Below are 72089 nucleotides of genomic sequence, written 5' to 3' on the forward strand. Positions count from 1 at the left end.
ATGCAGTTTGTACTTTCAAGCTTTTTGTGAAAATCTATAATATGAGGGCAGGGGAAGTGCCGAAGATTTTCTTCACAAAAAGCGGCTATAAAATATTGTAAAATATGAAATGAAACAAAATGGCAAAAGTGGCCTGCAGACCCAAATCTTAATCTGTAGACATTACAGTTTGGCACGTAGGAGATGTAAAAAAAAAAAAAAATCAGTGTCACTGCCACATCTGAAAATCAGCTTGGCGACAGCACGGTGACAGAATGAACACAGTGTTCACAGCTGAGGCCACAGTGTTGCCGTCACACAGAATTTAGGCGGCGTGATGGACGGATGAGATGGACGGGGCTGATACTCGGAGCAGGATATGACTGGGATGCAGATGAGGCTTGTCAGAGCAGCGGGGGGTGGGGATGGTAGTTGTTGAAGTATAGGGGAGGGTGGGTGGGTGCGGGGGTTCATATCCAGGGAGACTGGGCGAGCAGCAGTATTTGCAGGTGGTGGCTGGCTGGTGCTCCTCAGCTGGGCCTGCCGCCAGCTTGGCCCCTGGGTGCCCTGCTTTGAATCCAGCCCTTTGTGCTGCCCCGGGGAGGTCACGCAAATTCACGTCTCATCATACACAGAGATAGCAACGATACAGGCTAATGACTCAGCTGCAGTTTCAACCCTGTCGCATCTGTGGTAAAAAAAATCTCTTTGCCAAAACGTGTTATCTCACATAGCTCATTCAGATAATATTGGGTTTATGCAGGTAAATGTCATGTAAGCATGTATTTAGTAATGTAGTAAATTATATATTATTTAACAATCAATCAAATTTAAATTGTGTAGCCCATTTTCACAAATCACAATTTGTCTCATATGGCTTATTAAGGTGCGACAACTTCTTCCTTGAACCCTCAACAAGAGTGAAGAAAAACCACCAAAAAACCTTTATAGGGGGAAAAAAGTGATGGACAGAAGAGCTATATATGTCGTGTGTAGCACATCAACAAAATAACAATATTCACCACACTCATGAGAAAAGACGATGTCGAACATAAATGGAGAGGTGGATCAAGGTTTGAAGTGTTTACACAAAAGGAAATGTCTGACAGAAATGATCCAAGCAGCCGTGACAACTGTAATGATAGAGGTATATTGCCGGGAATGGTAGTGTATATATGAGGCATCTTGTATATCTGAGAAATCTAGTAGAATAATCATAATCCCCAATCAGATGCCACCACTGATCCATGTGATATAGGAACTTTCAGCCATTAAAATCAGTTCAGCTCAGTGCTGCTGTAATCCATCCTTTGAATTGACAAATTGACATGTTAGTTTGAAAGTTGTAAAACATTAACACAGCTCTCTAATGCTGCTGCATGCCAGGTATAACTGTAATGAAACTATGTATGCAGCATTGTAATCTGACAGTAAAATATCTGAATTAGTTGTATACCAATGTCTAATTGACTGATAAACCTGCTTAGGAACTCACACAGTTACATACACACACACACACACACACACACACACACACACACACACACACACACACACACAGTACTTCATGTCCTTTGGAAAAGACCCGTGCGTCGCTTAAACCCAGACTAGTGGACGAGCTCTAATGAGAAGCAGGAGCAGTGAGGTGGGAGTGGGCCTGGCTCTAGGGAAGGGTCACATGGGGTTAACTATCAAAGATGAGTGCAAACCTATCCCTGTGGAAAAGACTGCGAAGAAAACATCACCCTGCACATGCTAAGCTCCCCAAACTGGGAGTTCCTCCGCCTAATTAATCCAAGGCACAGGAGCCTCCCCCTCTGAAACCAAAACGCTCGCTCCACCACAGAGGAGCGAACGCACTTTAATGTCACGGTCATTTAGTGTGCCGACGTATTTCTCTTTGCTTTGCTGTTCCTTTTGATTATCTTCGATAATGTGAGAATGAAAACAGGCTGCTTTTTAAATCTTCCATTATTAGTCCATCATAAGCTCATCACTGGTGGCTTGTTAGTGTAATTTATGGTTTCTACAAAAAAAGGAACCGAGAGATACAGTGCTTGTGTGTTTATTTGTTTACCAGAAACATCAGGGAGAAAGCCTACAGTATACATGGTGAACCACAGGAGGAAATATGAAAGTAAATGTATTATTCTTGTTGGAAAGATTTGCGTGGGTGCAGTGAGAAACACCCAGCAAATTTTGGTGACCACATTTTGATAGACAGTTAAAACCCGTGGAAAAATAAAGCCAGATGTGGAAGTCCAGAATTAAGCTTGTCTGTCTAGACGGCTAATTTTTACAAAGAAAAACTGTCTCCTGTACATTAATGCAGCATCGTGATTAAAACCAAACCTACCCAAATTTGTCACATCTCTGCTGTGAAGACAAAAAAAGGTACAGCACCGCCATTCTCACAAACTACCCAGGATTCATTTAAATTAACTGTATTGATCTGACTCATAAGTCTACTGTAAAGTGTCTGCAGCGTTTCTTCACTAAACACTAATGGGTGTGAGCTACTGTGTAAATCTTTATTTTTAAACACATTCCACATGTCTCATCTATGAGTCATGAGCCGTTCATTAGCATTTTTATGTTTTCATTGATTCAGATTGTTTTTGTTAACTAATGTGAAGGAATACATGTGTCACTACACATTTTGGGGAAATTCATGTCCCAGCAAATAGTGCTAGAGTGAACGCGCACCTTAAAAACCACAAACTTTTGTTTTCCTTTTTGTTTTTTAATGGTAAGAGCTACAGGCAGAAAGCAACACACTCGCTCGCCTCACAGCTACGAGCTTAATTTGCAATTGATCCTATCTCCTCCAGCTCGGCTGCTGCTGCAACCCCTCACAATGAGGACCTTTCGTCACAGCAACACATTAGTTTCCCTCCACTTGTCCAGACAAGGATTTCACTGGTAATGGCCCTGTAATGGCCTACAGGTCCTTGGGCATTGGCTGTAAAAGGCTATATTATTGAACAGTCACTCCTTGACTGACAATTTGTGTACATCGGTAGAAATTGCCGGGCAGCGACTGGAACCGTCCGCTCAGTCAGCCAAATTGAAGGCAGGACTTCGGAGAATGAGGCTGATGAAAGAGAGAGAGAGCGAGTGAAGACGGGTCAGAGGACCAGGATCACTCCGACAGACAGGACCGTGTCAGCCTTCACTATCTGGAGCACGCGGCCTTTCGGTTGCACTTGCCTCGGAGCTAACTGAGCTCTCTGTTCAGGCACGCGGAATGTTTTTTTCACACCTCCTTCCATATCAAAGAAGTATAACAGGGCAGAGGAGGACCATTACTATTTAATTTGTAGGTGTATGTGTAGAGTATGATGTTTGATTTTGTCATGAAAAAATAAAATAAAGAGCTCTCTTGTCGCTGCGACGTTTATTCAGTGATCTACAAATGTGAGTTGCTTCTACATATTTGTGAGTTATTTTTGTTTCCGACCTGGGCCAACTCCTCCTGCTGAGATCATTTACGTGTTAGGAATGAAGTCGTGAGTGCAGACGTCACATGTTGATCCAGTTTGGTCGCCGTGATGCCATTTGCCGCAGGATCTTTGCCATAAACACTAAAGATGCCTGGCACCTGTCTCCGCGGATACAGCATGGCACAGGCAGCCCCGTGTACTTTGCATATTTATGTTTTAATTGTGTTACAACCCGCACGGTCTATTAATGTTGCTCTGTTCCAATTGCTGGAGTGACACAAATACGCCGTGTTCCCCGTCAGCCCTGGTGTGTGTCTGTTCGCTGAGGCAGAGAAGGATAAAAACAACTCGACAGTCATTTGTCTAAAGTAATCTATATTTTTCACTATGAGCTGCAAAGGTGTTGCATCACCGCACTTTGAACTTCACCTCAAGGTGTCAAAGTAATATATTTAGGGCCCAGGCTTTTGGAATAGTTAATTGACGTGGAGGATTAATGGCTTTCTACCTCCCTTGAATGACATTGAAGTGGTTATATCTTCTGCATCGTCCCAGACAGTCTGAACACAAACTTTGGACCAAGACGATGGATTCCAGTGTTCCCAAGGCAAGTTGACAAGAAATGTCAAGAAGAGACATGCACCTTCAAAGGGCAAGCCACAGGCAATGGTTCGTGGGTAGGTTTCTGTTGTGCGCAATGGCAGCTCTCTCTGTCAGGGCTTGCTGCAGCCTCCCGAGCCTCCAGTTCCCAAACAACCCGCAGAAGAAAATCAGGCCCTTCTGTCAGGGTGGATGTTGACACCGCCGCTGCTGTGTGGCTCCAACTCTCTCTTTGTCTTGGGATTTATGAAATAATGAAACCTTTTTATCATGGTGTACGCTATGGCACACTGAAATCAACAACTCAAAGCAGCAGTTTGACATTTAACCGATAGTTAGATTGAGAAGACTGATACCACTCTACAACCAGCAGCTGGTTAGCTTCACTTAGCACCAAGACTGCGCAGAGCCTTAAGATTAAACCACATGGTAAAATTTTAGGTTTCAGAAAGTTGCTGCCCCAGCAATGTTTGAGCTCATCGGCTGTCGTCTGCACGAATTAGCCTCTGAGGGTAACGGAAAATATACTGGTTGTTTGGGATTGGGTCAGCGGGTATTCAGGCTAAGACCTCGACCTCTGTTCGCTTTATACTCGTTTGCAGTCTGACTCGTCCACAGACGTCAAACGTTTCTCTACATAAAACACAATTTTAATTTTTGTAGGTGTTTTAGGTCCAGATGACATTTTGGCCCATCTCTTTTAACAGCTATGTGCATTTGAATGCAGATACACTAAATATAGATAGCTGATGACTTTCGGGCAATGTTTTCTTCCTTTTCGTTCTCTACACGGACTATTAACTGCCTGATAAAACGTGATTGGTCAAACTAATAACCAGAATCCTTCAGACCCTAAAATCTTGTCCCACGCCTACAGAGTTAAATAGAGATTACTGCTCCTGACCATAAAATACTCAGACACGTAAACTGTAAACCAACGTAGTGGCTTTCAAACTTCATTTTATGAATAAACAAACCGCATTTATTGTGTAATCTTGTGTTGTGTTATTGTGTTGATCTTTGTACAGAGCCAGGTTAGCTGTTTCCTCCTTTTTCGTGTATTAATGCTAAGCTAACTAGCTGTTGGTGGAAGCCTCACAATATGGAAATGAGCGAGGTGTCAAGCCAACAAGGGTTAATGGTCTGTATTTACATAGCTCTTTTCTAGTCTTGATGATCACTCAAGGCACTTTACATTACAGTTTGCCATTCACCCATTCACACACACGTTCATACAGTGAATCACCATCCGCTCTACCCCTCAGCCACAGCCGCCCATGGTACTCGTCCTTTAAATCTAACTCATTAAATAATACAGAGATCTTTGTTCATATTAATTCATGAATACCTGGTTTAAAAAGAGCCTGTTTAATTCAGAAAACCCCAGTTTAGGGTATATTACGAATTTGGCAACATTAAGTTTTCCATAACAGAGTTTTGCTTATTCTATTTCATGGCCCTGCTCAGTGGTTAGCGCTCAACGCCACAGCGCTGGTCACGTCTCGCTTGTCAGCAGAGGAAGTCAACAGAGAGCTTTCATTGAGGCGGGCACAGCCAGTCCGATGACACGTATGAAGGTGGGGGTGAAGAACATACTGCCATACCAGCTTGGGAGTCGGCCAGTCCGTGGCCCGGAGGAAGCCCCGGGCTAGAAGACTTTTGAGTTTTCAGGAGGCTATTCAGATATGCCGCTGCCGCAAAGGTCTGACTGCACCAAGCAGGAGCCTTGGGAAACCTGAGCCCGACGCAGAGCCGCACATGCTGATGTGCACAGCAGAGAGAAGTGCACCGGCTGGGGTGAGGGCAGGGCCGAGGCTGGGATTAGGCCAGATATTACTCCCTTTCAAAAAACAACACAGTGCACGGCTGTGTTCGGCTCTGGTGGCTCCACTTAGCTGACTGACTGCAGTGTAATCAATATTTACTCATAACGGCCACACGGGGAGGTCATGACCTCTGCTGTTCGTGACTGGTTATAATCTCCAGTTAGAGCTCATAGATCCTGAACCATCGAAGAGGAGGACAAAACACTGCTCTCACTGAAAGCTGTAAAGTCTTCGGTGCTGGTGATGATGCCATCATCAGCTAGAGTAATGTTCAACAAAAACATATTGCTAATAATTTGTTGTTTCATTTTTAAATTCACAATCAGCCAAAGAAAATCCTGTTAACATAAAAAATAAAGAAATCCATGTTATGTGTCCATTCAAGCCGTCAAGATGTTTTTCCAGCCGTAGTAAGGACCTAAAGGTCACGCTGTGTTTATTACACCCAACATTTCATCTCTAAATCCATCTTCATTAAACACAGGGGGAGCACAATGGCCTTCCTCGCTCTCCCAACACTTAACCTCACCAGGCATGACAATATTGTAAAAGTGCAAATCTCTTTCCAAAATGGCCCCACAGTTAATAATTAAGCCATGACATTTGAGAGAGACACCGAAAAATCTATATGGTGAAATTTACTAACCTTTTGAGAAGGAGGAGGCTGCTCGTCTTTGTGGTTGATCAGGGACCCGTTTTAGTCCTCATAATAAAACTGTCAAAAAAAAAGCTCAGACACACAAAGGCTGATTGTTTGCTGTTAACTGGAGGAGAGCAGGGGGCTAATCAATGCACTCCAAATCAAAGCTCTATTAGAGGGGGGACAGGAAGACACGACTGACAGATGATATTCATATGTAACACTATGGATTGTAATTGTCATGATGAACTGATAATCATGTTAGTTCTCGCCACTATCGAAAGATCACAGCAGGTCAGAGTAGCGCTAACCTCAGTGCTATGAAAATACTGATTATCAACTTAGAGCGGGTCAGTGAGGTCAAAACCTGGCCCAGTGGTCATTAGACCAGTTTGGTGCAATAGCCAGTGTGATTTACAGTTTTATATAGGTCTTTGGAAATTACATTAAATTGGATCTAATTTATATAAACAAACAAAAGGTGGTGTGACAGACTTTTCTTTTTTACAACTTTTCATAACAGAGGTTAAAGCTGTATTTTCACAGTAAATGCAGGTTAGACAGCTGCTCATTGGAGTCATTAAGAGGATACAATGAGTGGAGCGTACGCGAAGGGACGTGTGCCCAACGCAGAATTCCTAACAGTTTGGTTTAGCGCTCGCTGGCTGTTGACTTTCAGATTTACTGTCCACTCCCTGCTCGGAGGGGACACTGCCAGTGATTTATCAGCCTCACAGGTGAGTTCTGTCGAAACATCCAGGAGCTTAAATCTACAGCTCAGGGCTCAGCTCGTCCTGCAGCCGGATCCCACATCCAGGGGCCATGTTGGTGAGCCCTGCAACCCTCAAGTCATGTGTGAGCCAGAGGTGAGTGAGGGGGAAAAAAAAATGTTAGTGTGAATTCAAACTCGAACAGTCTTTTGGGTCACGCTGATAAAAATGATCCTGGAAAACGTAATTTGCGCAGAGGATAATGGTACTTAAAATGTCTAAAGTAAAAGTTCTAATAAATAGACAGAAGTGTCCTCAAGTTAAAGTAAACGCACCTCATCGTAATTGCTTTTCAGTGTACCTGAATAATTAAAATAACTTTCCTGAAAGCAGCCTATTACTAATGCAACTTCATCATTAACTGTACCTACTGTGTATTTTGTTTATTTCAAGATAGACTCATAATCATTATAGTGCAGCTGCAGATGATGCTACTGACATCTCTCCTAAACACACATTGTAATATCAAATTACAGTCTCTGCAATGTCAAATACAGTTGAGCTTTTTCTTTCTATCTCTTTATTACTAAGTACTATTTTATAAAAATATTAAGAACAACGTGAACATCTAACACAATGAATTTAAAAAACGTTGTGGAGTAGGGAGTACAAGTATTTCCTGATATATATAGTGGAGTAAAGCACCTGAAAGTACAACAACTTAACCTAGTACAGATACATGAAAGATGGAAGCACATTGTTGAAGTAAACATCCAGCACTGGTGGGAGGAGTCGCAGCACACGTATCCACGTGACCTTACCGACACGATTTGTAAATAGCGTGAGTAACCTGAACTGAACTGGAAACTCCTATCCAGCTCTTGTGGTTGATGTCACTGCCTCTGCCTTCATCTGCCTCAGTGACAGGTTTAATTTTCTGCTCCAGTTTGACAAATGCACGTCCGCGCAACCGCTGACAAACAACAGTGAACATGAGACTTAATTCAATGACTGATTATAAATACACAGGTAGGATTTAGCTGTGCATGTCATGATCTATAGAGCACATCAGCACTAATTAATGACTACACCTCAAATTAATAAAATGATGTTGTCACTGGGTCCTTATTAAAGGAGAACACCAAAGTGACGTGTGTATGTGAGCATATCCTCCAGTAGAGCGACAGATAAAGGACTTAATGATTATTCTAATCGTTAGTCTTACACCATGTTTAGCCTGGAGCTGATACTGATTATAAGAAATAAATCACTAAGTTGATAATGACAATGTCTGCTTGAACTTTAATTTCTTGAACTTTAATTTCTGGAGATGCAATTTCTTAAAGTGACCGACCAAATATTACTTTGCTAAATGTTCTGATCCACAAAGATCAGCAGGACTTCTTCTTGTTTGCTTTCTCTTTGAACATTGTTTGGTTAGACAGAGCACCACGGCAGCTGCTGCTTCCAGAGGTTGTACCAAGGGACAGCCCACTTTAACAACTGGTTTGGAAGCTGCTCGAATTTGGCATTTTTCCATAATCATCTTGGTTTTCTGAAATCAGATGTATCCAAACTGAAGGAGTGAGGGGCGGAGCCTGACGAAGAGCTCGAGGACGTTGCGCAATGGCCTACACAGGCACCCATTGGTTGTTGCTAGATGTCAATCACACGGTATCCATGCCTAAATGCTTTGATTTGATTTGTCATCTAATTACTGGGACCGTTATTCACAAAATGAACATCATGCTGGAATGAGGAAGAATCCAAATCAGGGATTGCAACCATAACCTCTGTGTGAAACAGATTGTGACTTCTTGTAGAGTTTAAGAAACAGCTTTTTATATCCAGTGAAGTCGCCCTCTGTTGGTAATTTAACATGAGTTTCAGGCACATAAGTGTTGGCTTCATTTTTCAGACCCATAGTCTACTTCCATTTAATATAGACACTACGGGTCATACACTAATAAGTTCAGTTTTTCCATGATTTTTCATTCATCTGTGGTTCACAGTGAGATGACTCAACAGAAAACTGTAAGAACTTGAGAAACTCTCAGCTTTCTGTGTATTTAGTGCTTTAATTAAAGACGGACATGACGATGCTCATGGAAAACTACAAATGCAAAACATCAACATGTTACATCATCATGAAACACATGTTAGCATGGGGATGTTAGCATTTAGTGCAAAGCACTGCTGTGCCCTTGTACAGTTCTGCAGACCTGCTGCAGACGGCTGTATTGTTTTTGGTGTTGATATGTTGTTGCCCTCACTGCAGTAGAATTGCACAATGTCACAAATTAAGAAGAGTAAGAAGGAGTATAACAGACACTTAAAAGGGAAGAGGAGATTTCAGAAATAAAGTCATAATATCACAAGCAAAAAAGGAATTTAACAAAAAAACAGGAGAATATTTGAAAAAAATACGAGAATAAACACAATTTTTTTTTTTTTTATGAAATAAGCAGCAAGGCCCTAATACTGTGTTGTAATAGTGGTAAACAGCTAATATTTGCTAAAACATCTCAAACTGACTCTACATAAAAGTATTACCATTAGAGAAATAATGTTTCTTGAAAGATTGTGAACAACACAAATGAAATGTTGAGTAGCCTATTTGTATTGATGTGGGACTAAAAAAAGACAGAGATGATCACACGTGACTGTGACTCTATTCAACTGCCAGATGAAATGACAAATCGCAAAGTCCGAGGCGTCGGAGATCGAGGAGAGAGCAGGACTTTGGATTCCGACATCAAGGGAGAGGCTCCTGGAGGTTAGGAGTGCTGGCTTGTGTTAGACCTTAAGGTCATCATTCCCTCCACTAATGCCCCTGGCATCACCTTCCTCCTTCACTTCAAACACTCTGGCTACATTCCTAGACCATGTACCAATAAGCACTAATAATGCAGAAAAATGAAAACCAAAACAGATGGGCACCAATAGTGGTGGGGATTACCAGTCCTATCCAGGGCTCTATCTGCACCCCTGGGCACTGAGAGGTGAATCCCACACCATCTTTTTCCCAGCACAGCAACGAAGGCAGGAGGAGAAAAAAACAGAGGCAGCAATATGTTGACATGTCCAAGAAATGTGTATGGAGAAGTTCACATGGTCTATTGTTCTTAGACACGAGAGGACGGAATGCACTCCAAGCTTATTTGTGTTTTTCCTTTGTTTACAGGAGTTTGTATTGCACAGATACACTCTCCTCTACGAGCGTTACAACAATGTGTGTGTGTTGCATCACTTGGTGGTTTTCAAGTAAAAGAGTTTCCCGTTGTGGAATCCACAAAGTTACAGTATACCACTGTTACTACAACTATGCTTGACCTGCAGTATGCAAACAGTGGTCATACAGTGGCGGCAGCGCTTTGTGCCGCTGACTGACACAATAAAGCAGCACGCCGCTGTGAGGGCACGCTCGGATGTTTGGCTCGGTCCCCTCTCCACGGTCAAACCCGCGGCATTGTCTGTCATCTGATTACGCGCGAGCCCTCGAGGCTCCAAGACTATGTGTCAGACTCTGGTTAAAAGTCTCCCTCAACAATTAACCACGCGCCATGGAAAATGCCCAACGAAAACACCCAAAAGCCCCCCCCCACCTCTTCCCCACTCCCACTGGGAACTCGCTGTGAACTCCTGTGAACTCTGGGAAAACCATGAGAAGAGATCTAGACTGTACTGAAACCCACAAACGCCACAATGTTTTCGGTCCTGTGAAGCAACAATTAATTGAGGTTTGGTTTGTTCAAAAAAACTAAATTAAAAAAAAAATATTGGTCTGTTGAAAAAGTGATGTGGGGAAATAATATATTGCCAACTGCCAATTACACCAGTAAAGTCAAATAAAAAAAATGGCCCTGTCGGAATAAAGGTCCTGCCTGGTTAGAATGTGTCACAGCCTGATTGATTTAGCGTGATGTAGTGATGCAGGGCTACGCGGCCGTGTTGCCTCCTCGCTCCGGCCGCCGCCTGAGAACACGCTGGGCCTTTACCCAGCTGCTGCTGAGAGTCTTGTTTTAAATGACCTCAAATAAAGAAATCAAGCTTTGTATGTTTTTCAAGGGTCGGGCATAAGAAGACACCGGCGAAGAGAGAAAACGAATCACAAACCTCCAATTGTGTCTCAGGTGGAAAATTTGCGGATTACATTATCTAATGAAAATATTGTCACTAGGCTCATTTCCTATGTGGTGCCAGGACGGCAGAAGAGTAAATGTGCGAACAGTTTACTGAAGGCTGACTCTTGACTTGGACTGTGTGAGTTGGTGCATGTGTGTGTGTGTGTGTGTGTGTGTGTGTGGGTCTTCAGCTCAGGTTTCAGTGGACTGTTTTCATATCGAGGCCACGCTTACCTCAACCTCTGAGAGTCCTCTTTGGCCTATTCACGTCCCGGTGCCAGCGAACAAGGAGTGACATAGGTTATATTCACGCATCTCCATGAACTGGAGAAAATGGAGAGAGGAAGCTTGAAGTAAGGCGGAAGGGCACGAGGATGTAGAGTGTGGACGTATAAATGGATAATAAAATGCATCCTGGCCACTTTGGATTTCTGTTTTTACTCTGTCTGCTCCAACTAACACTGTGTGCCCAGAGCCTGGGTGGAGCTGAGTGGGACTCTGGGTATTTTGGAAAATGGTGATGCACTTCTGTGACACTAAAGAAACAGTTCAGATGGGTTTATTTTGCTTTCTTCTTGAGAGCGGGGTGAGACAATTCACAGGCCTGGGTTGTTAATATAAATCTACTGGCCAAATTCAGCGGTTATTCTCCGACTGGCCAGGCTAGCTTCTCCCCCTTGTTTCCAGTTTTCATACCGAGCTAAGAGAACACGATGCTGGCACCAGCTCCAGATCCACCGAGCCAACATGAGGGAGGGATAAAAACAGTACTCTCATTTGACTCTCGTCAACCTGTTTCCTGAAGTGTCAATGAGTGAGCACTGCTGTTCGTATTTAACTGTGTTGCTCTCATCTGAGTGTGTGTGAAGGGAGATTGTTCAACTAATGCTAGTCTTCCCTCCATTTGTGAGTATATATTTTTATTTACTCTATTTTTCTGTAAAAGTATGGATTAGCAACAACAACATGGTCCCACAGAGGTCAAAGTTCACCCCAGTTGAACTCTGCAGATGTTTTGTTCACGCCCTCGCTCGCACAGATTGGAAGTGAACAGAGCACAAAGGTTTACTATTGGAACACATGTGCTTTAACTTGTGTTGAATGAATTAAAGATCAGCCATTTTTTACCTGTTTCCACTTTTTCCAACAGGATATGACCTCAAACTTTTATTAACCCTTTATTCTTAACAATTTAACCGTGTGAATTTGTGATGGCAGTTTACCGCTCCGACCGTCACACCAGCGGACAGAAATAAACACAACGATATTTTAGCGTGGAAATCCTGCAGGAGAATTCATGGCTGTCGAGGGTTTACTCTCACATCACCAGCACAGCGCCAGCAGCTGAGTCTTCTGTCCTCGTCCACGCACAGACACCTCTCTGTAAGCTCACCTGTTCTGCCCCAACAAGGAAGAGCCTCAAACCAATTGTCCTGTCTGTCCCGTGCAAACACGGCGTGTGCCCGGCAACCCCATCCATGTTTGCTGTAAACGGGCGCCTTTTGTTGCATGTGTGTACTCAGTCTTTCACATCTTTCACACTTAAATCCACACGCACATGTATATATCTCTATATATATATATTCATACATAGAAACCCGGAACAAACCGGTTTATTGTCCTTGTAAGTCTTGCCTATAGACACACAGCCCTTCCTGTTTTTTGTTCAACTTCACAAAGTTTCATTGTACGACTTAAAGGTGACGAGAAAAAAAGAAACAAAAAGTCCCTCAATCCTTTTTGTGTCGGTTGATTTTGAGTCAGTTTTCAGTCACATGGGCCCTGAATCTCATCCAAACATGTTCCAGACTGATGGTGATGTCAGTGCGGTGCTTCTAGGTAAGTTCACCTATGACAAGGAAAGATAAATGGCAGTTTAATGCGGCCAACAAGTCCAACACCTGGCTTTCAGATTGAAGTCCTGATAGTGGAGATATATAGATGTACCACACCGCGCTCAGGTTCGACACAACACATTTCATAATTTCACTTCAGGAAGGGCGGCCAGGGTTATAAAAAGCTTTCATGCGTACGGCTCTAGGAATAGAATCATAGTTATACGGAACACCGTGAGTGTTTTATCTGCGTGATCACGTTACCACACAGACAGTGGATGGAAGCCTGCCTAGCCACATTGAGGAGCTGTCAGGGAGATGAAGGAGCACCCAGATGGTACTTCCAAAAAACCGCCCGACAAGCCCCGAGGTGCTAGGTGGGGCTCGCTCGAGTCGTGCAGCTGTACTGGTATGTCACCTGAACTTCTCCTCGACCTCACCTTGGCTACATGTGCATGTTTCATGCTGCGGCGTCTTCATTCTCTGACTGAGGTGTCACACGCTGGAACGGCTACAAGCGGTTGAAGAGAAATAACGACGGCACTATGTGCTTTGAAGTAAACAGGTTGTGCTCGCTGTTTAGATTAGTCACGGCTGTATTTACAGGAGTCACCGCGGATGACTCTGCTAGCCTAACATGCGTGTTAAAGTTTACTAATTACCGTGGCACTAAACAGAAAGTGTAACAAATGGGATTGTAATGAGTGTGGGCCGGCGTGTCTCTCCCAGGTTATTCAACGAATGCCTTTAGAAAGCAGTGCTGGGACGCGGAACGTAGACACAGCTACTCTGCACACACACGACATTCCAATTAGCTTTCTAAAGCAAAGTTATCCACATTGTCTGGCTATGAGCAAAGACACACACTTGTACAACAGAGCTGTCATACGAAGTAGAGGCAAAGACCATTGTCATCCCGGGCCGTGTGAACCGTTGGTCAGGTGGTCCATGCCAAGACAACCAGGGCTGAACCGTGTCCGAGGAACATGGAGGTCACCAGCCGTGCAAATCGGTTTCAAACGGTGTGTGTGTGTGTGTGTGAGAGACAGGTGAGGGACAGAAGAAAACGGGGGACGTCTCTGAATAGTCAAGGATAGGATAGTTTGGGGATTCAGTTTCAACATACATTTTTTTCTAGATTCCTACATTGATTAGAGGGTGTAAACATGTTCAAATATAAATAAATGTCATGATGCAGACGTCCCAAAATGTACCTAAGCTTTAGCCCTGCAATGTCCAACACTGTTTGAATCACTAGGTGGTGTTTTTATGTATATTTTTTATAAATGTGGAAATAAAGGTGATATTAAAACCAGTATTCTTGTTTTTCATCAAATAACAGCAGTATATTTTGGAGTTACTGCTCAGAAAAACACATGTAAGTGCAGTGAGACAACGAGTGGAGCAGGTGATATATGAAATGTCACCAGGTGAATGATCACTGAATGGCATTTATTTAATGTTATCAGGAGAAAGACATTGTTTATTCATCAAACCAGTCAACTTTGGTCAATTAGCAACTTTTAACATTTTTGAAAATGCACATATGACAATGACAACAAAAGTTTTATGGTCTGTACGAAATAAATAGCAACATTGCTCATTTACAGCTTGGCTGAAGAAAACAAAAAAACAAAAAGGGTTAATCTTCATATTAAAAAAGCATACAGATGAGTTGTGATACTCATGAACTCACTAATTGCTCAACAACAAAAAAAAATGCTCTCCTTTTTAAATAAAGCTTTTCAGTTTTTAATATGTACCTTCAAGAGCCTGTTATAGTTAAATAAATAGAATGCTTTCCATTTTTAACATGCACATCCAATTTGCCTGGGGAAAGTATTTACACTTCACTGATCCTACTTTGTCCACCAAATGATCCTCCTTTTTTTTACTCGCTCGCTCCTCTAACAACTCTTTCTCACCAGACTCTCATACTTACACAAATGTACAGTCACTCTTGCAGACATGCTGCACCTATTTACTATTAACACAATATCTAAACCTATTGAAAGTGATCAAAATGCTAACGGTGAACACACATGTAGTGTAGAGAAGAAACAGTCCAGACATCACCACATCTTAACCGGAGGAGGGGGCTTGCAAAAAGTTTTAGTTTACAATTGATCATGCACTTTATAAATTCACTGTTATTTGGGTTGAGAGTGTGTAATCAGTGGCTTCGATATCTACTTGTTTGTCCTTAAGTGAACAGAGAAAAGAGCAACACATCTCCTGTGACAGATGTACGCAATCCGGCCAAATCAATCTCTAACAATATTTAAGTTTTCCCCAGGAATCTGCTGGTGTGTCCTACAAAAAGTGGTTTTACAGGTAGCTTCCGCACAAAAGCCAGGAGCCGCTGCGAGGAGGCGTCTCTTCGGAGGTGTTTACGCGTTTGTGTAGAAACTCCTGGGCCATCGCACTTCAGATCGAGACGGGCAGTTTATTCTGTGCTGATGTTTTCTTTCCTTTTCTTCAACCTCTCCGCCTCTCTATTTCATGATGCAAAATAAGAGTTCTGCATGGAGTAGAGGCGGTCGATGGGGTTCCCCACGCGGGCCTGCATGGAGTTGACTTCCGACGACGCCATGAAGCAGTCGCTGAGGCTGGTTAAGGACGTGTCGCTGTCTATGTCATGGAACGCGGAGTCGTTACCTGGGAAGAGAAAAAAAAAAAGTCAGGATCCGGTGGCAGAGGCGTCATTAAAAAAACAACAACAGCAAGAAAAGAAAAAAAACAACACAACAATGCCCCCACTCTGACCATGAAATCAACGCAATCTTGTGTTTGAGATTTACAGCAGCGTTGGGAAATTATCATTACTAATAGTCACTTTGAGAAACTGCTGTTGTGTGTCATCACAATTGTGAGAACTGTTTAGTTGGATATCATCAAAGCTCACTTTTTGCTGCCCTCCCTGGGACGATTGCGGTCTGTGAGGGAGCATGTAAACAAGGGGCATCCTCCTAAAAGATCTGGTTAATAGCGACTGTTTACGCCTTTCATAAAACCTCAACATGTTATTTCTCTAGAGGGAATAGTTAACTTTATTACACTCTGGATCTTAATGATAGTGTTGCACAAAATGGGGACAGTGTTTGGAGACATATCTTTTAATGCCTTGCCAATATTGTTCTTTTCCCCAAACCAAAGGAGAGTGATGAGACCAGGGACTCGGGCTCTTACTACCGAGAAGAACTAAATGGAGGCAAATTATAAGGAGGTTATGAACTTCAGGAAATGGTCCCTCTGGGGCTTGTTGAGGACATCACTCTGAAATATGTTATTCCAGTCGCATCCTGTGGACCAACACTTGATTGACTGATTTCTCCCTCTAAGTGTTAGCATTTTAATTCTTCCCTGTATCACACAGGAATCTGAGACCAGTTATTTCCCCATTCTGATTCATTAGCTCACAGAAGCCTCAATCATTTCTGCGACCGCATTTCATCTGAAGCGAGAAAAAAATGGTCGAGTAACGGGGCATGTCTCCGAGCTGGAGGCGGAGAGTTAAAACCATATTAAACAGATTTGAAAATGGACTTCAAAACCCAGCAGCTTATTGGAAGGCTTGTGATATCTCATGTGGGAGGAGAATCTGTTCGTACGTCTCTGCGCGCGGCTTAAATCGAGGGGGGGGGGGGGGGGGGGGGTGGGGGCGCCGTGGCCTGAACACATGTCCCACACTGGGGAGCTATGAGGTTGATCAAGGGACAGGCATGTGTGTGTGTGCGCGTGTGTTTCCAGAGCCGGAGTGGGTATTTTGGGGAGGGGGATGAATGGCTGGAGGGGGTGGGAGTCAGTGGATGCTCACCATATGGGTTCATGTGGTCCCCGGGCATCTGTGGGGGGGTGAGCCCCTGTTGGAAGGGGTCTGTGCTGTAGCCGTTCTGATCCATGGCGACCAGCTGCTGCTGTGGCGGAGCCAGCGGTGTGAAGGAGTTCATCATCCCCTCCATCCGATTGGACATCACCTCTGTGGAGCAATGGGAACAAACCATTAGAGAAGAGGTGGTAAGAGAAAGGTGGAGCTGCACAGGGGGGAACCAGCGATGAGGAGGGTGGAGATGTGTTTTCTGTCTGTTTTTAATACCTGGGGTTTTTAACACCTGACTCTGAGTGACAGTTTAACAGAACAAGGAAAAGTAGAACACTGGTTATAACAAAGGGAGGAACAGCGACAGTAACGCAGATCACTTCCCTGGCAGTATTACCATGGAAACCTACAGTAGTCTTTCCTGTGGCTTCTCCCATAATTCCCTCCACAAACACAGCTCTTGGCGAACTGACTGCTGAGATGGACACAAAGCTCTTGTGGCTTCATGACTGGAGCCCATCCCCCTGCTCTTTCCCTCTGCGGCGGCTTTGTGAGATGACGTCTGTCGTTCATTTTGTTTGGCTCCGGAGATAGCGTCCCACTTTCTGTGACGTGGCCTGTTCTTGTTTATACAGCGACCTGTTTGTAATCTGTTATTCTGGGTAGTTACTGAGCACACAGGAGAGGAAGCTCATATTTCCTGATTCGGTGGTACACGTGTTTGTTCAGTCATCACCCAAAAGAAGCGTCAACATTTCAAACAATACATTGCTATGATACAAACACAAAAACTTGGAGACCATCCCCAGATAAGTTTATGTCATGTCAAAAAATATTTATCTAGCAATTTGTGTCTCGGGCTTTTGCAGAATTAGATTAGATTGTTAGAAATTCTTAAAAATTCACCTACTCCTTCTCTCTCATTGGAAAACTGAATCAATGAATCTATTTCCTTTTAAAATGGACAATGATTGGCTGACTTGTCACAAAACCATGAAGCCATATAAACTAACTATAATTTTCATAAATTTCATTTTCTTCGATGGCATCTCTACATGTATGTCTAAATATGTATTGAAGTAAATCTTATACATTCCACAAGCACTGATATACATATATAACAGATCTCATTGATTGGAGCCAGTGTTTTGTTGTGTCTGCCCATTAAGAACGAACTGTCTATTTTCCTCAGTCTTTAAACCGGAAAGAAATAATGACCTGACATTTATTGTGATAATTATTGATATGAACATTTTAGTTGAGATAACAGTCTTGGCCGTATCGCCCAGTTCTGCTTTCAAGTGGCCAAAAATCTGGACATGCATCACTCTGCGTGGTGAAACCTGAACATCCAGGTGAATGAGAAATGAGCTAAAACGCATATTTGAGTGAAAGGGGGCTTTCTATTTCTAAAAATGTAAATGTTAGATACATCCAAGATGCAGCCAAAAACGTTTCCCAGAGAAAGGAGCCCTGAGCCAGAGGGCCTCCATTGTGTCTGCAGGGTATGAGCACTCTATCGTACCTTGGCCAAGTCTCTGAGAATTCTGTTGTTCTTGTTGTTGCTGCTGTCTTCTGGCCAACTTCTTCATCTGAAACGAAAGGAAGGAGTCAACGTTGTGAGGAACTCCCAAAACTAACATGCAGTCCTTAATTTAAAAAGGATGCTCCTCGCCGTTCACCCTGGAATGAACCGCGTAGAGTCTGTATCTCAGTGCACTTCATTATCAAGTATCAAAGGTTTTCACAAGATAATAATCAGAAAAGGGGGGGGGGGCAGACATTTGATGCAAGAGCGAGCTAGAGTTGCAACTCCTCGCTCGTTTTTTAATGCATTTGTGAAAAGGAATGCAGTGATAAATTTAACACAAATACTTGTGGTGATTTATTAGCCGGACTCTTAAGATGGAATAAGGCTGTTGAATTTGGACACATAAGTCTGATTTCATCCTGCGAGTTCACTGCTCTCACCTTAGCTCTCTGGTTCTGGAACCACACCTGGACCACCCGAACACTGAGGCCCGTCTCCGCGGCCAGCGTCTCCCTCACCTGGACACATGGGCACAAGGGATTTCCAGGGTTACACAAGAAAACACACACACACGTCATATACCCGGAGCTGCTTTCTCCTCCTAATCAGGCCACGTTGCCTGTTTGATTTCCGTGCACGTTGAATGAAAGCAGCACAGCGGTCTGTTTGGAACTCTTGATTGTTGCCTGTTCAAAGCGTTGGAGCGGGTGCAGCGGTCGCACGGAGGCCGTCCTCCTCTATCTCAGAATGATGTTTGGTGCAGCAGCCTGTCTCGGCTAACACAGAACAGAAAGCTGCTCGCCACTTCAAAGCTGGCCTCTGAGGTGGGGGAGATTTTTTTAATTTGAGAATTTTATTTGTAGAACTACTGTAGGGCTCGTGGTCGGCATCTGAACCTCCATGTGTTCATTACTCCAAACACAAACCAGAGTTTTTCCTTGAATGTCTCCCTCTTACCTTTCTGCAGGGTTTAGAGGACACCTCGAAGGAGGCCTTGAAGGCCCGTCTCTGCTGAGTGGTCAGGATGGTGCGTGGTCTCTTGGGCCTCCTGGGATCCTTCCCATCATCCCCCTTGCCCTGGCTCCCTTTCTCTGGCTTGATGTCCAGCTCCTCGTCGTCACTTTTCTCTGTGGAGAGAGTCATGTTTTCAGTATCATCAGCACTAGCTTGAACTGACTACACCCTTTTAGCCACTGACAGCCTGCAGACAAATACATTTTCGCTCTTCCCTGCTCCGGGAGATTCACACACCACAAGTGCATAATCAAAGGAGACACATGTGTTTTTGATACTTTCTTATCAATTTGTTACAACAGGAAAAAGGCCACATGTACGATTTGACTTACAGAAGTCTACGGCTCTTGTTTGGAGAGCACAAGGAAATATGCACATTTGTCACTGAGCTGAACACTGCGTCACTTGTAATTTATTGCTCTCAGCTTTGTCTGATTTACACCAAATCAATCTCTGATAAGAGCACTACACCGAGTACAACATGAACAAGGCAACACGAGTCGATATGAGAAATACATCTCCTGTGACACGGCAAGAAAAAGCTTTTTTTGCTCCGTTTTAGATTTCAAAATAATGACAAAATATATGGATTGTTAGATTTCTAGAAGCAGCAACAGGAAATTACAGTTCCAGTTAGTAACAGTGGTCTAAACTTCATGTTTCTAACCTACAATGTGCCATTAAAACTAAATACTAACTTTTAGATTAGAAAATCATATAGCTCTTTGCATTTTTCAAAAATGACAAATCATCCAACACTCTCCCAGATTGAGTGATCAATTATTTTGTAAAGATCATTAATATTTTTGTACTGGAAAACAATGTGAAACCTCTTTACTTCCCTTTAAAAATAAATGTGTTGTCACTGAAGAAGAAACTAAAATATGACTTATATTGTGAAACATGCTGCGGCAAAATTCTGCAGTGCATTCCATTAACAAAGGCCTTTGTTAAGCTTTGTTAACATGTCGTGGAAATTAAATCAATGAATAAAAAAACATGAATTATCACTATGTGAAAACAACTGTTTCCAAATCAGAAGCAGCAGTGTCGCTAATGAACCTTAATGATGTTGGAGTCTGCTGGCTGTGAGAAGAGGAACCCGCATGATGGCTCAGTGTCTCCTCTCATCTGGTTCTGATATGTATCGACATTTCTCCGTTGAAAACCTACACATCAGCTGCTGCATACCGAGGTTAACCTCTGTTCATGTCAACATTTTCCCCAACTTGAATTTGGAGACGTGCACAAAGGACATGCCGGCGCGATACACTGGGACACCACCGATTGTGGAAGAGGCAGAGCAAATATTCCCACAAGTTGACAAAAGTTGACACAGGCACAGATGTATTTGACAAATTCCCCGCTTTTGTGCACGTCCAAATGTGAGCCAGATGGTAGTGAACAGTGAGGCTTGGCGAGAAGCCTCATTGTGTGTGGAGGCTATGGGCGAGGAACACTAGAGCTGATAAGAGTGGAGGCGCAGGCTTTTCTGTAGAAAGGCCCCAAATCCCTCTGTCACTCACCATGATACAGTGATTTAATTCTTTCCAGAACCAGATCCTGCCCACGCATGGAAAGCCATTAATACGGGGCGGCTTGGCTTCGTCCTGTTTCCACTTCCTACTGTATCATAAACCTACGCTCCCCACTTGAATGAGAATGCTACAAAATCAACCATTGAAAAGCTGCAGATGGAGCCGTGTTAGATGTTTTTACTGCTGGTGCCGCATGAAGAATCTCACATGCCTGGCAACTAGTTTAAGGCCAAATTAACTCAGTATTTGTAGCGTCTTTTATAGTTGATAATATAGTACTTCAACAAGTGAGATCCAGCTCAGGATCATCATGGAGGATGTGTATGCTGGCGACCGCTGTGATGGAACCGAGCGTACAGAATACAACACCCCGGTGCCACACGCTGGTCGCACCGCGGTGCTGCTCTCACTCCGGTGCGAGAGGGTGCAGAGGGCTCACCTGAGTCTGAGTCATCGGGGCTGACCGAGCTGAGTAAGTCCTTCTCCCTCTCGTAGTCGATCTTGCACAGCAGCTGACCCTCCTTCAGGACAAACTCGTCGCCCTTCCGCAGCTGGCGGTCGCACACGCAGCAGCAGAAGCAGTTGAGGTGGTAGACGCACTCCAGGGCGCGCATCACAAACTCCGTGGGGGCGATTTTCTCCAGGCAGCCGCTGCACTTAGTCACAAACAACCTGCAGAAGGAGACAAACAGACAATTGGAGGTGTGTTGATGACATGGAACATTTTCTACGAGAGCAAAAATAGAGCATTCATTCGTATGTATAATGACTTGTCTAGTCTTGATGACCAATCAAAGGGCCACAATTCATCTGTTCACACACAATTCATGTAGAATCTATGCACATCACTCATTCTCTGTTACACATCAAGATCTTGCTCAAGGACGATTGGGAATTTTTTCAAAGACAGCGACCACCAGGGTTCTTACATGAACTCACACATATAAGAGTATCCCATGCATTCTTGCCTCATTGCACTGGCTACTTGTTTCTCAATCACTGAACGGCTCCCCCCCCCCCCCCCCCCCTTATCTACAGCAGACCTCCTCATCCCTTTCTCCTGTACACTCTGCGATCTGATAACCAGCTGTTAGCCTCGGTAACCAGGGCAGGACTTGAGATGGTGGAATAACCTTCCTTTGTCAGACAAGCTGCAGCAGTGTCCTCTTTTCAAACCTTTTCAAAATACATTTTTACCAAATGGCTTTCAAGTAAATGTTTTTTCCATCCTCTCTTAACTTGTTTAACTTGTAACAAGTAATAACACATTTTAAGAAGTAGTTTAAATTTGTAATCACATTATTTATGTTCTGCTTTTATGTTTTGGAGGCACTTTGTTAACCTATTTTTTTTAATTGATCTGTTAATAAAGTATGTTTTTATTATTATGATGAGTAGAAGTAGTACACAAAACGATCAATGCATGAAAAATGATAGATAATAATTAATAATAATTAAACTGCATTTTAACCGTTATCATGATCTTATATTTGTCACTTGTTGCCACACTGGTTGCTGCTCAGCAGGAGTTACACAGTTTCACTTTAAGTGTGACATCTTTATTTGGCCTTCTTCAGCTGATCATGAGGGTTTTCAATTCAGACTCAAGTGGACTGGCTGATCCTGTGTGCAGCTGAGGAGGGGACTTGTCTGGCAGAAGCTCTTCTGTTAAAGATTCTGGATCATGTTTTAGTGCATCGTCCAATCCCTGCTCATCCCAATCAGACCGTCACTGGCAATTTACACATTTCTTTCATAACCACGACACTTATTTGCATCAGCTACCATATCAGAGACCATGATTCATTGCTGACTACTGGGCAGCACTGGAGTCTAGTTCATATCTCATCTTACTGTCTAATATTATGCCTCTGTGCTGCAACACTGCCTCGATCACCATATCCTAGACAACACCTCCATCTTCTTTGATATCCTTTCAGGAAGATGTTTGCATTGTTTTATTGGCGACTGAGAGGCATTTAATTCCTCCTCCGTTGTTCCGTAGAAGCCACATTAAATGCAGCAAGGAGGCCGGGAGTGTGGTTGATCTTGTCCAGCCCTAAAGCTGGATTTATTAGCGGCCTCTTTGTTTGCCCTGGTCTGGAAGACAGCTGGCAACCGCCTATCTATTTGTGGTGAACATCTATTTCATTGTGCGAGGCAGGGAGGCAGCGAGAGGAGCAATTGACATCATGTGCTGGTCCGGGACAGGGATGAGCGATAGTGATGAATATAATGTGTAAATATGAGAGGAGGGAGACCAAAGGAAGGTTTTGTTATGGTAATGCTGTTATAGGTGCTGATTGAGTGGTGATACTGCGGCGTGTGTGCATTCACACATGCGAGTGCACGTGTATGAGCAGCTGTGTGCACGCTGGAAACAAGATAGTGTGGTTTTGCTCGTCTGCACAGCCTGCTAAAAATAATTACTGCTCATCAGAGGAGCATCGGCAAGGCAGAAATTTATGTTATCTTAATGACATCTCATAGAAATGATAAGTTCTTTTACTAATATCACTCATTGTAATGAAAATCCCAGCCTGTATCTGGATCAGAACACGGCGGCTACAGCGTCCTATTTTCTTTTGAACCATCATGAGACAGCAAAACAACAGAGATATCAGAATTAGCCCTCTCCGGGGTTCATGAAGTACTTTAATCTTTCATTTATTACAATAAGAGGCGAGAGGATTATTATTCAACTATGGAAAAACCTGAAGGATAATCCCCTTAAAAGTCATTTTGCAATGTTTCTCAAACAAATTACTTGCCAACCTGCATGTAAAAATCCAAGTTTGGTTCAGAAAAATAAAAGACACAAGCAACACGAAATTTCTGCAAAGATAAACTGAATACTCCGGGACTTGTTTCCACTTTTTAGAAGGATTAGAGTGTTACAAGCTGGGATCAGGGAGAAGAGGTGATGAATCTGTCAAGACAAGTTCCCAGCTCTAACTCGAATGTTTAGCTAATGATCGGCGGCTTAGGCAAAGAAAGAGAGCAAGAAGAAGTTGAGGAAATTACTTGTTAGCACGGTTTTGATATGTCCAGGCCTCTGCATTCACCTACGACCGCTCTTTTAAATCTTCTCATCTAGATGAAAACATTCTCATTCAGCCCTCTTTCCTTTCTTCTTTCTTCTCTCCGAGTCTAATCTTGTAAGCCATTATTTTTCTATTTCCCCTCTCTGTCACTTTGCATTATTTTTGCTGCTGTAATTCCTATTCGTCCCTTCTGGAATCTTCCTGTCCTGCTTTGTCCTCGGGTCTAATCCGGACTTTCTGCCTGTTTTCAGTCCCCGGTCCCCATTCTCAGCGGGGTTCAGATGGAATAGCCATGCGTGACGCCCCTTCTATGGCAACCACACCTCCACAGGAAGGCAACGGCGACTTTTCGGATGGGCAGAGAAGGCCTTTGAGAAGCTGGCAGCAGAAGTAAATCCCTCTCTAAGGAACAAGGAGAATTAGCAGGGAGCAGTGGACTAGGGATTTAACCCTACCCCTCTCCTTTGAAAGGCGCAGTCAGTCCCACTCCTGCGGCTCGCCACAATCAAACAGAGAAGGAGTGGGGAGGTGGCAGTGGGGAAAGGAGAACACAAACTCCCTGAATGACACAAGCAGTGGATTGTGGAGGAGCCTAATCCCACTTTAATACCTTTCCAAGTTCAGCGCCTAAAGAATGCTCTTTAAAACAACACCACTGTGTGAGCAGTGAAGGTTGACCAGGGGGAGGCACGCCATTCAGCCTCCCCGACATTACCTGATTAGTGGTTTGAGGACCAGGCCTGTGGGCCAGCACGCCAACAGGAGACAGAGGGAGAAGATGTAAATGATGATTTTATATATAGAAAAACAAATCGACAGGGGCTGCTGATAACATTAGCTGAAGAGGAGGGTTCGCAGCTTTCTGCGAGGCTCCACCGGGACATTAAAGATATCAAAGAAGCTGTCGCCGTGTCTGGAATCAGACTTAAAGTGATTTAGGGCGATCGTTCTCTACTTTCTGCCTCTACTTGATCCCAGTGACCCGTCACACTAAGACCTGCATCCACCGCAAATCCACTTTCTGGACGTTCAGCTGCTCCGGTAACACGACTCCCGGTGTCGCAGAGGCAGAGCCGATCAGCGCCTTAAAGCTCGCTTGTTTATAAAAGGCACCACAAAGAGGACCACCAGCACGACCACGCCGCGTCCCGGCTCTCGCTCTCCCTTCCTCCCACACCTGCGTGCACAGATCAAGTGATGAGACCCTCCTGTGTGGATCAATGGCCGCATCTCAAGCGGAGGGAGCTGTCAATATTTACCCAGGCCTCCCCACAACTGGACTCATAAATGAAAAAAGAGCCCTTCTCAGCACATCCCTCTCCCACAGGAATCATTACGTCCTTCGTTTTAATCCTGTGTCCACATACCTGTAATCCCTTGTCTGTCCTTTTCTTTCGTTATCTATGGTTGTCTCTCCCTCCCCGAGACAGATTATCACACTGCTGAGGCTTGCAACGCTACAAGCTGTGTTTTGAGCAAATGCAAGAAAGAAAACAACAAAGAGCACGATGAAAAAGACAGAAGCCAACAGAGACCGACAGTTATTCGTCTGATGAACACTTCAGCCGAGCCAAGTGCAGCTAAGAGACCTCGCCCTCTCCGCTGCTCTTCTTCTTCCTCTTCCCCTCCTTTTTCCAGGCACTTTGGAGAACTATGAACTCTCCCTTTGAACAGATTATAGGCAACTTAAAGTGTGACAACATCTTAAGCTCTCACCACATGTTGCCAATGATTTCCCTTCTACAGACATTACATTTAATGCTGCTGCCGCAGTGATAAGCATCAAGAGGACTGGGTGGGATAAAAGAAACCGGGAGGAATAAGAGGGGACGGGGGGGAAGGGGGAGCGAGAGCGTAGAGCTGCTTATGTGTCTTGATAATCATGCTACATTTAGCAACACGTGCAACGGTCTCACCTACTCCCCTTTTGCTATTGAACAACACTTGGAGAAATACCATAACAATTTGGGGAAAGAATAGCCGGGGCTATTATGTCACCGCACCCCATCAAAGACAGAGGGGATGAGGATTATCCAGGCAGCAGCTGTAAGCCATTACTTTGAAGATGGGCTCTCGTGTTTGGGCAGGAAACCTGTGGCCATGCCAATCATTGCTGAGGTGAGAGATGAGGCCTGGGAGGCAGGTCAGACAAGGGCCTCCGGGGCAGGATGAAGGGCACGTGGAGCAATCGGTCAACTGTGCACGCTCCATATTTCCAGTCTCTTTTTTTCTACCGGCTATATCTTGGATACAAAATGTGGGATCAAACCAGAAATAATAGGATTTCTTCCTTTCAGATCAGATGTGAGAGATAAGGTACATTTCTGATATTGGTAAAATAAGTCCTCCACTGAAAGTTAGGTTAGAAGATTGACACCAGTTTCATATCTGTTGACTAAATGTATCCTTAGCTTAGCAGAAATATTCTGGTTCATGATCACTTCTTGTTGATCTTTGGTAAAAATTAAGCGAACAAAAATAACATGATCTTCTCATTCAACTCATGATATTAAAGCATTCGGAGGAGGTTATATTTACACCCATGTCCATTTGCTTGTTAGTTTGTAAAAAAAATAAAGAAATAACTACTGGATTAAATTGAGGACGACGTGTGGGTCAGGGAAGAATCTATTTGTACTGATCCGGATCAGAGGGATTTTTTGTCAAGGATCTCTATGAAAAAAAATTTAAAATCACACATCACATATTTATGTAACTGATATCTGTGTGTGTGAAATGTGTTGCAGCTTGATTGGATTTAGGTTGACTGCTGGGCCTTGGTGGCAGTATGCGCTCTACTGAGTGCCACTCTAGTTTTACAGTTTTCACATACCGTTCATCTGAAAGAAATATGTAATACCTGTATTTAATGAACAGCTAATTTTCAGGTGGATTCTTGTTCGGTTTGTCGTCTGGAATGACAACAAACGGATCTGTCTCCACACTGTGCCGCAGCCACTTCTCAGCGAGTCACCGGTCACGCCTCAGTATGGGAAAATTGGCTCTTAGCAACGGTATCAAGAGCTTTGGTCAAAGAGGAAAACATTTGATGCCCAGATGTTTTTCGCTGCACATGATCGAAAGCGAACCTTTTCAACTTCGTCTCAACATCGTGCAAATTGCTTTGTTATGTTTGGTCCTGTTGTCCTTTAAATGCAGCAGACACTACATGTTGACCACAACGGCCTATAAATAGCAACCTGAATTCAGCCATTACCAGTGGTTGATTGCTTGCAGAGGGAAAAGTAAACTCTGATTTTGCATATTTAAACAGATCCAGCTAAGGTGTAACCTCCTCCCCTCTTCCTCTGTGAAAATGGGGTTAAAGCAAACTTCCGTCTGCTGGAGTAGTAAGTAAAAAAAAAAGTGGTAGTGATAACACTGTGTTCATAAATGATCTCAGTAGCTGACCTTGTTTCATAGGATCAGCATTTCTCTTTGGAGCATAGATTCATAGAGAGTAATGAAGCCAAATAAAAAGTGCCATCCTTCTGCTCCCAAGGGCCAGCTCCAGTCAGCTCTAAAAGCTGCTTAATCACCATCTCGTGCTTACTGCATTAGCATAATAATGGCCTTTAAATTGAGGCTCTTTGTTTTTTAATTAAACTCCCAGCAGGTAAAAGTAAAACACATTAACGGGAGATGTGTACACCACTAATGGCCCAAAGGTGCCTTCTTCATCACACAGCTCTGGCCACAGGGTTCTTCTTGTTCCCCGCGCTGAGGCGCAGCAGCGGCTGCCTGCGAGCTCACAGGGGAGGGAGGGAGACGAGCTGATTGCACTTGGCATAGCGGAGATAATAGCAGGGACGTGTTCGATGTGTTGGTGTATGCATATGCACCTGCCCTACATCTCAGAGGGAGCACACTTAGTAAAAGCTGCTGAGCAGAGCTATAGCGAGCGCGTAAAAAGATGGTGGTTACAGTTCGTCTGCAGCAAAGTGCTTCCAGGATCATCTATCCCACACGTCTGCTATTGTGAAAACAAATATGGCCACTTCATTTCTACGGCAGCGTGAGCTCCTATGTGCTGGAATGTGCAGCAGCTCCTCAGACGAGTCCCCAGCCAGACAGACATATCTGTACATAACGCTATACGGCACAGCTGCACAAAGAAATCCTAACCCTTAAGTCGTTTTGCAAATGATCTCATTCCACGGATTGTGTGTTTCACAGATTGCTCAACAATTCAAATACAGTTCAAAACAAGTGTGGATACATACAAATAATGTGCTTGTATCTTTTAATTTTTTTTTATTTTACCAGTCTGTCTTAAAGTCAATGTTTCTCATGGCCAGTGTTTTATTCAGGGGGATTGAATTATATAAAAAAAACATAATGCTAAATACAGTCAATACTGCATGTTCCTACAAAGCTCTAAGAGCGGTATGCAGAGAAGGATCTTGCAGCATCAAGCGACCCGCTGCTTCTCCTCCTTCACATGTATCTGCTAATGAGTCACTGGGAAAACAGCATGGAAATAATCCTCCCCAGCCACACAGGTAGAACAAAGCTCATGGAGTGAAAAGGACAGTGTATTGGGCAGCAGAAGAGGCTAAGTACACAGCTAAATACAAGAGTAAGCAGGCAGGCACACACGATGCTGTTTGGACAGCTGCTGTTCCTGAGTATGTAAAATGAGTGCAACATTGCATTTAGGCTCAGTTTTGCGAGCTCAGAACAAACAACACGGTTGCATACGCTGCACAACAACATCAGTGAGGAAATTATTGTAAAGATGTTTTTTTTCTTTTTCTTTTGGCTTTTTTCCTGCATATTTTTTACCTGTCCCAAAAGCCACGTTGATCCTTGAACAAATAAATTAGGGGGTTTGTGAATTACAAGGCGTTTATAAAGTGCTTTACTCTGCCCCGTTTGTAAGGACGATCACTGCTGGAGACACGACATGTTTACAACGAGGCGGCCCGTAAAAAAATAAATAAAAAACAAGGCCCGAACAGAACCGATTAATATCATACACAGGCACACATATTATACACATATTTTTTATAATTCTATAAGTATCTGTTTATCCGCCCCTTCCAGGCTAATCTGTGTGAGGTGGAGCAGAGCTCAGTATTAAGGGCTCGGCCTCGCTCGATGAGCCACTGCGAGTGATTGCCGCCTCTGAAAGAGCAGGGGGAAGCAGAGAGAGTGATGGCTACAATAAGTGTAATGGCTATCACATGTTATAGAGCTATGGCCGGCTGTAGCGACCCAAAGATACATGCATTTCTTTTGTTATTTTTTTATTAGAGAGGTTGATTCGGGAGTTAGAAATCCTCGGGTTTATCACCATTTTTGGAAAAATAAAAAAACCATGATCTAATTTCCATGGTCAAATAATAATTTCCAGTTGTAAAAGATTAAAATCTGGAAGCAAAAGCAGCTTTTGTCCACGAACACACAGACATTTTCTTTATTGTGAGAAAATAAATGGACTCATCTTCGTCAGATTCAGCGCTGGAATGGTTAAAAAACAACATTTGGATTGGAGGGCTTTATAATTACTATTGACCCAGAGGTTCTGGGTCTAAGAAATAAAACAAACAGTAATATGAGGTGTTCTAAAGCACAAGTCTGCAAATATGCAAAGACAGGGTCTGGTGGAGAGAGCATCATGCTTTGGCTTCTTTTCTCCGCTCCTAATCTGTGGGCCTACACAATATTAAGACGGCTTTGGAGCCACTTGTGACCCAGCTGTGCACTAATGAAAAATTCCACAGCTCTGTGCAGGGGCCAATGGAGCTTGACCCCCTTCCACCCTGAACCAAGCAATGTCCATCTTGAGGAGTTTACCAGGCCTGAAAGATACTGGATTAATAGATAGAAAAGGAGAAAGAGAGACAATCTGGGAAAGACTGGAGAAATAAAAGGCACTTGTGTGTTTCCCCCGTCTCTCTTCTTCTCTTCCTCCAATCTTTAGTACATCGGTGTGAAGTAAAGTGTTTGCCCAGGTTTTAATGGGCAGAGATGATCTGCACATCATTGTGATGTGGGGCAGGCTGCATGGGGGGCACCCTGTTTACTTAACAGAGATTCAGTCTAAGCTCAAAATTAGTTTGGAGGGAGAGAATGTGAGGGAACCAGGAATTAGACGTTGTTCACATGATCCGGGGTTCGTGTGTTTGTGATCCTGCTGCCCTTGATTCTCTGTCCTCGCCGAGACAAAAGTCAGCGCTATAGAAGCAGATATCAAAAAGAACGCCAGGCACCACGAAAAGTCCACAGACTGGATGAGGATACAGCTACAGTACGCAATTATAAAGTAATGTGCACCATGTTAACTACTCAGATATGTCAATAAGCAGGGGTGGCTTTTATAAGGATGTATATGTTTTGGTCTAGTCTGTCTTTCATTATCTCATCCCTTTTTTTTTCTTTGCATTTATTTATCCAAACCAAAACACCCACATCAGCCACCCACTCATCTGCTGCAGTTGCTAATGCTCAGCCACACAGATACATAACCAGGCAGATAACATCTAGGAAAATAGCAAAGAAACGCAGAGGAAAATAGACAAGAAGTGGAATGAAAATGGTGCCTTTTTTTCCCCAGGAAAAACGGACGTCACGATATTCATCCTCGTTTCTCTGGGATTGGGACATTTTTGATCTTAATTAGATTTTGAAACCCAGAGGACGGCGGAGACGGAGAGACTGTGGTGGGACACATCACTCAAGCAGGATCGATAGCAAGAATTTCACCTCGCGCGAACTTAACCGTAAAGACTCATCAGATAATAGTCGTCTCTAGAGCGGCATCCAAATCATCGATGCTTTGAAATTGCCACACACTGTAAAAGATGACTCCACCTATATCACGCTTGAGGGAATAGATAACGGATCTAAATGAGGGGTGGACGAGCAGGGGGGAGGGGGGAGGGGGGAGAAAATGAAAAAAGGGAGAGCAAATAAAACAAAAATCAACATTGTTATTGAAAGGCAGGATGCTTTAAGACCCGGGGGCCAGGGATTAACATTCAGATTAGCATTCAAATAATATATTTGAATTTCTGATCAGCAATCCTCTTCAAAGGGCTAAATCCCAAGATTAGCAGGTGTTATGCTAAAAAGCTGTGTTTCTTGTCGGGAATGTCGCTACACTAGCCAAACAAATATGTCTTTGAGTGTGAAGGGCTGGCATGGATGTATGGCTGTAACCATGGCGACTGGCTGGTAGTTAGGAGCCTCGGAGAGGAGCGCGGTGTTGGAATGTGTCAAACAGACAGAGGGGCGCACATACACCGCAGAGCAAACCAAAAACCTGCTGTTTCACTAAAGACCATCAGCGACATTATTGAGACCACCTACAAATACCAGGGGGGTCGAGAGGGACAGGAAGGTCATTTGGAGCCTTCGTTATTATGTTCTTTTTTTATTCATTCTTTCTGGGTTTGATTTAAGAGTGTCTGAGTGAGGGAGTCAAACATAAAAGTGGTGAATTTATATTGGAAGAAGGAAAAAAAAAGAAGATCTATAGCTCTAGTAAAAGAGTCACACTGTGTTCAACCAAATGCCAAGAGCTCCACATTTTATCCACGGATTTTCGTAGTGAACTTTAGATGCAGAGAAATAGAGACTGAAATATTTGTAAAATACTGGACGTAACATTCAGATCTATCAGCACACGTATGAGAGAGGTTGTTAAAAGTGTTACGCAGTTTCAATGGCGTAATATATTTTGGTTAAATATCAGACACTGATTTGTGCTTCAATTATTACACAAATTCCTTTTCTTTTGTATATTCACATAAATTCACAGATGCGATAATTGTTATATGTTTATGAAATTTGGTTATTTGTTGATTTTATTTTCCATTTAGTGCAATTTGGTTGTATTGCAACAGTTTAGAGGTGAAACTTGGGCTTTTTATCCATCTACAGCTAAAGATGCTTTTAACTAATAACAATTGGGAAATACAAAAAATATGAGGTCATAAAAAAAACTGCATTGTTTTAAACGAACAGTATAAAAAATGTATCTCCATCAAAATGCCTCTGATAATCATTGAATATAATATGAAATAGCATAACATTCCCTGCTGCTATATTTTTGATTTACGAGTTTTTCAATAAATTTAGCTTAAAATACTCAGATTTACTTATATCTTATTTCTTATATCTGAAGAATGTAGCTTTTAAAATAACACCTGCAGTCAATAATATTTATGCTGATAATTACATTATTGTTGTCTAAGACATACATTCCTCACTAGGTACAAATAAGTCTAAAGGAACAATAATTGAATTGTCTGGACTTGCTGCAACCTGTGTTGTGTATGTGCATGTTTGTGTGTTTAAATTCTCTCTCCATCGTAGCAGCTAATGTTACTGTGAAACTATGTTGTTCACGTCTTAAAGTATTCAAGCATGAACTTTGCCCCAGGAGGTCTGGCAGAGAGTTGGTCTGAAGCCTTTTCGGATTGTTCTCTCTCTCTCTCCCCTCCTCTGTCTTTCCCACACACCCACACAGAGACACACACAAACTGAACGTTTGTCTGTCATGTGGTTGGCGGAGTGTAAAATCTCATCTCTCCAGCTGGATGAGAACAGGTTCGACAAAATTCCCTTTTCTCCACGTGGAGCCTTTAAGGCACAGAATAGAACGGTGATGCATGGCACGGCACGTCTCTCTGCAAACCAACCGACAGAGGATCTGCATGGCCCTGCGGCGTGAACCTCCAGTCAGCTCAGTGGTGTTGCCACAGCCCTTTAGTGACTGCTTTATGACCCCTGGAAGAACACTGACAGGGTTTGTTTCTTCTCTTTCCTTCAGCTCAGGACTCAACAAATTGACACGGTGATGCACTGCAGTCTGCAGAGATACAGGTGCTTCTACTCAAACGGCTCATGCATACAAGGCCTAGTTAAACCGCCTCCTGTGAATCCTCAGGAGACCGTGATGCGGCAGCAGCTGTAGTTATGCATATTTGGTTGTGAAGACTGGTGCCCCTGGTGCCCCTGCCACTCATTGTTGCACATGACTGGGCCGATATGGATCCTTATTTGTCTTCAGCTGCAATGACAATGTGTGCCGCCACAGTGACACCCGTGGTCAGCCCTCTCAGCGAGGAAAAAGGTTTGTATTCACCCACCAATTTTACACTCTCTTTAGGGCCAGGAGAGCCTTTGTTTGCCGGGGAGCAGCCCATTCTCTCTGGCTGTCTGAAAAAAGCAGCTGTTTCTATAATGCTGCTGCAGCACTTTATGCTGCAGAATGATAAATGAAGGGAAGAGAGGCAGAGCTGAGGTGCAGCTGAAGCACACACACGCAGAAACAATGGCATCGGAGGGTCCGTGCACTACATGGATCTGATCTCTACGCCTCTCTCTTTCAGCCCCTGCCTCTCTGTTGCTTGCACACACACCCACACACACACGCATACTCTCTCTCTGTGCAGGTTAGACTCCTGGAGCTCACCCATAGCTGGAGGTTATGTGAGCGTGTCGAAGCGGGGCGGGGTGAGGGGGGGTCTAAACAGACTGACATGTCCCACCAGTCCCTGCGCAGACCCAGGGGAATGAGAGGTTGCCGTGTCTGTCCCACCGGGACCTGTCGCTCCTCTGTCCTCGGGGCAGTCATCTTCCTCTCCACCACCAACCTAATGACAGAGCCCCGAGGCCTCATCACTCCACCCCCGCCAACCTCCTTCCCCTCCCCAGCTCCACGCTCCTCTCTCTCCCCGTTGTCCTACCCAGGTGTCTGTCAGAGGGGTGTCTGCTCCGCGACTGGTGTAGCTGTCCACATAAAGCCACCCCCCTCCTCCCCTCTCCCCCCCGAGCCTCCTCCCCATGGCCCGGGGCTCAGTCTTTCATTTTGAAGTGGCGCAGGCCAGCTCTGCACCAGCCTGGGCCCTCAGCCTGCAGCCTGCTCCATTGTTTGGCCTCAGAGAAAGACTATTATTTCAACTCAATTTACTGTGAGTAAACACTGAGTGATAAGGCCCCCTGTCCTATCCCTCACACACACACATGCTTGTCTGATCCCTCCCTCCCTGACCGTGGGCTGTAATATACACTGCCAACAAATCACTGCTCTCAGCCCGTTGCTATCACTGGCTTTAGAGTGGAGCTTACTAATTCACTTTCCAACACAGATCAGAGGACAGGCCTCATGTGTTTGAGAATATGGCTCCAGCACCGAGCGGCATTTAAAGGGCTTGTGGCCCTATGGTGGACTGTTATAAATTTTAAAGAAGAGCTGCCTAACATCTTTACCAGACCATTCACATGCTAAAGCGGCAATAATCGGGTATAAATATTCAACGATTTAAACAGATAAACACTGCTGCGACAGTTTATTAACATAAAGAATTTTAATCACTTTTGGCATCAGGAATATCAAAGACAAGCCGGGTTATAAATGGATTGTCGCCTCAGATCAGTCGAGGTCAGAATAATCAAGATGGTAGTTTTTTGTCTCCTGCACAATAGATGCGGAGTGACTCACAGCTGCAGCGATGAAGCCAAGTGACCAAGGACACGACTGAGGAGGAATTATTAACACACAAATATGATTCTTTTCAGCCTGTATGAGCCTCGTTTTATTTGTCATTGTTTGGCCACAGAAAAGCCCTCGATTCCTCTTCTGTGTGAAGAACCGTACTATGTCTTAATTATACAGAATTATCAGCCGCCTTTAAATAGCAGTCGTTTGCACTGTCTCCGCCTTACGTGGTTAACATAATTATTTGGGCGCCTACTTCATCTTGGGCAGAAAGAGGCTGACACAGTAGCACAAACTAATGTGATAAAAGCTTAGCATATCACGGCTTGATTCTGGGATTTTAAAGGTAAGTGTTTATGACAAGGTAATAATGCCTCATGCAAAAGGCTGGCCTGTAAATTGGTTAGTTAGGGCATGATGGATGAGGGGGAGCCTAACCTTATTTCCAATAGAGCCTCTTGATTTCTAGAGCTGAGGATAATGAATTTGATTTAATTAGACCATCCCTCATCTAATTAAGAGTGGGAGAAATCTGACCCTGTGTGTAGTCTTAAAACAGACAGATCTTTGAACCATATGGACACATCTAAACAAAGATCGCAAATTAACTAGTTGGAAAGAAAGGAGCACTTCAATAAAGAGGCACCGCAATAGCCACCATCCCTGGTTATCGAACCCATGCTTCATGAAATAAGCAGCGGAAATGTAATCAATTAAAAAAAAATGATTATTGTGTGAAATAAAAACAAACTATCAGCCCAGATGAGGAGATGAGAAGATGGGACGAGGGATAAGCAAAACAGCTATAAAGGTCCAATTAAAGTAGTGATTCATCATCAGATTATTAATGAAGCTTACGAGGGTCCTCTGTAGTATTAGTAATGGTCTGCTTGGCCTATCTCCCCCTTAAACCCTATGGGTAGCCCTGCTCCTTACACTGCCAAGGTAATCTCTTTAAAGGCCAAGGAGCTCCAGCCTCCAGGTCCCCGAAGACGCCCTTTGCGCTTCTCCCACCACCTGCGATACTCTGTGCTCCACCTCACAGGCTTGACAACTCTCATTATGGCTCCAACTTTTCTAAGCTTCGCCTTGGAGAAGAAAAAGGGGAAAGAAAAACTCTCCCAACTTGATCATTGTGACAGCCCCGGGTGTTGTATTTTGTCATCCTCTGACTAACTGGATGTTCTCGCAAGAGCCGGGAAATCAGCGATCTGTCCAGGTCCAGATATCCAAAGCCAGTTCTGATTGGTTTAAGGCTCTGATGATGTCTGTGGCTCTGGGTGAATGAAATACCTCAAATCAGCCATTATTAATGCATATGCTAGAGAGCCTTGCAATACTTATCATTGACGGTCCATCTCCTAGTGGCCCTTGTAAGCCCACAATACACATCCCCATAGATGCTTAGGTAGCCAACACACTGCAGATCCAATTACCTGTAATACACACTTCAGTTTATCTCACTCCCAGTCATTATCTAGATTGCCGACATATTATTAGGGTACCTGCTTGAGAAGTGTGTGTGCTTCTCTTTGTCTCCTAATAGGGCCCAAAGGGAGTGTTGTTTTGTACGCATCCCTCTGCAGGCTGTAAGGGAATGGGCTTTATAACCATTTTCCAAAACAGAGGTGTGTGGGAAGCACAGAACACTTCACCATTATGCGCCAAACACAAAGGCATGTGTCATGACATGGTGAGTGGTAGAATCAGGAGATTAATTATGTGATTGTAGAGTGAGGAGTCAATGTGGTCCCTCATTACATTACCCCTGATCTCCAGAGGAACCCAATTGACTTCGGAGGCACACAGGCTCCTCCAAGGAAGAGCCACACTGATTGAGAACTGTGACAACTATTAACGGTTGATTTTGCACGGCCTCAGTGGTAGTGCTTCTCTAGGTGTAATTGTAATTGCACCACTGAGGTTAAAAGCGTGTTTTTATGGTTTGTTACCACCTATAGGCATTTAATGTTGTATCCCTAGACTCAAAACTATGGTTTCCAGTGAAATACAGGGTTTCAAGTGAACTCAGAAAAAGGAAATTCTTGAAAAACCATGGATAATCATGGTGCAATTTATTTGAAATGAAGCTGCTTTTAAAAGCAGTTGAGTGCGTTGCTTTTGACCGCCAAAATTCCGCTTAAGATCACAGATATTAAGAAAAAATAATAGTCAAGCAGAGAACCTCAGACTGTGATCATGGAAGTGCGGCAGACTGTTTTGGCATTGCAGCTTACAGTTTGTGGAAAAACTCTATCGTTGCTCAACAGTCACTATTCTTTGTTTGATGCTTTCACTTCTTTAATGAGCCGAACGTCACCAAGACTGTCACAAGGCCGCGAAGGGAGAACTGGAGGCCAATCGCACAGCTCATCATTCAAATCGTGTCCGTGCGAGCGAGGTTGTACTCTTGACACTGGCCGCTCCTCCGAGGGCCATATATGCAATTGCTGAATAGCTGCAGCTGGAAATGTCTCATCCATAGGGACACTCGCAAGCAATAACACGTCGTATGAGAGACAGACAGCTAGATTGAATAGAGAGACAGCTAGACAGGCAGAGATCAAGTCCAATCCCGCTCCCATCATCTGGCTGCACGCTCGCAGGTCAGGCTTAGCTAATCTAATTCCTGGGCTTTCCCACCAAAAGCCAAGTGCCACTCAGGAGAAGTGCCAGAAAAGAGAGAGGGAGAGGAGAGGGGTTGGGAAGTGGACGAGGAGTGGGCTGGTGGTGGCGGCGGCGGAGGAGGAGGTGGTGGTGGTGGTGGGCTTGAATAATTATAAATCAGAGGAGCTTAACCTTCTGGGGAGTTAATTTGAAGAGCACTGGGGACAGGGGAGTGGGACTCTTTATTTCCCTGGGGTGCCCCTAATGCCATTGTGAGGGAATGGAGAGATCAAGACACGCGGCAATATCGTGTCTGTTAGCGACCATATGACGAGCTGACCCCAAGAGCCGCGTTCACAACCACACCTGCCGTCATCAGGGCTAATTTGTTAAACATATCAATAGCGCTCTGCTGGTCCTTTCTCCGCCACACCGGACCATTGATTCAGCCAAGCCGCTGGATGACAACCCCCGACCCCCTCGGCTTCAAACCCCACCGCCAACCCTCCACCAACAGACACATCGAATTTATGGCCTGTTTTATCTTCAAGGAAATGTACAAGACAAAAAAAAAAAAGAGTTGGATGATAATTAAAGCAAAAATAAATCAATCAATTTTATATGTGTTGGCACCGTGGCAACAATTCCGTGTCAATCTACAAATTTATTACACCTACTAAAAGCCTATTTACACACATAACATTGCTCTGCCTCCACCAGCCAGCCCACATGCACAGTACAGCAGGGAGAGACACGTACAGCACTGGAGGACGGGGGGAAGACAAAGAGGGGATAGAGACGCAGACCGAGGGTTAGATAAATCACAGCATGCACCGAAATGATACTTTGCAGCCCATGGTTCTGTGAGCGCCATGAGCTGGAATTCTTTTATTTGGACCGGGGGCCTCTGTCTCTGGGCTCTCACCGGGAGAGTCTCCTGTCATGTTGAAGCATGGAGGCTGAGGGATCGGCTGGCTGGCAGAAAGAGTCTGTTGTGTGGCTGTGGCTGTGGCAGCGGCGGCGGCAGCGGCAGCAGCCTATGGCAGCACAGACCTCGACATCTGGATCCAGTTTGCTGAGAGCACACTCAGACAGGCTTGACTCTGCCAAGGGGGAATCTCAGCCCTTTGATTCCTACTCCCATGGCCCGCTCTAATTGTCATCCCTCATTACTTAGTCAAAGGTGGAGGGATGAATCATAAACTATTACAGAGAAATGACATTTCCTGCTCAGAGAGAAATCCTCCTCAGCCTCGCTCCCCGCCTCATCCCAGCTGATAAGGACGATGAATTTTAAACACGGCCGGACTGCAACCACCTCTCCTCTCTGCTCGTGTAATTAAGATGTAGCTGAGAGGGTCTGTGATCTTATGGAACCACAGACGACGCGAGAGGGGAGGAGCGAAGGTTGCAGCCGCTTCGATGACAGTCGACAATTAGAGAGGGGATCTTGGCTGTCAGTAACGTCTTCACAAAATAATAAGCCCACGCTCCAACCAGGCTTTAACGGAAGCAACTGCAGGAATTGCTGAAAATGAAAGCAACATGTTTTTTTGTTGTATATAGAAAGTACATATTGCAACGATACAGCAGGTCTCATAATTTATAGCTAATAGAGACAGAATTATAGCGGAGTTTAATGTGTGCGGAGCATCTACTGAGGCTTTTTAAGCCCTATCTCACTGTAAATAATCGGATCTGCAACAGGATAATTGTATTGCTTTTCTGTTATCAAGACCTCAAACGTACCCCTGCCGCAACTTTCAGCTATCAGCTCAAGCCTCTCGTTCAAATCCACCTCAACAAATTAATCACCGTGCTTCAAATCGCATAAATTCCTGCAATTTATTTGAACATCATTTGGAGAAGCACCAGAGCCATTTTGTTGATTGATCAAAGACTAATTGTGAGCAGAAGCCCAAAAAATGGAAGTCTAACTGAATAGTAAGAAAATGTTTCTGAAGAATTCTGTGTAAGATGGCAACTGAATAAGATCAGAGAAGAATCAATGTGATACAGTAACTATATAATGAAGCAGCAGCCAAGCTGATGATGAGACCAGTAATGACAGCAATGTGTCTATGCACAGCACGGGGGCCAAGTGAGAACAGGTTTTGTTGATCTAAAGTAGATCACAGGCTGAGCTACAATACCTTCTCTCCCTTTGATATTTCCTCTTGTTTGTGTTGGAGACTCGATGGTGTTTGAGTGTGTCCTGTGTTCGAGTGTGAGACGTGCCCTGCTCATTACCCCAGAAGTGGAATGCGTTCTCTGCTTTCTATGACACATGACAGCTTCCGTCATTCAGCGGCGCAGAACTACACTGATGACAGATCACTCAATCCTTTTTAAGTGTAATTTTTATTTTTACCTGAAACAGAGAGGGGGCCGTGCTGTGGAGTGAGGCGCCTCCTCCGTCAGTGCGTTGTCGGCGGAGATCGAGTTTCAGCATCACGTACTGACTTACTGTACATTTGAGGGAATACCAAACGGCTCAGAAAGATGTATATCAGCGCCGTCTCCCTTACACTGCTTTGACTCGTCTTTTTTTATAGTGGTCATCATTCACTCACCACCGGCTAGATGAGCCATTTTTTCCCAACTCAATGCTAGACCTACCATCAGATTAGGCAGTCTCTGATTACAGCGCTAATTGTGCACGTCCACTTAAGAAGCTGACAGCTTGGCGAATGAGGAGGCTTGCAGGCCTCCGCGGCATGACACTCATCCATCACAGCCTAACCGATTGCATCCCTCTGAAGGCTCAACACGCTAACACCATTAGCTCTACTGCTGGGCATCTAACTAGCACATCACTCACACGGCTACATGCTAACAGCATTACGGCTAATGCTGCCCCTCTAACTAACACATCCGTCATAGGGCTAGAAATCCTAGGGCTTTACTGGAACACGTGGAACCACAGTGTCTCTCGGAGACAATCACCCGCATTATTTTGCTCCTGTTACTTTTGTTGCTCGGGTGCTAATACGCTCATTTGTCTTTGAAGATGCCGAGTGCCACTGAAAAAAAGTTGTTTTGATCCGGTTTGCCTCTGCCAACAACAGATCTGGGTGTATGGGATGAATACGCACGCCTCTGTGAAGGGAGCTATTCAAATAGGATTATGATTTCATATTTCACAAAGACAGTACACCACTAGGATGATTTTTAATTAGAACCAGAATCGGTAAAAAGAATGGGGCATGGAGACAATAAAATGAGGAATGCATTCATCCATGGCATGATTCTCTAGCTTTATTTAAGATTCGTGCCAATGTGCTAAAAGCATTAATGAAGTTATAAAGAATTATGAGGGGAAATCAAATTTGCCTCGCCACTTGAGCGCCACTAAAATGCCAAACAATAAACTACCAGATTGCAAATTAGATCAGTAAAAATATCAAACACATTGCGGTGCAGGAAAATCCATAATTGCATTTAGTGCCTGGCCTCTCCTGGGGGAAGAGACACTAAAGATCATCAGCAGGCTACACAGGAGCCGCTATTGACAGAGCGGTAAAAATCGACAGGCTAACTAAATAAACACTCCAGGCTCCATTAAATATTCAACGACTGAGATTTGACAGTCTAGCGTGCCTGCCTCTCCCCATCGCCTCCATTGGCTTTCCTCTGCAGCACATCCTCTCCCCGTCTTCCCTCCTCCTGTACCACCCCCCTCCCTACCAGCACCACCACCTCTCCCCTGTGACTCCTGACAGCAATAAATGATGCGGTGCCTGAGGGCGTTGCTCCAGCGGGAGACCTGGGAGGATAGAGCAGGAGAGCAAAAGAAATAAAGGGGAGGCAGCCTATGACCAATGGCCATTAACCAAGGACTGAGACAGGGCCCTATGACATCTACTACTGACACCCCACCCCCTCAGCCCACGCTCAGGCAGACTCACACATGCACGTACCCTGCTACAGCCTCCTCGCTCCATTTTGTTCTTTATATTTCGAAACCACAAAGACAGCTGAGCCAGAGAGCTCATGCCGAACTGTAGAAAGGTGGTTTCCTGTTCCATTCTGCTAACTCAATCATAATCAAACAGTTTATCCTCTATGTTTGAAATAAAACCGGCACCTAGACGGAGGTAAAAAACCTGTCCGCTCATGTGCCATCAAAACTCCGCTGCTGCCTCTTGACGAGATCATATGCATTCATCTGCCGATGCCAGCAGAGCAAGGTTATGCAAATGAGAGATGACAGTGTTATTGTGTGAGGAATATCAATGGAGTAATTACTGTTCCATGTCGGGCTATTGGCCCTCCGTTGCTGCGCCCAGCCAGCGTGCTTCATTTCCTAGCAGCCCTCTCAGGGGACAGATGAGCGGCGTGCTCTGGAGAGCAGAGCTAATAATGGCAGCTCGGATACAGGCAGGGCTTAGACGAGCCCCGGGGTCCTGAGCTGCAGACTGCTAAACGTTGCAGGGGTCTCAGGAGAGCCCCCCAGCAAAGATGAAATGATTAAAAAACCACCCAACGTGACTGACAAGCTGACCGGCCACCTATAACTCTTTGTGCGTTGGGTCGAACCACCAGTGCTCGCTTCAATCATAACAGCAGGTTACCTTTCTGGACATTAGTACACGGCCTGTTTATGATTCTTAGTGGAGAGAGAAGGAAGGAAATAAAAACCAATGCTGTCCGATGAGAGGAAAATGTTCCAGGGAGCTAACCAGCGTAAATGTGCTCACACTTACTGAAACACGTCAAGTTTTAAAAAGGACTCAAATGAATTGAAGGGATTTGTAAGTCAAAAAATTGAAAAGAAGAGACGGAGATAGGTAAACACTAAATAATCCTGTAAGTACTTTGCTTCCCTGTGAGTCAGATCATTATGATCTGGTCTGGATTCTTTTTAGTGTCTTGGCAGTCATCCAATGAGCAAACTCCTTTGGCATGTAAACTGTCATCGAATTTAAAGCTCAAATTTGTTGGGTTGTTTAACAAAGCACTCTCTTCAACGTGCAAAAGTGGCGGCTGCATGTAACATGTCAGCTTTATCATCTTTTACATGTGAGGGATTGTCTAATAAATAAAAATGTTGAGCAGCCAATAGTTCACCCGATGGGCGAGAAAGGCTACGTGAAGAGAAACTTCAAAGAAGGAGGAATGGTACAAACCCTGGAGCTGTGAATTAACATACCAGGCAGGAGGAATGTTTCTCCCACACACCTTAGTGAAGCAGCAACCTAATCACTTTCTCGTTCTTGAAAAAAAAATCACCTTCCAATTCTGTGTTTGTCTATTTTCTTCATAATTCAGTTAAAGAAATCAGAGTTATTAGGTACTACCATTGAATTCTATCAGCATTTAAGGCAGCTAAAGAACTCAATGTTCAGATTTCACACAATCTATAAAGGAAACTGCTTTAGGGAATGTCAGATAAAATTAAATGAATGATTGTTATGTATTTTCTCGAATTTCTTTGCTAAAGGGAGATTTTTTTACAAGCATTAAGGGGAGGGCAGCATTTATTTATGTCTTATCTTTATGTTCCTGTGCAAATGACATATTAGGAGAAGAATTAAATTACAATAATGAAAATAATCATCCATTTGACATACTATGGTTATTACAGGGTTATTATTGCAGTACAAACAAAAGTGAAATGAATAGTTCGACCTTCCCTCCCTGCACCAGTAATTTAATATAATATTACTTACAGCTTTATCGCTATGATATAAAGTACAGATGTTTTAACCTAAATACCAGATCAAATCTTACAATCCCACCATAATACAAATCCGTCTGCACCTTCTGATATCTGTGTCGTGATCTGGGGCGTTGGGCTTACGAGACAGGGGCCGCATGAAGAAGGAGGTTCATGCGCTGCACTTGTACCTTCACACTATTCATTTCCAGGTCAGGTGCACCTCTCACACTGTCCAGACACCTCATACATCATGCAGGCAAGGACCAGCTTATCTCCATACTTATCTCCCAAGTAATAATTCCCACTTAAAGCTGTAGCCTGCAGCAAATGACTGGACGGAGCGAGAGTGGCAGGCCCAGGTGCACTCCCTGCTATGAACACGAACACATGAGAAAACTAAACAAAAAAATATAGAGAGTGAATTCTACTTGCACATGGAAAAAAAAGAAAGAAAAGGAAGTTAATTGTTGTCCCTGATTTCAATGTGAACTCATATGAGATTAAAAACAACAACAAATACATTATTTAAATTGCCTGAGGTCAAAAAGTGAAACTGATTTATTACCTTTGCCCCCGGTGTAATCTGGTGCTGCAGCGTGGGGTTGGGGGGGCATTCAGGGGGCACTTGTGTGAACATACGCAGCTAAAACAGTCAACTCAATCAGCCGCTCTCACTCGACGAGCGCCAGAGTAGAGCCCAAGCTGAGTTACACACACACAAGAATACTTCTCCTTGTAATACAGCCGACCGCCCCCCCCCCCCCCCCCTCCTCCTTCACCACCCCCACACCGTGAAAAAATTCACAGCGGATGAAAAGAGTCAAACCCGATTTTCCTCCAGTGTCTCATTTCAATCGTGAACAAGAAAGAGAAAATATCATAAGAATATAAAAAAACCCACCTACTGTATATTTGCTAAATGTGAAATGTCTCCTCATCGCTGCCATTGTTCTTTTGCTTTACAGGCCTGTTTTTTTGGACTTGGAGTCTGTTTTTTTTTCACAGCAATAAAAAATAAAAAGAGCCCAGCCTGACAGAGATTTGCCTCTCCCTGACATGGTCTCTCGCTGTCATAAATCTGAGTGTATGACTAACTGGCTGTTTTGTTTATTATTCCTGTTTCTTTGGTTAATGTCCTTTCAACAGAGCTTTGATCCTGCTAACCTTATGGATTCTCACCATAAACACTTACCTTCTGAAGACGTTTTTATCGCCCTCGAGGCTCGATGCCAAGCATCTGCACGGAAGTGCAACAGCAGATAAAGTTGCCAGTTACCAGCGAGGGCAGAGAGGACACCAGACCCTCTGAGTTAAATGTTTTCAAACTGCTCCATCACCCTCTGGTTATGGTTTCTGTCTGCTGTGGGCTGCAGACTTGGCAAGCGGAGGCATCATGAATGTCTTCTTTATCTAGTCTGCCATTTAAACACGTGACTATCTTACTATAGTTAATAAAGTCACCACAGAGCCTCATGTTTTGAATTGCAAATCACAACTGTGATGTCATTGTGCACCAGAGGAACATCACATTACTCCAGTTCAAGCTTATATATTATTTAACCAGCTAAATAAAAATTCAAGCTATTTTTAGTAAAATACAGACAATTTTTTTTAAACATTTAATCCCAGCATGTCTGAGCGTACATACAAACACACAAACCGCCGCAAACACTCAATCGCTGCCAGTGATGTCTCTGTGAGCAGGAGACCACAGGAATTGTTTATCACTGAACATCAGAGTGACTAATCAGAAACAGGCTCTTTTTTCTTGAACCTGAGGTCGAGATGTTTCTTCACCCCCACACCGAGACATGAACGTGCCACGGCACGACCTGCACCTCTCCTTCTCCTCCTCCTCCTCCTCCTGAGCACCTCACCAAACCCAGGTCCCAGATCCAAATACAAAATCTGTGATGTTCTGCCATCCTAGACTAAAAAACAGAAATCCATGCTGAGGGGTAGCAGGACGCCAGGAACCGTGTCTTACTAAAGACAAATGTTCCCTTTCGTTCTGGTGTGTTTATCCCACCGTTAATCTTAATAATTAGCAGATAATGCCATATTCTTTCCACTCTTCTCTCGCAGCCATGAGTTCATACTTAAGTATATCAAAGACACAGACGAATAATTATGGTAAATAAAAAATAAAGAGCAACCAGAAAGAAAGGGAACGAAATGTGATTGCTAGGCAAAGTAAGAGTTTCCATTAGGATTTGCCAAAGTACCATTAAATGTTATGGGCACATCAAGGCCCACAGAGTATGCTGGTCAGCACAGTGGGAGTATGACATCTTACACTGTGCAGGGCCTCATTCTGGACCATGCAGACAGCTTCAAAAGAACTTAATCGTCAGGAAAAAATGTCTGTAGGCCTTAACCACACGACAAAAGCAGCGCTCACAATGAGATAAATGCTTAAGTGACTTAGCCTTGGGGAGAGCATAATACTTGAGGTATTATAGTAAGTTATACAACATTTCTTTGATATAAACAACAACAAGCTGATCGTAATATCCATGGTGAGGCCAAATGCGGAGAAACAAGCCGACTGCTACAGGATATAATGATGCCGAGCCGAGGCACCGTGATAGAAGTGATGGAGCTCTGTTGCCCATGAGGGATGTTTCAAAGCCACTCGAATGCTTGTCAGTGCAGTTTATTACTTCCTTGAAATATCTGTAAAAGAGGAACCATTGAGTACAAGAAAACTGTTTGAGGGCTGAGGGTGTAAATCTCTTTTAATGCCGCTGATCCCCGTGTTAGTGCCGCTTCCAGAAACCGCTCACCGTTCCTCCTCCCCTATGGTTCCCTCATTACGCATCGTCGAGGAGAAATGGCCACCTTTTCTCTTTGCCTCCTCAGATATTGCAAACTATAAGAGGTTTTCTAAGCTATAACTGCAGAGGCTGGTTTCTGCCAAGAGCCTGTCGCCTATACTTAGTTCTTCTCCCCCCCCCCCCTTTTATTTCTGTGGCAGTTGATAAAGAGAAGGCACGTCGCAAAGCCAAAGTTGTGACACAGGGAGGCCTGTTGTTGTAGTATACACTCGATATGGATATTTGTGATACCACAAGAACATCTAACAGTTGATTCTGAGGGCTACTGTGTGATTCCTGCTCCAAGTTGTTCATTTTGATGAAGAAGTAAATGTTTATTTTTCTTCTTCCTGAGCCTTTTCTCTCAGTGAGGATAGATTTTGACACGGGTCTTGAAGCCCTCTGTCTCTCCCCCAGGTTAGGGTTAGTTCCTGGTGGGATGTTTTTGTGCCGAGAGGCCACCTCTCTCTCTTATCTTCCTGTCATCTCTGTGGGACGGCAGGGCACGACTCCTTCTCTGGCTCCAGAACCACAGGCTTCCCCAGGACACCAAACCGCCGCTCCACACTCCATGTGCTCTCTGAGAGTGTGGTTGTTTAGGGTGTGCCAGAGCTTATTAGTCCCAGAATGTGTGAAAAAAAACAGTGCTGGGTGACGCAGTATTTGCAAAATATGGTTTAATGGGTTGTTTCGCTTGGCTTAAGTGCCAGCAGCGCGGGGTTCACCACATAAGGCAGAGCCAGCGAGAGAAAATTGTGAGAATCACACGGAAACATGGGAAGGTTAATTTGTGATCGACAGTTTATGTAACACTATCTGCACACAAAGCCTTATGCAATCCTGTGTTGCCACTACCTGCCATGTTAATTTGAATGCATTTTTCGGTTAATTATATTAATAGAAAGTAGATGTGATAGTGGATGTTTTGGGGGGTTTGTTTGGTTCAATGTATCGTCGTAAGAGCCGTTTCAACTATTTGGGGGATTTTTAGTATTTAAGTCATATCCGTTTGGACATATGAGTTTCACTCAGCTTTCTTTTTCAGCTGTTTATCTCCTACATTAGGTAAATAAACATTTGAATATGTGGAGGAACTTCTTAATGAAACTGTCTTTTCTGTATATTTACATTATTGCTCTACTGCAGAATCCTTCCCAACAAGTCATCAAACAGAAACAAATCACCCTCTGATGCAACCCATAGGAGATAAACTGTGAATGTTAAAATGCTATAATAAAGGTTAGCTTAATCTTTAGACACAGAATAACTTCAGGTTTAAGGTTTGAGTAGCTCATGGCCTGGGTTTCGTAAGTAGCAGTTACGAGAGTTAAAGGACCTTAATGGTGATTACAATACTAAACATAGAGTTAAGGTGATATATAAATAAATTAATTCTACCCATCCATCGCCTCCGACCTCCTCACTACGCTGACTTAGACACCGTCATAATTATTACGGCCACTAGAGGGCTTTGTGAACTAAACGTGTTGTTTTGGGGTATTTCCTGAAAAGACGAAGTCGCACACACACACACCGCTGGAGGTTGCCTGACAGTTAAAACTTAACTATGGCTCGTAATAATCTGCTTGCACAAATGACCTATGGGGTTGTTTTTTTATGGTGGGATAGTCTCATTTTTCCACATATGGTAACTCAACTGCAGAAGTACCCCTGGTTGGAAATCACTGCTTTAAAGCTCCATAACGTGACCATCAACACTGTTGGCTACCATCTATGAAGTTTCCCACGTGGCCTGATAATAATTAAAACATATGTTAAGAGAAGTTATTAACAGGAGACTACACAATTAAATAGTCCTTTGTATGAGCTACATTGAGGTGAAAACCTACAATAAAATCATGAATGGCAGCATGTGTGTTGATAGTACCTCACATAGACATACTTGTGGGCAACAAGAAAAACACACGCAGCCCATGGAGGGGCTCGACCCGCATGCAGCTTGGAGAATGTTACTGTGGATTATGGTTAATGTACTTATAATATTCACTGCAAAGGCCAAGCTTGTTTTGCCACCGTCTTTGAAGCGGCAGAGGCTTCTGCCAAGCAACACTAACGTTCATGTTTATGTTGTGAAAAAGAAAACGCTTTCTCTCCGTCAAATTGAACCAAAAGAGAGCGCTGCTTAAATAAAGAGGAACTCTCTGGAGGAGCAGATAGAAATTCCTTCTCTGTCAGACCCAACGAGGCTGTAAGTGCTGTAATAATTTTTCTAACATGTAAGCCATAAAGAGATGCTGATGCCAGAGAGCACGCTGTGACCCCGCCGACCTTGCGCCTGCTGCCTGGCTTCTGGTTAGTGTAAGCAGCATCCAGCTGAAAGCTACCAGAGGCCATCATGGGTCTATGTGATGTTTCCAAGGAGAGATGGACCAATTAATCTGATTATAGTCGCAAATCCCCCAACATGTGTAGGCCTGTCTGCGACCATGTGCGGTGCAGATGTGTGTCCATGTGTGTAAGCTTGTATGTACCTGTGTGTGTATCAGATAATGCGATCCACAGACAGAGTGGAGGTATGGCTCCATGTATGTGCATAAAATCAGCATCTCTGCAGAAAATATATGACCCACAAGATTTATATCTATCCTGAGTGACATTTTGCAAACATTTATCAATATGATGAATGGGAATGTTTTTTTATTCCAGAAAAAAGTCTTTCAATGGAACTGGAACTGGATGCAAATACACACTGTGGTTGAGTAGTTGTTCCTTGGAAGTCAAAAAAGCGACAGTTAAAAGTACCTGAAATGAAATACTGGCCGAAATAGTAAACCATCTGTCAAAGCTTTCGCGGTCTGTTTAAAAACACAACACCCGAGCACTTAAAGGGTTTTAAACAACCCCTTTTTCATTGGCATGACTATGAATATGCCTATTCTGAGGGTGATCCTCTCATTCTCAAGCCAGCGATCTGAGTCAGTCACAGCTCGCCGTGTGTTTGCGCCACCGAACGCAGCCTTCGCCGAGGGGCGGGAGGAAGCGGAACGAGGAGCTGACAGACAGGGCCCGATACTGCACTTCCACCACAGGCCAATCCCCAGCTAACCCCTGTGCTGACAGCCAGGATGTAGCACTCATCCACAGGCCACAGCTCAGGCACTGGGGCCCAGGAAAAGGAGAGCAGGGAGTGGGCCGCTCGGCTGATGATAGAGAGGTGGGGGGAGACTGGTGGTTTGGGTGGCACGCATCGCTTTCTGCCTCCGGAGCAGCACGACCAAGAGGAGAATCCACAGACTGTGTCGCCTGCCAACAGCGTGTCCGACGCTTGGCGGATTGACAGACCTAATGTACACACGCCAAGTGGGCACGCTACACTCACACACTCACACACACACACACGATTATTCACATAGGAATGCAAAAAATTGGATTAAATGTAAAGTAAAGCTGGGACGTAAAAGATGCCATGAGATAACCATGCTGTATTAAGAAGCTGCAGAAACCCAGACATTAAGACACTTCACACCACAAACACTCAGAGTGGCAATTTTCCGAAGCCCAGATTTTCTGGTTACTTTACAGATTAAAGTTTAGGAGTGAAACTATCCAACATAGACATAACAGACCACGGCCTCATTGTGTTTTCTTTGGCACGGTGATATTACTGACAGATCAGGTCTTGTGAAACATTCATCTCGAAAATTGCGCAGACCGAACCAACAATTTGGGAAAGTTCAACCCCTGAAGCTCGATGTAATTGATAACATGACCTCATCAAAACTTCAGTTCTCTGATATTTGTTGTGAGGCCGAGTCTTAGAAGAAACGCAGACTGCGGTTCAATAAATAATACAGTGCTGGTCGGTGCTGCGCAGGAGCACAGCGGAGTGATGGAGGTCGAGAGGCCACCGGTGACCCCGGCGTCAAGCTGCGCGAGGGCTCCGCTCAGAGCCAGAGCTGTCTCTCCAGCTGGGATCACAACACAGAGCTGGATCTCTGGTTTCAGAGCACAACTCTGGCCTGAGGCTGGGATGGCGCACCCCTGTGAGGCAAGGCCTGCAGGGCTAACGTAAAGGCAGACAAACACCCAGGGGGTCGGCCAACCCACCCACTCTCAGGAGGAGGCAGCGACAAGCACAGAGGCCGAAGACTGATTAAAGCTGCCTCCGACCACAGCTTTGCTTTTTTAACTGCTGAGTTTGGGTTTTGCATTAAGCCTCCGCCGGCTGCAGCCATTTCGGTTCAATGGGGTTTCCATTGAGCTGGCACCAGAGGCAGATTCTGTGCATAAATAATGTGCCACGAGGCCACGAAACAATACTATAGTCGAGAGGAGCAAATTTAGACAAATAGAGCAAACAACTCGGCTTTCACCTGGAGCAACACATTTTTCTTATCAGGACAACCAAATAGAAATATCCACCTAGAGAGCACTAGGAAATCACACATGCACAAAAAAAAAACACTTTGAAAAATCTTTATGTTTTATCCCCCTATCCATCCCTTTCATAGACACCAGATCATTTTGCAGCGTTCAGGAGTTGTGGAATTTCCCAAGAAGACGAATTGTAGCAGCTTTCTGGGAAATATTAATATCCAGCCTGCAGAGGGAAGGTAAAGGGAGAGGAGAAGGGATCGGGGGGGGTGCAGCAGGGGGGTGGGGTACAGACGATCAGTATCATGGCATTGTACCTGATGATAAAATATCCTCTACTGCTGCAAACTCTTTTCAAGCCCCCGTGTCGGCCTCCTGAGTGACACTGGTGGCCGTGGGCGCCTGGGTTTGGTTGAGTGCGTGGGTGAGAGCCAGGGACTGAGAGTCCAGGACGGACAGTCGTCTTCTCCGTTCACACTCCGCCGCTGTCATCACGGCTGCACTGCAGATTCTCCACATCTGCCTTTGCCTTACACCGCTCACAGCCCTGCTCTTACCAAGCCCCCCCATCATCTCTGCCTCCCTCCCACGTCTGCACTCCCCCATCAGGATCATCCAAATATTTCCCCTCGCTGCTTTTTGAAGCTTCCATGGGTCACGGGACCCCGTGCACAAATCATGCTGGCTTGCCGTGGGGGGGCCGGCCCGAGATGACGGGAGTGAGTCAGACACGCAGAAACCCAATCTGCACTGTTTTCATACGGCGTTATTTTTCCTGCCAAGACAGCCATCACCAATCAGCGGTGGATTCTAAACAGCCAGTTCAGGGAGCTCTCGCTGTAGATGCCGGTGCTGGCAGCTGATCTCAACAATATTCAGCGCGCTACACCAGGGGGGGAGAGATGGAGAGTAAATTCAGAGAGGCTGACAGCCTGCAGTGGTTTAACATGGAGGTTAGCCCCAGATACATAGTTCTGGGTTTATGTTGATGGATGGATAACCAAACCCATCCCATTGTTTGCAATAAAACATACATGTTTTTACACGGTGACACCACACTTGCTATGGCGCTGAATTACGATCTGCCGAGAGAGAGAGATCTGACAAATGCGAAAAAAAAAGTCAGGACCCACTTTAAGAAGTTGTATTCTTGAGATGCAAGGGAGAAAATAACAAAAACACTCCGATAATAAAAGAAGGGAGTCAGCTCTACAGTGTGTGGGCACAGGAGGTTTCACCGCCTAATACTGAATTTTCATAACAGAGAATATTGGGCAGGCCCTCCCTCCTTCCCTCTTCCTCCCTCCCCACCTGCAGAGCTCACCAGCTCAGGGTGAGAGGAGATGCTGGGCAGGAATCTGCAAGTGCTGGTTAAAGTAATCACATTGGTCTCACTGCATCTGATCTGCAGTCTAACAGACTTCCAAACAGTTGAATGAGTAAATAAAGTGCCCCAGGGGACTCCCGCAGGAGATGGATTACCACAAGGGTGCACACACAAAAGGAGCCGAGAACCCCACAACCCGATATGAGCCGCGGACAAAAGGCCCGGCGCTGGAGCTCGACCAGGGAACCGGCAAACTTTATTAATCTCATCCTAGACTCAACCTCCTGCCATTGGAGTCCATGAACTCATAGATGAACGCATGCTCTGTTGTGCATGTGAGCGGGTACACACTGGAAAATCACTGTCTGTATTTGTGTCCATCTCATTGAACGTGAACGAACAGTGGTGGACGAACAGATGCAATCGAGCGCAGGACACCCATACATTTATGATTGTGAGGAATTGAGCATTTAGGCAAATTGTACTGTAGATGCAATAACCTGTTTGCGCCTGTGTGGGTGTATATGCGCCTGCTGGAGTGCATAGACCACATAAGATGAGTCTCCTGCTCACTTGGCTGTGGAGGCCGGGTCTGGAGGGGACTAAGGGCCGTGGCATTCTGCAGCCCCATCCCACCCTGGCCCCATTCTTCCCTTTTTCTGGGCCTGACACAAATAAAAGGATTAGGAGCCCCTGTTTCCGTCAGACCCTCCATTCAAGACAAAGCTCGGACCAGCTTAGTGTCACACTTAATGATAAAAGTGCAAATCTCTGTCAGTCACTTTGGTCAGGAATACCAGTATTTGGGGTCTAATCTCATTTGATGAAGATTAAAAGGGGTCAAGAAAGGAAAAGACAAAGAAATGCGTTTTGTAGTATCTGTGCAAAAATCTGTACCGCTGAAATTCAGACAGACGGATTTGACAAGCGGCGACGAGGACGAGGCGCTGAAATGTATCGTAAAATGCAGAGAGTGAATGGGAAGCAATGGAAGGACCTCGGATTAGAGACAAAGAAAGTAAGGAGCAGAGAGAGGAAGCGAGTGCACGCACACGCACACACATACACACACGTGTCCACACCCTCACAAAAACCTTGGGTGTATTTAGACAAACGCACAACTCTGCCCATTCCCATGTAGAGCTAGAATGTGTGACGAGAGTGTGAGAGTAAGCCTTGGGCACACAACAGTCTGAATGCAGCACTTGCCACTGTGATGCCAGTCCTCTCTAGTGTATCTGTGAAAAGCCTACGTGTTGGAAAAACATTCCAGAGTGGGATCACATATACACAGTTGGGGCCAGCAGCGATACCGCGCGCCAGCAGCAGAGGCCATGTCTCAATTTCTCATGCACGTTTGACCAGGCTGCCTGAAGAAACAAGTGTGGGCTATTTCCATACGACCCATGCAAAAGGAGACAAACATATCTGGGAAAGGATTAAAAAAATACTGCAAATGTGCAGGAATAAATTAGTTAGTGTCACAATTTTCACCAACATGTCGTCGATGAAATTAAAAATGAGTAATTTCAGCCGAGTTGAAATCCAGCCACTGAAAATGTTCAGCCTCCTGATTTAAACCTGTAATCTGGCAAATTGAAATTGAAAACATTTGCTGAGTGTTTGTATTTCTAGGCTGACTACTTTAAAAGGCCTTTTTGCAGTGTTTCATAGATTAAGCCAAAATCTAATTTGTAAATTGCATTTAATGGTTTGTGGTTGCCTCCCTTTTTGTTATGAAGAGTTGTCATGCTGAGAAAATAAACCTGAAGGCCCGAGGTCTTGGAGCCTGTAATGAAAATCACTGCGTTGCCGAGCCGAGCCGAGGGCTTTCTCTCCACCGTCACTGATTAGCATTCCCGATTGACTGACATGTCCCACTGGCTGCCTAACAGCCGGCTTTAGGAGATGAGGTTAAATTGTGGCTACCAACAAATTGCATGCTTGAGTTCCTCTGCACCCCTCCGCTATCATCCAGTGTAATGTGAGCACACCAGGCAGATCCCTCTGCAGATCCTTCTCCTCCCCTGCACTCCAGCTCCCCCACACAAAGCCACAGAGACCTCTTTCCACATCCCCTGCCACCAGTCTGGCTTCTAAAGTGGTGATGGGCATTACCGTGGCTGAGCCTCTGTGGCTTCCCATAGCGTCCTGCAAAGTGCTTTGTGCTCCAACTGCTGCTACACACACACAACCACACACACACACACACACACCGGTACGCAGTTAGCCTCCCCTACCCCACTGAGGTTTATATATACGAAAATAAACCTCCATGAAATCACCTGATTTAATCATGTGACTACTTTCTCTTTAGATTTATCGACAGCGTCACAAAAGCAGCAGACACTGAACCTTTTATGGACGCATGGTGTAAAAGGCACAATGACAGAATTCACACGTACAAGAGAACATGTAAAACGATATGTTTAAATCAAATATTTATCACTCGGAGATACTCGTGGGAACCAGAAACAGGAAGGGAAAAAAAGAGGATCCAAGATGTGATTTTCACACCATTGCACCAACAATAAACATCTTGAATCGGGATGCAACTAAAAAGCACTGCAACAGGTCTTTCAATGGGTCTGAATGTACCGGGGAGTGAACAGTTAGCAAACCATCAGATGACAGATGATGCATCCTAGTATGCTGCTGGGACAGGCCGAGCCATGTTGACATAAAATCCAATACTTCCTTACTGAGGAACGAGGCCAACTTCAGCTAGCTCCTTGCCGAGCACTAAAAATCTCAGCAAGCTGAAGCAATATTATCCGGCTTAGTGTTTCTAACATTAGATTTGTCTCAATGTAGAGGTCTTCTTTTATTTACCTAAGAGTAGTGGCTAAAGACACATTTGATCCTTTTCAGGGAAAATGTAAAAAAAAAAGACGGAGAAAGTAGCTGAAAGTTAGAAAGTCTTCCACAAAGGAGCGTACGCCCACACGTCCACACACCGAGCAGCTTCGGAAATGCTTTAGCAGGACCGAGGACGCTGAGCTGAAAAACTACCCGGCTGGAATCGACAACACAAAGTACATCGTATTTTTTTTCTCCCTTTCTTCTCTTTTTTTTATTTTTGTGCGCATGATCGTTCACAAAGTGCCAGGCCACGCGGGAGTGTCCTGGAGTGAGTAAAAACACACACACACACACACACACAAACCCAGTCGTCAGCACCTATCCGGCACACACACTGCTACACCGTCCCAAGCACAGCTAATTAAAAAACAACAATTTCACAGGAGGGCACTCCAAACAGTTCTAAAAAGCACCTCTCAGCACACCGGGGGATCGTCCAGCACACACCGAGGGTGAGGCGGGTTCTGGGAGCTCTGCTTTTATGGCCTCCGTGCTGCTGTTGTTTTCCTCCTGCAAGTACTGCCGTGACCTGAATTTCATTTTGCTCATGGCACGTGAATCTGAAAATCTGATCAAATCTGAATGCTTGCGTGTTTGGATTTGTTACAAATAAAACATTTGAGAATACAATTTTGCCAGACAGTAAAACTTTATAGAGCTTGGAAAGAAAAAAAAAAAAAAACACAAATGTAGTCAGCATGGTGTGTACTATACTTCTAGTTAATGTTATGTTTTGCGGATGGAGCCCATGGCAGTTTCTAACAAGGCAGTCCATTACAGGGGTGTTGTCCAACACTTCAGTGGAGTGATAGGCCTTATTACATGGCTGCTTTCAAAGCATCTGCTTGGTTAGAGGAAAGGTCCCTCTGGGGAAAAGATCTCCCTCTTTCTAATGATGTATAATTGACCTCCCAACACCAGGGCACAACAAACTCTCTCGGGGTGGTGTAATTCCACTCTGCTTTTTACATACCACCCGTCTCGTTCGAGCTTGTTCCTCCTCTACGGCTACGGCTGCCGTCCAACTGACAGCTCTGCCGAGTTTTCTTCTGATCTGGCTTTGCTCTGAAATATTCTTTGACATTTCCCTAAAATTATCCTCTTCTGACATAGATTTAATTTGACTATCCCCTCTTTAAAATATGTCATCTATCGTCTGAGGATTTGTTGGAACCCCCGATTTTTTGTCGTCAGTAATTATTCACAAAAATACCTGTGTTTTGAATCAGAACAGGGATCAGCTCTCATGAAATAAAATGAGGCAAATATGAGATGACGCCTCATACAATCCAATCTTGTTACTGCGTCGTATGGAGCAGGATGTGTACAACCGTGTTGGTGGGAGTTTTAATAACACTCGTACACAATAGTTTTTTCCCCCGTCTGCACTTAAACCTGGTCCAAAGGTGTGAAAATGACTGCTTGCCAATTCCTTGATTTATTATAGCTAAGTGAGAGCTGATTACGGGGCATGAATCAGTTGCTGTAGGAATATAATTAGGCACGTAGACCTCTGTATGACTAGGAGCTCTCTTCACAGCCCCAAGCAGTTTGTGGGCTGACAAATGCATCTTAAATGGGTGTCATAAAAGTCCAAAAGGTGCCAATTACATCTTGAAGTATCCCATCAATGCAAATGGAATAAACGAAAAAAAAAAAGAAAGGAAGAACTACTTGTGTCTTTGCAATGGAGGGATACTCCTGTTAGAGCTGTTCAAGCTGGGAGGAGTTCAAGAAAAGACCGAGGGGGCAGAAGGATGGATGGAGGAGAATTAAAAGATGTGATTAATAACAGTGTGTGAGAGCAGGACAGCGCCCAGCAGGTTGTTATGTTTGGCCAGGGTGTTAGGGCCTGCCACACAAGCTCCCGGCAAAGAGAAGAGGGGCAAATGGTGAGATAAAACCCAAATATGGAACCAGAGAGAAAAGGCCAGGAAAGAGTATTATTCGGAAGCTAAACAAATCCCGTCTTTCTCCCCGTGTTTATCTCTGTCCTCTTCTCTCAAATTAAAAAAAGAAGGGGGAAAAAAACTGGACAGTGCTAAGTGAGGCATGAGAACGAGATCCTCTCTCTCCCTCTCCCCTCTCCCTGCCGGACTGTCTCAGCTTCCAGCCACCCCTGAGCCGTGACGCCGAGACTCTGGTATCCCCTGGTTACTGCTATGAATTTTTTCCATTGTTATCAGTCGACTACACTCCTGCCACAAAGCTGGATGAATGGCACGCATGGCGATAGATGTAACTCTTTGTTGCTTGCAAGGTATCTAGCCGAGAGCCATAATGTGTCGGTAATCGAGGTAGGATTGTTAAAAAGGTCGCACACAAAAAGCTGAAAATGTAGTGACAAGCATGAAAAGCGCTCAGGCGATGAGAAACACAGGGGCACCCCGGGGTCCTCGCAGGCCAAACAGCAACCCTCAGCATTGCTACACACTGTGTCACCATAGCCTCAATATGTGCTTCACTATATATCTGTTATCTCTGCAGGGTATATGTGATAATTCACTAATTCAATTTACACATTTATACCACTACTGCTTTGATAATGACTGTCGTGCTGAAAATGTTTTCATGGTTAAAATGTAACAACTGCCACAGAATTTATTTAAATTAAATAGTGAGTTTTTACTCAAATATTTGTTGTCATAGACCTGATTTTGAATGTAAAACTTTATTGTAATTCGTTCAAACACAAACACGGAAGGGACTAATCTCAACTCCCTGTTATTTATTTGTACTTAATAAAATGGTAAATTTCCTCGTGGGTTGTATTAATAATTATAGATATTATATAATTTTTTTTATAAATCAATAAATTCTATTGTGTTGGTGTAAATTGGTCAAATAATCAAATATAAACTTTTATCACATTGTTCTGCTGTTGTAATGGCATCCCGGCGTTTTGTCTCAGGATAAGTTCATATTTTCAAAGAGACGAAACTTATAATTTAACAGTTCATTATTAATGCCTTTGGCCGAGAGTGTTTATATTTTGATTGTGTGCGCGCGCGCGAGTTTGTGTGTGGGTTACTCGAGCGCAAACGGGTGCACCTTTAATTGTTAGTCATTATAAATACACATTTTAGCTTCGCAGGTACAGACGGAATTCCAATGGAGGAAAAAGGCGCAGATCGTTTTTCAATGAACCGTTAAATTCCTGCAATGACTCATATGCAGAATAAAACAGATCATATATCAAATAGAATAAAATACCTAAGATAAAATAAAAATAGGCTAGATTCAATTTAAATATATAAATATAAAGCTGTAACAGCCAACTAAATAAAAGGAATGAGAAATTAATATTTACGGTAAATGGAGCCATGGGATTAATAAAGGGAATAAAGTATATTTGGAAAACGAACGTGAAAACTGCTGAAATCATGTTTTTCCACATTTAGTGAGAATGTGAAGGTTGATACATGTGCGAAGGCCACAAGGTGCAGCCGGGAAACAGAAGACACAGAGCGGAATAAAAAGAGACACACGCCTGCACATTCACGGGCCTGCGTGGATCACATCAGATTTTTGCGTGTGCGTGTAATAAATGCTGCTTCCGCACGGACAAAGCTGGAAATATCGTGGGCCACTGTGACAACAATAAAACCAAGCGTATGACAATAATAATACACTAATGCGTGCGTCCTCCAGCCAGAGCGCACAGGACGTATTTACATCCCTCAGCTTTAAACAACAATCTAAAAATTATCTTTTGAATTATGTTTCAAATATATTTCTTGCTGATGCTCTTTTATTTATTTTTTTCAATTTAAATTGTCAATATTGACCTACTACTGAAAAGCGACAAAAGGTTCATTTATGTAAAATTATACATGTCGGTGGATATTTTTACCAATTGATAAAATGTAAAAAATGTTATATGACTACACAGTGGCTGAGGGACACACACACACACACACACACACACACACACACACACACACACACACACACACAAACACACACACACACACACACACACACACACACACACACACGCAGACACACACACACTGAAGGCCTTCAGACCAGCCACAGCCATCACACAACCACAATGTCTCTTTTTAAATCACTGCACAGCAACCGAAGCAATGCAACACAGAGCAGAGAGAGAGAGGGGAGCTTACTGTTGGTAGTCGTGTTTGCAGTAAAGTTTCCTCTCTCTGAAGTAGCAGCTGGTGGTGAGAGGCTGCTGACACACGGTGCACTGCAAACACTCCTCGTGCCACGAAGAGTCGTTGACTCTCATCAGGAAGCGGTCGGAGATGGGCCGCTGGCATCCCTCACACACGGACGGATGGTGACAGTCGGAGCCTGCGTGGTGGACACGGATGAGGAGTGTTTTGGGGGAGAGGAGGAGAGAGAGGAGGCCTGAGTCAAGGACTGCGGCGTGTGACTGAAAACTGGAGGCCTGAACACTGGCTGCTTTTAAAAATCAACTGGAGCGTGCATGTGGGTGAATCAGATTTAATGGGGTCAAAAATGAAGAAAAATAAACATGCTTTAATGCAGGAACCTAGTGTTTTCTCTAATGTGAGGCCATCACGCACGTAGCATTTGGATGTCTGGATAGATCAATGTGTGTCTCCTTGACAATAACATATAAATAAAACTACATTTGCCACAATAACATGCACCATTTAATCCAATTGCATGCATTAATATGACCTAAATCAGCGGCAAGTGGGCATGCATGCACAAATAATGGCTTCCATGCAAGCAGGGGTAGCAGTTTATCTCAGAGGGGTTTGCAGGGGTATAGTGAATAATAACAGTAATAGAAGGAGAGGAGATAAATAAACTTACCGAGCATTACTCCCATCGTGGCCTGTCCCTGTCGCATGGGGTGATCTTCAATTTTTATGCCGTCCAGCATGATGTAAGTCTCGGACTGTTCTCCCGCGGAGAGGCGCTCCTGCAGTGACACCAGACCTGTTGCAATATCCATAAGAAGACGGTCAGATAAGTCCCCGGTACACAGAGGGCTGTGTGGAGGAGGAGCGGGAGCACGACCTGCTGTGCAAATGTATATATATATATATCTATACGGTATATATACCCGGGGCAGCGGAACAACACAACTCAACTGATCGAATGCGAAAAAAAACACGAGTGGAGTCAGATGCTGGCAACAGTTGGGAGGCGAGAGTCGCTGTGCGCCGGCTCCACTGATCCCTGTGTCACAGAGGCAAAGCAAACAATACGCGTGGAGAAAGAAGTCAGTCACCTGTTGTAGGATTAGAGGAACCGAGCGAGTTGTGTCTCCTGCGTCCTCAGGCAGACTGAAGAGCTGCAGAGAAAATGTCTTCACGGAATAAGAGTTTCGTCAAGGAGGAGGGAGAGTGGAGGGGAAAAAAATCACACTCATACGCGCAGGAGGAAGAGGAAAAAGTTGACAACAAATCCAAAGATATAGGAGTGAGTGTGTGTGTGTGTGTATGTGTGCGTGTGTGGATGTCCCGGCTCTAACTCTTTGGAAGGAACGGAGGCGGATGGTTGCTTGGTTGTGCTCCTGTCGCTGCTAAAAAGTCTGAGATCGAGATTGAGGCGAGTGGATGGATCCTCCCACTCCTGCATGCATGGCTTCACTTTTTTTTTTCAGTCCTCCCCATTCACCGCCATTGGGATGCTATTGGAGCAGAGTACAGTGCAGTCCAATAACAACACGCACACGCACACGCACCGGCAAGAGGACGAGATGCAGAGAAATTATATTTAACAGAGGCCTGGCTTGACCCTGACGACAGTGCTATAATAATAACATTATTTTGATTATCGTCATTATTTTTTTAATTCTCAATAATAACAGCATCAATAATAATAATAATAGCCTGTTACTAATCCATAACTTAATTTCCAGGTCTCAAATGTTATACTTTCTGGCAGTTTGACACATTATTTGGATACAATATAATAACTTATAAATATTACAAAGATATACATAAATAAATCTCTGCTCTCATCATGAATTGCTACATGTCTCTCAGTGAGATAACCCGGTCTACAGATATCCCTCTGTGTGTGTGTGTCTGTGTGTGCCTGAAGCACCGCATGCTTTCTTTCCTCTTTGCTCTTTTGTGTATTGTTTCTGGTGGAAGCTGCTTTCTTCCTTTCAGCTGATGCACCTGGCGATCAGCGGTGATAACAGCGGCCTGTCCCGCACCGAGGCCGACCACCGCAGCCCCGCTCGGCAGGCTGCACCTTGTTTAGCCCAGGGAACCACAATAACCACAATAACAATACAGATCACACTTAGAATAATTATAATGGTAATAACAGTAATATAAGGATCGTTAATAGGCTCTGTGCGCGTTTGGTTTGCAGGAGAATAGCAGCTGTAGATCAGATCTTATTATCGGCGGATCAGCAGCCGATCAGTTTGATCTGCGGGGAACGAGCCCTCGCGCAGAGTCACGCAAATCCACGCGCTGGCAACACCGTTCACCTTTTTTTTAAAGATACATCATTTAAAAAATGAATAACACAGTATATATACATCACGGGTTGTGTTCACTAAATTGCAGGGGTTATTTGTTCATGTTTGTGTTTTTTAAGTGGCGTGTTAATGTGCGGAGGAATACCGTGCACTGAGGCCGGCCTGTGTGAAATTACAGGGATGCTAATGGGACCGTATGTGCGGGGCTCTGCGGGTCACACCGCGTGAACAGACAGATTTTTATCTGCTCCTTGAAACAACACAGGACCAAACAATCCAGGCCCAGGACAGACACAATAAGAAGACTGGACACATGGAGCAGGGCTCAGATACGCGATGTCAGGGAAGGTTCAAGAAATAAACGTGCACGTTGGCTTCAGATTTATGGGGAATATTTGTGACGTTTAGGTTCAAAAGTATATTAAATAACGTGCAGCGGAGTGAAGATGTAGACATGCCTGTAGCACATGACTGCACGGAGATGGCTGACGTGGCAGAAAAAATGCAATAGAATAATAATAATCATAATAATAATAATAATAATAATAGCTTAAAATATAAAAAAGAAAAATAATAGTTTTTATCTCAGAAGAGTTATGCCGTAAACAGAAGGTAAGACAGAAATTCAATCCATCCCTTGAATGATGTGACATGTAAATTGTATAGACACAATTATAGCTTTAATACACACAACATCTATAGCTACCTTCAGTCCTCGAGTGTTTTTGTGTGTGTGTGCGTGTGCGTGTTGTTGACGTCCTTTGTGATCAAGGCGATGACCTGTAGCCCAATTTGGAAAACACAGAGCGGGTTGTTGGTGGTGACCCCTTCCGGTCAGAGGGAGAACAGCAGAAGTTGTTGTGTAAAGACGCAGACGACATTTCACACACAGTCACGTGTTTTTTAGCAATAGGATAAAACCATCATACACATGGTGAAAAGACATAGAAGCACGTCATGAATGGGGAAATAATTCTATTTTTCGTTAGAGCACATGTGCTCAGTTCAGATGAGTCCATACCTGCCAGTCATGAAGTCATCCACCTCCGGCTTTTCTTCTTCTCTTCCTCACAGCTCCTCTATCAGCATGGGGTCAATTACCTCCGCCTCGCACTAATATTGGATTATCTCCCCGCTAAGCAGCATTATTATGAGCTGAACACCATCAATACAGGATAATCAATATATTCTCAAATCGCACGCACATAAAGCCTGTCCACCCTCCCCACCTCCTCCCCCACCCCCCCGGTTCATTCAGCACTTATTGGCCGGGTCACGTGTGGGAACGAGGACATCAAACATTCATTCAATAAATCAATCCGCCAACTTTCTGCCCGCGGTGCTTTTAATGAGGCTCCGCGTGACGAGCCCTCCCTCGGCCGGTATAAGGCTGCAGCAGGTGTGCGCCTCAGACGGAGGTGCACACGGTCCCCAAAGTGAAACAGTGTCAAAGTAAGCAGAACTGTTGCATCCATCGGAAAAGGTAAGAGACACCTCCTATAATGCGACATAACGCACACACACACGCACAGGCGCACACACACACACACACACACTGCTGCAGGCTGGATCAGTGTCTGCTGGGGTTTCGATTAGACTTTTCTCAGTCACTGTAATCACTCTGGGAAAGAAGTGATGTGCACCACAGGATGTGGAATCAGATTTCCCCCCCCCCAGACTCCATTAATGGTTTATTAAAAAAGGAAATGATGAGCCTGCACGTGAATCATGCGTAAAAGTTAAAAAATAAAAAATAAATTGCGCGCAGTTTTGGTGAGACAGTGATAAAAAGGAAATAACAAAGAAATCGAATGCTGCTAAACGAATTGTCTAGTTTTGATTATGCAATTACGTCCATCTGAATTAATATTTCACTGAGCATTTATGTTGAGGATATTAACAGTTGTCACAGAAAGCAACATAACTAATTCTAAATAAATGAAGAAAACCAGGGTTTAATTGTGACTGCGTTCAGTTTAAATTTCATCTGCACAAACATCTCAATCAATGTAAACCTCTGCTATTGACAAAAGAAAAAATCTATGTTAATTACATTTACATCCCGCTGTCGAGAGGCCACACTGGGTCCATTTATTTTTCAGCCCAGCGAAGAAATTGCAGCGGTGTCAGGCCTCATGTGCAAACTGCAACCTGATCAATACATCTCAGGAATTAATAATAATAACAACGATAATTATATGAACCCTCAACGTAACATTCAATTTAATCAATTGGAACGCTATATCTTTATATATATATATTTTTTTTTACAACACTATCAGCATTTGTCCTGAGCTGAAACCTGAGGGTTGTAACTTGCGCCTCAAAAAGCGCAATTCTAATAAAAGACTTTGTGTAGAAAAATGACACGAGAAGAGAAAGTCAGTAAACAGAAACACAAAGCAGGCTCCCTGACAATACGGGGCAACAGCTGAAAGGATGGACCTCTCACTTTTATATTTCTTTAAGAGTCTAAACTCTCCGTGAGTGTGTTTAAAAAAAAAATAAAGATTTGATTGAAATAATAATAAGTGGTGCTGATAATAAAACTACTTTCAATTGTACTTGCTGCAAAGTTGCACTCTCTGGCGCCTTCAGCACAGCAGCAGCAGCAAATGATTTGTGATCCCGGAGAAGACAAAGAACTTAAAAAATGGTTTAATGATATTCTTCTTATAGCCCGCACACGCTTCTCTTCCCCTGGACGTTTCTGTTAAATCTCTGCGGCGGCGGTGGAGGGGTTTCAGGGGGCAGAGCTGCTCCCTCCACCGCTGACAGTCGTGGATCAACAGTGGAGCTTATTGGAGGTTTGCACGGCAGCTGTTTGCGACGGTAACTCAATCCGTCTTCTGCTGAGTCCTCGTGTTTTCTTCTACTTTTTATTTTAGCTGCGTTTATACCTTGAGAATGATTATTGTTGCACTCGGATTTCACATCGAGCAAACAGGCGGTGTTCATGGTGTACTAACTAAACCGACTAAGAGATTGCCCAGGGCCCCACACAGGCCTAAACGGGCCCGTGCATACTAAATATAAAAACTCCTTTAGATTTAAATTATTTATTTGAAGGGACAAATCGGCTCCATCTGATATTGCAATTCAAAATAAGCATTATTTACAGGGTGTGATGTTATTTGAGCTTATTTAAATTCACAAATGCTCTCATACTAGATCTATTTTTGTTACACTCCCTTCTTACACACTCGCATATCTGTGTTTTTATTCTTACCTTATACTGAGCCAGCCCAAAAATATGATACGTCAGGATAATCCCAACTCCCACGGGATTAAGCCCAAGTATAATGCAGCACTGTCAACCCATGGATGTGTATTTGTTTATGGTATGATTTATTGGATTCAGCTTTTTTTCTTCTTCCAACTGACAAATTTATTGAGTTCCTGACCGATGGCCTGACAGCGAGCTGACATTCAAGTTTGAAACGTGTCCCTGAAAAGTGTTTAACTGCACGTGCAGCATCGAGTTGGTTAACACAGGGAGCAGGAGCTCCATTAACAGAAGATCTAGTTATACATTTCCAAGCACTGAGAGACAACCTGGTATTAATAACGTGAAAACACACACAAATGGTATCGATATAATTACTGATGTAATTAGAAAAACTACGACCTAGAAATAATTTTAAGTCAATCATTATGTATTTAACTGTTTTAAGTTACAGGAAGATAATTCAAAGCAAGTTCCCACAACAATGGTATTAAGACTTGCATCTAAAATGCATTTATAAAATAATCTTAAAATGAACTAATGTTTTTAAAGGTGAATATTACCAATGTTACTGAGTAAATACCACAATTACAAATGAAAAACGTAAACATTGCTTTTTGAAATCGCAAAGTATGCTTAGTCCACCACATTCAACATTTATTTTAAGGCAATCTTCAAGATTATAAAAAAATAGGCAATGTTGGACTTTGATAAAAAAAAAAAAAAAAGAGAATATGATAAAACCTACGTCATCAAACTCTTGTGAAAAGTAAACTGGCAAAGGTTTAAGGCTTTTTTGCAGAATGTATTTAAATGTCCTGCCATGTATGGCGATGAATCAGCAGCACATACCATCAATAACCTGATCTTTGGTGTTTGTGAAGGAGCAGCTCATCTCGGGACAGTGATCCATGATGCAGGCTGATTTATCATTTGGCCTCCCGACGCAAACACGCACTAATTCACAGCTGTATGCGGATCCTATGAAAGCCAACCATCTGAATAACAACATCGCCCCCTGCTGGACACCACCAGGCAGTACAACCGGCTCTGCTTTCACCACGGCGACGCTGCTGTCACCATTTAAAAATATTAAATAACACAAACATGGATAATGTGAAAGCAGTTTGATGTTAAGTTCTGGATATAAAGCGCATTATTAAACAAACATTTTATTCATATATTCTTCCAAGTCGTATTAATAAAATGTGATTGTCAAGATCATGATCTTGCTGGCTCCTGACCATAGACTATAGGGTTATAGCAGAACTGCCTAATATATAGTATTTCTCCTCAGATACTTGACCATTACTGACATAATCCATCAATTCATTGACCTTCAGATATGCTTCAGAATGCTTACCCTTATCAATTCTGCTAAAACCTTTATCTTGGTGATGTTGTCCTTTACACTTGACATCTCTTGCACTTCTGTCCCTCCTGGGAGAGGGATCCCTCACTTGTGGCTCTCTCTGAGGTTTCTACATTCTTTTTACCCTGTTAAAGGTTTTTTAGTAGTTTTTCCTTCCTCTTGTTGAGGGTTAAGGACAGAGGATGGGACACCATGTTAAAGCCCTAGAAAAATTGTGATTTGTGAATATGGGCTATACAAATACAATTTGATTGATTGATTGAAACTTCCATTGAAATAAAAACTATTATCGTTTTATACTCTACATGACATACAAATACATATTTTTTAAATTCTTCTTAAATGTACACAACATATTTATATCTGTATTGTGATGTCATAGAACAAACTTAAAGTACGTACTAAAATATAACACTACTACTAAATATTAATGGTTTCTCCCTCAATAATAGTTTTTAACAGAGCTAAAACCAGACTACAAGTAGAAACACCATGTCTAATATTTCTTCTACGACATGTATTTGCTTCATATAAAAAAGACTTGTTGTCCTACATTGTCTCATTAAAAAATATGAAACCCTTTCAATACTCATTAGTGATGCATGTTTATTTTTCTAAAACCAATTAATACGATTTTTCTGACAGGAACATGTCAAAATATGTAACTTCACCACAATGTGATATTATATTACTTGAATATGTTATTAATATGTTATATGTTCTTCATTGCAGCATTTTGACTTGCATTTGGTCATTTTTCACTCTATTCTTGTGTTTTTCTGAGTAGATTTTGTGTTATTTGTCAACTTCTATTGTCTTGTACTGTGCTTGTGATAATATAATACAAATATACTTTTGGTCAGTCCGAGTTTGTAAGATCAGTGACGTGATTTTACACATTTGGTTCAACATTGTGAATATTGTTACAAAGCAAAATCAGCATTGGTAACTTTGCTTAAAGAATGATATACTTTAAAAGTAAAAAACATGATTTATTGGGCTATTGTATTTAATAAAAGGCCAAATACAATTTTCTTGTATTTATATTTTATGTTAAAAATGTGCAAAGAATGCATCTTGAACTATAATTATTTATTAAATTAAATTTTGGGTTTTAATTTGATCTTTAACAGAGAAATAAGAAATTTAACATGTTTTTTAATTTTTTATAACTGGTTAGATCACAAAAACTAAATTGACATCTTATCTGCATTGTGTCACACAACAATGATTATTAAAAAACTCATTTAAAATGTTTTGTAACAGCCTAATGATTTCCACCCACTAAAGGATTCTCCTTAAAACACTTTAAAAAGTGGTTGAAAGTTGGATCAAACATGGCAACAGATGATACATTATGAAACCCTGCAATAACAAATGCTTTGTATTCTGTGATGTGGGAATCTCCCTTTCTGTTCTGTTTCACTTCACACACAGGCCACGGCCAAACAAGTCTGCATGTGAGCTGAAGCTGTTCAGACACACGAGGAACAACTTACTGCGCGGCCATTTCAAACTAAATTAAACCATGGTCTCATAAGTTCAACATGTGACACACGCCCACAAGGATTTGTCCAAATGATAATCACCTAAAAAATCTTAAATCTGCCTCCAACCAGGTCAATGAATATCCCACACAGAGGTGCTGAGTGGAGGACTTACACTGATATAAAACAATGTTTGGCACTTTGAGAAGCGACTTCCACAAACTTTTTCAACTCCTCGGCTCGTGTGCATGTGAGCAACTGATATTATATCGTCATGTCACAGTGGGATACACGGCTTTTGTTTTTGTTTTCATCATCAACTAAAGTGTCGCAGCTCAGGCAAGATTTGCAGCCCCTTTCATCAGATGATCATGTTATTCCGTGGATTTGTCTTTGTAAAAAATAATGTTTCCTCTGACGAAGAAGTTGGAGCTGCGGGAGGCCAAGAGCATGATTTTAGGATGTGTGCCATTAACAACAAACATGGGCCTTCCCTACCCGCTCCTCATGTGGAATGTATAAATTCTGTCTCTGCAGAATAAATTTCATGGGCTCGCAGACTTTGTGGCTGAAGTAGGGAAAGATATTCTAAATATGTCTACACAGATACTGACTGTGATACAGGGCTGCAGCTGAATGGCTTTGTTTTCATGGCTAGCACATATCTGTAGAATCAGTTGAACCTGGTATCAGCGCTAAACCTTGAGTTACATGTTCTCCATAAACAATGCGCGGGACACAAAAACAAGAAGTGAATCATCGCAATCGAGAGGACATGTGCAGAAAATCTGGCTTCTGGGGAAATAAAAGAGAAAAATCCGTGTAATCAAACATCTGTATGTGTGATTTTGTTCCTTCTCTGCCTCAATCAAACACACTGGATGTGTTTTGTGTGTACTGGATGTGAGTGTGCGTGCACGTGTAGGAGTTTGTCATTAATAGGCTGCACTTCAGAGAAAAAAGGTAGAAATCCTCCAGATGTCTTGCAGCTGGGTGGATCTGGTAGTGAAGATCTAGACAGCATCTGTCACAGGCGAACATTTCTAATCTGTCCTGAACATTAGGCAGAGAGCACTAAAAACCCATCACTGGCCGCATGTGCTGCTCGGTTCACAATGTGCTCGCCACAGGCTCTGCCGCCCGGCCCAGAGAAGCTTAAAAAACAAATGAGAACAAAAAAAGAAGAAAAGTAATAATCATCGCAGCAGAGAGGCCATGTTAACTTTTCCACACTCATGTTTGAGAAACTTTTCTCCTTTATGCAGAGACAAACGTTTAGAAATTAAAACAAGGCCTAACAGGCTAAGTGAAGTTTTTAAGGCAGAGCGCCTGAGGCTAAAGACGGAGGCTTTGAACTAGAGGTCCAGCAGAGCTTAGTGAGGTCAAGATGTGTCAAACAGCCAGCAGAGCTAACATCACAATGCTCCAGACAAACATGTCTTCAAAGAACTTCAGCTGTGCATTGAAAAGAATGAAAGAGCTAAGTATTTAGGTTACAGTGAGCAGTGCCATTTGCAGTTTAGCTTCATAGAAACAACTTTAACACAAGGGTAAAAAAACCCTAGTTCAGAAAACAGCCTCTGTAAACAAGATGGATCCGATCACTGAAATCCACTTTCTGTATTCTTATTGTTGTCCAGGCAATTATCTTCCAATCATGTCTCAGCTATAGGGAGCTAGCATGTGTTTAGCTTATAGGCTGACTTTGCCTGTGCTTTATGCATCTGTGGGAATCGCTCCAAGCTGACCTTGATGGTCTTGAGATATTTCCCTTCCTGGGTTCATGTGCCTAGTTACCAGTTGGTCAACCTCGTGCCCTGTGAACTGACCCTGTCCTCCCTCTGAGATTTGAAAGGAAAAGAAACCCAATCCTCCGGGGAGCGCTCCGACTAACAAGAAAACTGCTGGCCCGAATCTCTAAGAAGTGCCGTGTTTTCCCACTGGACCACTTTCAGCTTAATAAACATCTTAACTAGCCAGAGGTCCCACGGGAGCTGCTGGGAAATCCTCTGGGCAGCCAGAGCTCAGGAGCTGGCCCTTTATTGCATCCAGGTGGCTGTTAAAAAATGCTGGCCGGCCATAAATGTCCAATAAAATGCAAGTGGCACCTTCAGAGGTGGACAGGGTCAGTGCACCTGTCTGTGGACGAAAGCTCCACTCGCTCCCCCATGTCCGAACAGTTTGATGTGGCACTCGTATGTTGTGCGACCACCCTGTCCACCAGGATTATTTAAATGACCCAAAGTGGGCACAGGCTCCAGGGAACCAAAGATTCAGGCAGCCAAAGACAAATTGCCAAAGGAGAGACACCGAAGACAAATCTGACGTGTTTGTGGTCAATTTGTGTCTCCTTCACTGTGTCTTGCTCTTTTAAAAGGAGAAGGTTTGGGCCTGATCCATTTCATCAGGCTCTGGTGAAAATGTTAAAAAACATAAAGACAATTAAACAAACTCCCAGATCCAGACCACATTTCTCAGTCATGTTTTGTGAAAATCTATCCAGTTATTTTGGACAACGTTGTTTACAATAAAACAAACAAACACACCAACATACAAACGGGACAGGGGTGAAAACATAACCTCCTTGGCGAAGGTAAGGATACATGAAATCAACTAGAAGCAAAACAACTTCAGTGGGACAACATGACTCCTAAGAGACACAGAAATCAAAGTCCACTTCCCCATTTGTCCACAATGTCATCCATTAAACCTTTCACTCTGCTGTATTAATACACAACTGACTGGCAAATTAAGGGGAATGCTCATCGAAATTCTCATCGCTCCCGTTGTCTACGACGACTTCACACGTATGTGAACAGTGGCAGCCTTCATCTGTCCGGCCTGGTCGCTGTCCAGAGGGAGACTTTAATTGTCCCACAGGTTGAGCAGAGACCTGGATGGTGTACTTTGTCTTTGATCTGACTTGAAAGCAGTTAATTGATTTCTGTGTTACAGGCGGTGTTAGAAGGAAGGGGGGGGGAAAAAAGAGATGCTTGCTGGTCATTTCACAACATGTGCAGGAATATCTAAGAGAGAAAGAGGGAGAGAGGGAGGGAGGGGATGAAGAGAGAGATCACCTCACACCCCACTCCATCCCTGCTCAATTACAATAATTTGACTCACATGGGCTGGCTGTTGTGGCAGAGAGAGAGAGAGAGCGAGAGAGAGAGGGGAGGTGAGCCGCTGTGTGGGAGATGGAGTGAGGGGGAGCTGGGGGGGGGATCCCCGTTCTGGGACATCACTCGTCTTACCTCTAGCTGAGGTATAGAAAGACAAATTTGATGTGCGGCTCCCCTCAGAGTGCAGCCCGGGGGCTTGTTAAGGTGGCGGTACAGAGAAGACCACACGTCTAACCTCCTGAGTCTCAGAGGGGCACTCCAACATGTGATGACGTCAGCGTGCAGGGAACCAAGAGACAGTGTTTGAGTTGTGTGTAAATAGCAGAGTAGTTTCACAGTCTATAATTAGTTGATTTTATAGAAAAGTAGCACTTATTTGTTAGTTTAAAGCGTTTCCTGTTGCTGTTTCTATCCCAGCATGAACTCGCATGAAGGAATCACATTTGGAAGCACGATGTCCACGTTTGTTCTTATGCAAACATGAAGTGGACATTAAGTGGGGCTTGTTCGAGTGATTTGCTGCATCACCTGCCCAACCGTCTGTTCACCAGCTCTGGTCTGGGGCTGCTTTGACAGGCCCTCACTCCTTCACCTCTCTGTGTCTCTGGTCAGCCCAGCTCTGGGGGGAAACGGGGCTGTCAGAGGGAGAGTGGCTGGCTAAGCCCGTCTTAACACAGCACCTCAAACCACCTCATAAATACAGGCTTCCTTTTCTAATTTCCAAGCAGCCCATCCACCTCTGTCTACATGCTTACACACTGCTCCATGTCATGTGCCAGGGTGTGAGTTTAAAAATGACCACGGGACATCTGGTGGACTCGCAGAGGGGTGGGGCTTTGATGTGCTGCTCTGCAGTTCAGCTCAACTCCGGCGGAGCCAAAACCTCGGAGCGATGCAGCAGCGGTGACTGGGGAGCCCGAAGTGGGCCTGGTCACTTTAGAGATAGCGAGGGAGTTTAAGACATCCCTCTCCAAACAGATTCACCATATGTGAAAAGCTTAGAGGCAACAGCCCCGAGCTATTCCACAATCATTTAAACTACTGCAGATCAAAAAAAAACGTTGTATCCATTTTAATTTTAAAATGTGGTCTTTGGAAATCATAATTTTCCACATGATAAAGTGGAGTGAGAGGAAAAGTGAAACCATGTGAGGCAGCTTTTTGAGGGGCGATGCCGGGCTGGGCTCACAAAGGAACTGCGGCTCAGAGTTAAACTTCTCGGTGCCCATCTGGAGAGCTCAGCCACGCTGCTCCAGTCTCCATCAGCACAGCAGTCCCAACTAATGATCAGTTTCACTCTAAACACTTAGATCTGACCTGCAGGGCTAATGTCAGACTCAACCTGCCGTCCATCACTGATAACATCTCTGCTTCTGACACAGAACGGAATATTGTGAACAGGTGACTATGCAGGCGTAGGGCCACATTACTAATTTGAAAGGAGAAGTTCAGATTTTTGCAGTTGTCCACACACTTATGAAACCACATTTAAATGGATTATTTGGATCTGCACCAAATCGCACATAGTCGTAAATATCAGTCCCCTCAATATGACTTATTCTTTCATCAAGATCCATGAATTATTCTCTGAGAAATCAAGGAAACTGTAGGTTTTTCCCCCGACCCAAACCACATCCTTCCACCAAGTTTTGTGTTAATGCGGCAGTAGTTTTTGTGCAATCTTACTTACGACCAATCAATCATAAAACACTAAGAGGTGAAAACATAACCTCCTGGGAGGTAAAAAGACCTAAATCAACAGGTTACCAAAAGAAGTCCACATCTTAATACTTAACACTTTTCTGCTTCCCTGCTTGTCCGTGGCACTATGTCCCAAACACATTTACACCTGGTGAGAACCTAAATCTTTTAAAACAGACCAGGAATATTACTTTTTATTATTTTAATTGCCAAATTCTTTCCTTTCAGCAGCCGGGCACTGTAGTTTTTATCGCATATTACTGAAACAACAGTGAATAGTGCTCGGATTAATACTCATTCTGTATTTACAGCAGCAGAAGGTGCAAGTGGGATCAGTCAAAAATTAAATATATTAGTGTTATTGAAGGATGTCACTCATTCAACCAGTGTGTGTCATCCATGTGCGTTTTGCACGTCTGTGACAAACAGGAATATGAAACAATATTTATGACGACTATTCTTGTTTGAGTTCTCCATTGCTGGTTGTAGGCTTTTCATTTATTATTAATAAATAAAGTAAAGAATTTGTAAACTTACCTGAAACCAAATATTATTGAAACGTATCATCTCTTACCCTAATAACCT

General features: G+C 43.7%; 1 protein-coding gene across 2 annotated transcripts; it reads right to left on the bottom strand.

Moving 5' to 3' along the window:
• Nucleotides 1-14703: 14703 nt before the first annotated feature.
• lmx1bb (LIM homeobox transcription factor 1, beta b) lies at nucleotides 14704-59120 on the bottom strand. 2 transcript variants are annotated; one of them, XM_053421261.1, is made up of 9 exons: nucleotides 58970-59111; nucleotides 58291-58477; nucleotides 21500-21732; nucleotides 19466-19635; nucleotides 18949-19026; nucleotides 18480-18569; nucleotides 17488-17512; nucleotides 16975-17136; nucleotides 14704-15815 (listed from the first exon to the last, which is right to left on the bottom strand). In XM_053421261.1, the coding sequence occupies exons 1-9, from the start codon at nucleotides 59109-59111 to the stop codon at nucleotides 15658-15660; spliced, it is 1245 nt and encodes a 414-aa protein (XP_053277236.1). In that variant the 3' UTR covers nucleotides 14704-15657. The 2 variants fall into 2 exon arrangements, with proteins under 2 accessions (XP_053277236.1, XP_053277238.1); XM_053421263.1 differs by lacking the exon at nucleotides 17488-17512 and having other exon boundaries at nucleotides 18503-18569; nucleotides 58970-59120.
• Nucleotides 59121-72089: the final 12969 nt, after the last annotated feature.

The sequence above is a fragment of the Pleuronectes platessa genome, chromosome 4 (assembly GCF_947347685.1).
Source record: "Pleuronectes platessa chromosome 4, fPlePla1.1, whole genome shotgun sequence".
Lineage (NCBI taxonomy): Eukaryota > Metazoa > Chordata > Actinopteri > Pleuronectiformes > Pleuronectidae > Pleuronectes > Pleuronectes platessa.

What these genes read in the sequence shown, in the direction of transcription:
- lmx1bb (XM_053421261.1), bottom strand. Translation starts at nt 59,111, where the DNA reads ATGGATATTGCAACAGGTCTGGTGTCACTGCAGGAGCGCCTCTCCGCG. An exon ending in CCCCGATGACTCAGACTCAG is followed by an intron (nt 19,636 to 21,499) that starts GTGAGCCCTCTG and finishes CTCTCTCCACAG; the next exon opens with AGAAAAGTGACGACGAGGAG. An exon ending in GAGCAGGGGGATGGGCTCCA is followed by an intron (nt 17,137 to 17,487) that starts GTCATGAAGCCA and finishes ATTGCTCCACAG; the next exon opens with AGGTGATGTCCAATCGGATG.